General features: G+C 44.4%; 2 protein-coding genes across 2 annotated transcripts; one reads left to right on the top strand and one right to left on the bottom strand.

The window, feature by feature from the left end:
- Positions 1-20,193: 20,193 nt before the first annotated feature.
- RBM17 (RNA binding motif protein 17) lies at positions 20,194-32,450 on the bottom strand. The gene is made up of 12 exons (XM_084206136.1): positions 32,407-32,450; positions 31,082-31,222; positions 29,850-29,966; positions 28,833-28,999; positions 26,871-26,968; positions 26,311-26,367; positions 24,500-24,641; positions 23,416-23,567; positions 22,695-22,768; positions 22,253-22,351; positions 21,859-21,931; positions 20,194-21,713 (listed from the first exon to the last, which is right to left on the bottom strand). Exons 2-12 carry the CDS (start codon positions 31,202-31,204, stop codon positions 21,610-21,612), a joined length of 1,206 nt encoding a protein of 401 aa, XP_084062262.1. The 5' UTR covers positions 31,205-31,222; positions 32,407-32,450; the 3' UTR covers positions 20,194-21,609.
- A 17,787-nt stretch (positions 32,451-50,237) lies between these two features.
- On the top strand, positions 50,238-64,316 carry LOC311154080 (interleukin-2 receptor subunit alpha-like). The gene is made up of 7 exons (XM_084206265.1): positions 50,238-50,358; positions 59,277-59,462; positions 59,671-59,793; positions 60,088-60,315; positions 61,986-62,039; positions 62,917-62,980; positions 64,223-64,316. Exons 1-6 carry the CDS (start codon positions 50,283-50,285, stop codon positions 62,958-62,960), a joined length of 711 nt encoding a protein of 236 aa, XP_084062391.1. The 5' UTR covers positions 50,238-50,282; the 3' UTR covers positions 62,961-62,980; positions 64,223-64,316.
- The last annotated feature ends 6,967 nt before the right edge of the window (positions 64,317-71,283 follow it).

Below are 71,283 nucleotides of genomic sequence, written 5' to 3'. Positions count from 1 at the left end.
ATATATGAGTTTGGTCTGATTTATTTATCAGGGGTTAGTGATGTACCCCTGGTTTGCTTCCTCCCCCAATTCACTTTTGTTTGGACTTTTGGGGGGCTTGAGGCTGCAGGGTGTGCTTGGATCTCAGGCACAGAGTGATTGCTTTGTCTGACCAAAATGTAAAATCATTTTGTGAAGTTTGTGAAGCTAACTAACACTTTATATGGAGTTCAGAGTTATGCACGGAGGCAGTACAGGATCTGAAAACTATAAAAGCCGAGAGCCTGAGTCACCAACACCACGGGGAGATACTGACAGATTATCCCCGCTGTTTACCAGCCTCAGCTGCTCTCGGGGCTTCCTGGAAAGAGCTGCAGAGCGCACACACACAGCAGCAGGGCTCCTGCACGCTCCTTTCGCGTGGCTGCCCAGGAGCGGCGGCCGCCGAGCGGAGCCCGGAGCGCTCCCGGCGCCGGCCACGGGAACGGGGCGTGCGGGGCCCGTGGGGCTGGCCCTGCCAGCAGCCCAGGGAAATGACAGATACAGCTGGTAAACAAGTTCAGCCCGCTGCCCTGGGAAAGGTTCTCTCGCTGTCCGGTGGGGTAAACAAGGTCCGGCGGCGGCTGGAGGGGAGCGGAATAAATAAATAAATAGGGCTGGGTGAAGGGATGCAGCTGTTTCACACCAGCCCTGCCCGAAGAGAGTCCAAAGCGGGGCTGGGACTGCACAAGGACACGGCAGTGCCTCCTTTTCTCCGTGAATTACCACCTCCTTCCCCATCACCACCTTCCCCATCACCACCTTCCCCATCACCCCTTCCCCATCACCCCTTCCCCATCACCCCTTCCCCCTCGCCCCTTCCCCAACAGTACCATTTCTCCCCAAACCATTTCAAAAGGAGACATTAGTCCGTCTCAGCTTGCCCCCTCAATCCTCAGATAATCTTTTCCAGGGCTGAGCAAAGCTTTCCTTGATTTTCAACCCGAATCAACGTCTCTGCAGGTGGGGTTTTAACACCCTGCTCCTGCCCGCAGGGGCTGATTTGGAAGCTGTGCGCTGAGCTACAATGAAATTTGCACCAGTAATATCCCTAAAATGGACCTACACAGGGAACACACACCTCAGGATGCTCTGGCACTGCCAGGACTGGTGCAGAGAGAGTTGGATCCGTGGATATGAGCAGCTAAAGGCACCATCAGCACAGCCTCCAGCCCATCTCAGCCCTCCTGTGCCTCAGTTTCCCCCGCCTCAATTGATAAAGGTGGAACTCATCCAACAAGGAGGAAAGGACTGGGGAGAGGGGGAATAAAAAGGTCTCAGCAGTCAATTCTGAACAAACAGCATGACGTCCCAGAAGTAAATAATCTTGTTCTTATTCTTATTCTTATTCTTAAATTTATTTATAACACTAATAATAGTAATGGAGGGAAACCAAAAGGAAAGCCCAATTCCACGATGTTTTGGCAAGAGGGTGACATACAAAATGCAGGAGGTTGGGTTTTCTGGACTGGATGGTGCTGCTTCCTCAGCACCAAGGAAGGGCACTTCTCACTCCCTGTGGTTTTGGGAAGAGGTTTAATCTGGGATGGGACAGGGTGGGAAATAACAAGGAGGTGTTTTCAGAATTTGGTATATGGGAAAGGACAAATGAGAGTGATTTTGTTCTCCAGGAAGGAGAAAACTGGGGAATAGCTTTCAGCCTGGAAAAGGATACTATGGAGAAGATAACAGCTGTTCTTTATAGCAAGGAATATTATACAAAATATGCTGCCCCAGTGGAATCCTAATTGGAGGATTCCTAATACCCCTTGCCAGGACAATGAATTCTCCAGGGGAAAACACAAAGGAAACCTAAATCTGCTTGTGTGGGCTTCATTTTGACTCCCAACTGGGGACTGTGCCCCATCCTTTTTTTTCCCCAACCTTAAAATGTAGTTATGATGGGGAAAAGAATCAGGTGCCCTGCAGAGATGTGAGTGCCTGCACGCACACACCAGGAAAACAGGGATCACACCTTGCTGGCTGCTGGTTTTGAAATCCTCCCACGTCCCTCCATGAAAAAAAAACCCAACCTGTGGTCATCTGATCTAAAGCCTTTGTAGCTGTTTTGTGCTGAGATCAATTTCTCCATCGCAGAGGGTGTGTTAGGGAAAGGTTCAGCAGGGCAGCAGCTCTGCTGGCAAGGCTCCCAGTGACACAGGGATGGTGGGATGCCAGGTGGGATGTTGGTGGTGGGATCTGAGTGCTGGGGTGAAGCCCAAGCCCAATCTGGGCTGCTCTCCTGGGTGACAAAACACTGAGCTCGGTTTCAGCTGGTGGCTGGAGATACAGCAGAGGAGAATCCTCCCCCATCCCTGCCAGGAGGGAGGCAGGACAGCAAAAGGAGGGGTTTTCCAGCATCCTGAGTTGCTTGGTGGGGTGCTGGCCCAGGCAGGGAGGTTATAGGTGTGCCTGCCTGCTCCCAGGCTGGGCCATGAGGATGTACCTTCAATATTGTTACGTGGCTTAACTCCCAGACTCAAGGAGCCTGAGAGGTGCTAACAACCCGTGTCTGCCCCCACCAGCTGGTTTCTGAGGAGTCATCAGAATGCAGAGAAGGTCCCAAAAATCCCACTGCACCCTTTAACAGCCTCCTACAAGAGTTTCTAGTGGAGTGGTGGTTCCACCTGCAAGGCTGTCCCACCTGGCCACCACAGCCTGGGATGTGCTCCTCTGCACCAGCACCTGAGACATGGTGGCCTCTGCTGCTTGGTTGTGCATGACCCAGTGAGTGATGATGGGAACAAACCCAGGCACAGTGACCCTGAGATCCATGAAAAACTCCCCATGAGTGGCCCATGAATGCTACAGAAAGTGCAAAGGCCAAGAGGCAGTGGAAAGGTCATGCTCACCCAGGGCTTTCTTGGAAGTGCAGGGAGGGGTGAGATGGGGGACAGACAGCTGCTCCTTTGGGTGCTTGGCTCAAGAGGCTGGTGAGGTGAGAGGTGAAATGAAACCAAGAGCCAGAGTGAAAACACCACAGTGAGAAACACAGGCCAGGGGACAAAGCAGGACGGGAGGGCATTGCCAGCCTTCCAGGGAAGGTGTTCAGTGAAAACAAGGTGCTGGTTTGACTCAGGCACAAGCCAGTGAGTCAGGAGAGCCAGGGCCAGTTCTGCCACACGTTTCCTCCCTGCTCTTTGAGCAGACACCCACGGTGTCACAGTCACTGGGACAGTCTCCATGGGGAGCTGCAGCTGGCAGGACCCTCCTCAAGCAGCTCCTGACTCCTCACACAGCTTATCTGCATCCATCAGTGTTTAAAAATCCTGTCCAGTGCCTCTGACAGGAAATGCTGGACAAAACCTTTTCCAGGGCTGCCAGGAAGGCGTGACATCAAGGAGTGATGGGTGACACGGCCAGCAAAGGCAGCAGCACGTGGGACTGCAGGGCATTGCCAGCAATCCAGAAACCCTCCCAAAGTGATGAGATTATTCCTTCCAATACATAAAAAAAGCTGCAGAAAGGCAGTTCTCCACTGTAGCTGTAACCATTCTGCAAAAGCCAAGTTTCCCATCAGGGGGAGTTGTACTCTGAGTCACTGCAAGAGCTGGGACAGCAAGAAAGTGCTCGGTGGCCCAGGGGACAGGCAGCAGAAGCAATAATGCCATTCCTGCCCTTTCCCTTCTTGCTGCAGGCAAAAGGCACCTCTGCTCCTGCTAAGGAGAGCCTCCTTGATCTCAGCAAGCAGAAATGAGAGCAGGGGATGTTGTAACTTGTGCTGACAGAATGTACAAAGCAGTGGGAGCAGGAGAGCGAGGGATCTGCCTGTGAGACCCCACCCGCAGCACCGTGTCCAGCTCGGGGTCTCCAATATAAGAAGGATGTGGAGCTGTTGGAGCAAGTCCAGAAGGGGCCATGAAGATGCTCCAAGGGCTGGAGAACCTCTCATACAGAGACAGGCTGAGAGAGCTGAGGTGTTCAGCCTCGAGAAGGCTTTGGGCAGATCTTAGAGTCCCTTCCAGTGCCTAAAGGGAACACATAAGAAGGATGAGGACAGATTTTTAGTAGGATCTGTTGCAATAGGACAAGGGGTGATGGTTTCAAGGAGGGTTGATTTATATTAGATATAAAAAGATTTTTTTTATGATGAGGGTGGTGAGATTTTGGCACAGGTTTGCTCAGAGAGGTGGCAGATGCCTCATCCCTGGAAGTGTTCAAGGTGAGGCTGGAGTGGACTTTGGGTAACCTCATTGAGCACAAGATGTTCTTGCCCTGTCAGAGGGTTTGGAACTAGGTGATCTTTTACATCCTTTCCAACCCAGCCTGTTCCATGCTTCTATCATCCTGTGTTCATTCTCTGCTCACTGGCTTTCAGTCTTATCTCCAGCTCCTTCCCAGCCAGCAGCCTTGGGATTTCATTTGTCCTTTGACAGCTGACAAATGTCCTGCTGGCTGGCAGTGCCCTGCCAGCTTATCACCTGCACACTCCCAGGCTTCCTCGCGTCAGCTGCAGTAATTAAATCATATTTTTCAGGCAGGGCACTTTAGGTGAAAGCTCCCAGCACCTCCTGGTAGCAGAGCTGCAGCCACACACAGGCCTTTGCCTGGGTAGTGGCACTGCTTGGGGATCAGGGCTCTCTCCAGCGCTCCCAGCTGATGCAGCAATGCTGGAAGAAATGAATTTCTGTCCTAAGCTTGCTCCTCCTGGCTGTGCTCGAGCACCCCTGCTAGAAATACCTTTCTTTAATACCTGAAACTGCTGAATGCCTTGAGGTTGGCTAAATGGCAGCTGCTGCCCAGCCAGGGAGTGCAGGTCCTGTGGCCATACCACTGGCTAAGATGCCCAAGGAGAAAGGAGGCAGAACAGAGCCAAGGCAACCAGGATTTCACACAGACTTCTCAGGGAGACACAGGAAAGAGCAGCCAAAGCTGCAAGCACTGAGAAACCAGCCAGAACAGGGGTGGAGTTTGCATTTTCCACCACAGGATGCTCCATTTCCACACACAGGGGAGTGCAAAGACAGCTGAGAGCCTCCAAAATGCTCATCCTAAAGTGTCCTTGTGCCTCAAGGGGGTCTACAGAGCAGCAGCCCTCCTCTTTGCACCCTGCATCAGGGTGGCTGTGAGCAAGCCCTGAGGTGAGATGCTGTTCCAAAAGGCTCCCAGAGTAAAGGCTCAGCCACCTTGCCAAGCTGCCTGGAGTCCCCATGTTCCTCTGGGAGGGTCAGGAACGCAGCCAGATCCCAACCCAGCTGAAGCCACCACCTTGAGCGAGGATTTTACACACCAAGTTGAGCTAGAACTAAAATATCTTCACACCCACCTCTCCTGCAAGCTCAGCATGTGCCCAGCTTGCTGTGGGCAGCTTTTGGAGGGCAGCCACAAGGCCATGCTCCCCACACCCCTCCTGCCTGGTGGCTCATGGATGTGCCCCCGGGGAGCCCAGGCAGCCCAGCAGCAGCCACTGAGCAGTGCTCCAGGCAGGGCTGGTGATGTGGGGTCCCACCAGCCCAGCAGGATGCTCTGAACTGAGGTTAAAGGCTGTGGCCAGGTCACAGCACTGCTAAGCCACCACTAAACCATGTCCCCAAGTGCCACATCTGCAGGTCTTAAATCCCTGCAGGGATGGTGACTCCACCACTCCCCCAGGCACTGCTTTTCCAGTGATTGACTGTGGCATTCACATTCTCTGAAAAATCCCAGGATTTCTCTCCTGGAAAGGTGAGAAGCCTCAGAGAAAAAGGAAAATAAATTCTTATCTCATTTCTGGAAAAATCCCTTCACTAAGATTTCTTCTCCCAAGAAGCAGAGAAGCCTCAAAGAAAAAGGAAAGCCATAATTATCTCATTTGCTTTTCCTGTGTTTTGCTCATGTGGAATGTGTTTGGAAATTGTTTACCAACAGGTGATTGTTCCATTGGTTTCATGTGAATTGTTTTGAATCACTGGGTCAAGCTGTGTCAGGACTCGGGAGTCACAAGTTTTCATTATTATCTTTTAGCCTTCTGTCTGTATCCTTTCTGTATTCTTTAGTATAGTTTAGTATTCTTTAATATAATATAGTATAATAAAGTACTAAATTAGCCTTCTGACAGCATGGAGTCAGATTCATCATTCCTCCCTTCATCTGGGGACCCCGCAAATACAATACTTGGCAGCTCATAGGGTGACAAAATTCTTCCTAAAATACACCAGCAATGGACAAAACCCATCCCCGCCGGCCTCTCTGCCACCTTAGATCTGCAGGCTGATGCGCGGAGCTGCCGAGAGCTGCTCTGGCATTTCAAGGTTGACCTCTAGAGGAAGTTTGGAGACAGACGAGCTACGGCTGCGACGGTGACACAAGGGCTGCAGGACAGAAGTGCCGAGGATCTGCAGTTCAGCTGTGCCCCACGAGCCCGGCAGCGATGGCAAGCTCGGCACGGTGTCCCAACCAACCCGATTCAGGTGTGCCGGGCAGCACCGCATGGAAAAGCATCAATTGCTGCAAATCCGCCCTGTGTCCCCAAGTGCTGGAGCCCTGCCCGTCATTTCCACCCCTGCTGGGGCTGCAGCAGGGCCGCGGGAGCTGCCCGACACGGGAAGATCCCCCGCTCCCTCCCTGCTCCCCAGCTCAGCTCTTTTAAAGCCTCACACGCTCTTTCCTCCCCAGCATCTCTCCCTCTGCTCCCAATTAATCCGTTTATCACCTACAATTGAGCGGAGCCCTGCAGTCTGCTGCGCTGTCAGGATGCGAGGGTGTGAAGCGCATCACGCTGCGCTGAGCCTCCAAAGGCAGCAGAAACCTCGGCGCCTGAGATGCGGCTCTGCGAGCATCACTGCGGGCACGGCCTCACCCCCGGAACATCCTCCAAAAAACAAATCCTGCCCTCTCCCCGCCAGTTTCATTCCCTCCCTGCTGCTTTTCCATGTGCCAGCGCCAGTGTGTGACACCTCTGTCCCTGCCCCAGCGCAGGACTGCCCGCCGGCCAGAGCACCTGCGTGCGACGCTGGGCAGCGCCTTCCGCCCGTGTCCTTGCGCATCCCGAGCTAACCCTGCCTCCCCTGGCTTGTCTGTCTCCTGGAGAAGAGTTTTCCCCTTCCATTTCTCCAGAAGAAAACACCCCAAGCATCGCACTCTGTGTTCCACCGCTTCCCTCTGGAAAGCGGAGGAGGTGACATTTAAGCGTCTCTGCCTCGCAGCAGCCCGGAGCGGATGGAAAACTCATCCACAGCAGCACAGGAGCCCCCATCAGGGCTTTAGATCCCATACTGGGCGCTTCCTGCCCACACTGCTAAGCCAGTGGGGATTTCTGTGGAAAAGAGATGGTTTGGGATGCAGATCTGAGGCATGGAAGGGGCTCGCTCAGGTGAGGGCTGTTCACCTGCCCAGTCTCTCCTTCCAGCCCCTCCCAAGGACACAAATGCACGCAGGGTGCCAGTTCTCAGCTGCATCGCCCCAGGCAGCCCCCAGCAGCACCCCCGGCCAGAAACATCCCGCTGTCCTCAGCCCTTGAGGGAGGACAGCAGCTCGTTCCCCTCTCCCGGGCACAGACGGAAAACCCCACAGGGAAGGCGGAGAGGGGACAGTCGCCCTTTGGAGGCTGCACAGAACGCACCCACACAACCTCAGGGGTGTCCCCCATCCATCCTCCCCCAAAGCCGGCGGTGCGGCAGAGCCGGGCACAGCCCGGTGCTCCCATCTCCCACCCTGCAGGAGGCACCCCTGGCACCGAGCCACCCCTGGATGCCCAGGTAATCCCTGGATGCCCAGGTAATCCCTGGATGCCCGGGCGGTCCCTGGGCGAGCATCCCGGGATGCTGCCCACCCCTCCATCCCTACCTTTGCGGAACGGCATGGAGCGGAGGAGGCAGGGCTGGCTCGGGCTCCTGGGTTCCCCGGACGCGTAAGCCTTCTCTTAGATATAAGCACACACACAAAAAAGATATATTTCCTCTGTATCTCTATTTCTTTCCTTCCTCCTCCTCCGTCTTTCAGAAGGAAACGGACATATTTGGGCAAAGCCCGGCAGAAACCAGCGTCATTCCGAGGGTGGCACTGCAGAAGGGAGGAAGTTCTTGCAGTTTCAGAGCTTTTAACCCTTCGCTTCCCGGAGACAGCAGAGTTAGGAGGGAGGTGACAGGGAGCTGATTGCCTTAGAAAGGGGTGGAAGGTACTGGGAAAGGGGTTTTGAGTGGATTTGTGGTGGTTTTGGTTTTTTCTTGGTAGGAGCAGTACAGAACTGGGTGTAATGGATGTGGGTGTGATCATGGAATTTTGGCGTCCTGCATCACTTATGCAAATTTCTGAGCTCATCAGAGCAGCAATCCCATCTTCTCTGTGGTGGTCCAGCTGCTTCAGAAACAAGGGGGTCAGAAACTCAGATCCCCCTGTTCAGCATCTCCTGCCCTTGCACAGGCCTCTGGAAATTCAGTTCCTGCTGTGCTGGATCCTGAGGATGAGCAAACAAACACCCCTTGGTGGCATCCCTGGGCTGGGGTGAGCCACGAGCTTTGGAACAGCATCAGGGCAGTGTGCCCTCATCTCTGGAGCTCAGCTTGCAGCAGGAGGTGAAGGTGGAACATTTTACCCTGGGAGGGTTGTTTATTTGTACTGTGGTTCCTTTATACCCTCCCTGGAGGTAGAAAGAGGCATTGGCTTGGAGGAAGCTCAAGAGAAACTCTTTGAACTGTGCAGGATAGGACCCCATCTGTTGTATTTGGGTTGCCCCCAGACGAAGGGGGGAATGATGAATCTGACTCCATGTTCTCAGAAGGCTAATTTATTATTTTATGATACTATATTAAAGAATGCTATACTAAAGAATACAGAAAGGATACAGACAGAAGTTTAAAAAGATAATAATGAAAACTTGTGACTCTCTCCAGAGTCCCAAACAGCTTGGCCCTGATTGGCCAACCCAAAGCAAAAACCAATGAAACAATCACCTGTGGGTAAACAACCTCCAAACACATTCCACATGTGAACACAACACAGGAGAAGCAAATGAGATAAGAATTTGTTTTCCTTTTTCTCTGAGGCTTCACAGCTTCCCAGAAGAAAATCCTGGGCAAAGGGATTTTTCAGAAAATATGAATGCCACACTCATCCTTTCAGCTTGGTGCTTGACAGGGATACCATGAGCTCCATGCTGTCTTTGCTCCCTGCAAAACTGTTTCTCCCTCCTGGAGTCAACAAGATTTTCCTCAAATCATCCCTGGGGTGCTCTAAAGCCTCCCCATCCATCTCCTGCAGGCTCCAGCCCCATCCAGACTACCTTGATGATCCAGGTGAGTGTTCTTCATCCTCCCCAGGGCAAAGTCTGCCAGGTTTGGCTTATCCCCCACTGGAGAAACCTGTTTAGGCCAGTGGGTGAAGAGCACTCAAAAAACCACCCCCCAGGCTGTTTATGATAGCTGTGACACCAACAGGAGTGGCAGGGACACCAATGTCCTGCATGGCTTTGATGCCTCTGTCCTGCTCAGGGAGTGTTGGCTGCTGCAGGTGCAGCAAAAAGGTGAACAAAATTGTTCAAGATTTGAAGGCATGGGCTGCTGGGCTTCTTCCAGTGACTGGAACCAGTTACAGCAGCTGGTTTGTGCCCTGCCCCTGGAAAACACAGCAGGACAGGCTAGGGGTCTGCCCAAGCACATTGAGCAGGCAACCATTGCCTTGGGGAAAAATCATCCAAAAATGGAATTTCCCAGGATGTTTAGTAACCTTAAAGGGCTGGGATAATTTAAGGCAGGTAGGCTGGACATCCATGTGCTGTTTCCAGACAGCCCAGAAGGTAAAGGGCTCCTTCACTCCATGTGTACCAGCACCCAGGTGGAAGGGAAGGACAGCCCAGCCATGCCCAAGGCCAGGGCAGCAGGACCCGGGAGTTCTTCTGGTCCACCTCAACTCCAACCCAGTCCTCTGCTCTGGCAAACAAGTTGTCTTGGTTTGGAAAGACAGGTGCCTGCTAAGGAAGGCAGGAGCCTCCCCTGAAATGGAGAATGCAAACCCTCCCCACCCCTCCAAATTGCTATGAATTTTAAATTAAGGGGCTCTCAGGCAAAAAGTATGGAAGCAGGATATAACAGTTCTTTATTAGGGAAGGACAAAAATAAAAGGATAAAACAAAACAATGCAATACACTAGAATAACACTGACAGAGTCAGAACTCAACCTGACACCCTGTGGGTCAGGGTGTTGGTGGCAGTCCAGTTGGAAAAGGGGCTGCAGTCCTCCTGGAGTGTCAGGCGTGGTTCTGTTGGAGCAGGGCAGTGCTCTAGGAAAGGGGTGAATTCTTCCTCCACAGATCCACGGAAGTAGAAGCAGCTGCTGTTCCTCTGGGAGTCCAGTGGAGAAGAGCCGTGCTGGTGTGTCAGAATCTCCAGATTATATCTGGGTAGGAATGCTTGGCTCCTCCCTCTGGGTGGAGCACCTCCCAATGGGATGTTCTAGTTCTTATCAGTCATGTGGTGACATTCAATAGCCTCTTATCAGCAGATGTCCCCTGCTGAGGGACCCTGATTATGCTCACTCAGGAAGCGAGATAAGGAGAATTGCCCACTTGATACCAGACACCTGCCATACAGATGGCAATAGAATACATCTTGCCTTGCAATCTGGAACACAAGTGAAATTCCTTGGGGTGATGAGATTTCAAATCTCTACAGAACCAGATTTTTACAGTTTTATTTCCCAGGATAAGTGATAAGTGTGGGTTAGCAGTTCATCTCCAGAAGGACTTTTCCAGCATGTGATCCCGGGGCTTAGCAAAAGAAAAACTTAATGAAATATATTCAGGGTTAGACCCAAAATGAATGGTTTTTCCATGAAAATCCATGTTTGGATGCTCATGTCCAAGTTTGTTGTCCATCATCCTGCTCAGTACCTGCATATACCTGCATCTTGGAAGGGGCTTAACTCCTCAGATGCTTTTTTTTTTTCCAGCACTGATCTTTCCTGGACAATGCCACTTCAGCTCCAAAACCTTCCCAGCAGGAGCATCCCAGAGTTTTGTAGTTGTGACCAGGACCTGTAGTAGAGGATGAGGGTTCAGGTCCCCACTAAGGTGCTTCTGTCCCCTGGTCCTTGCCCTGGGATTTGCTCCAGTTATTCTCTACATTGACCTAGAAAGATCTCAGATGGGACCATCCTTGGTGTCCACACCAATGGATCTGCTCTCCATTTCCCAGAAAATTCCAGAAACCAGCTTCCAATCTCCAGCCAAGGCCATCACAGCAGTCAGAGCATCATTCCCTAGATCAGATAATATTGAAAAGCACCTCAGGCAGTCTCAGTGGTGCCAGGCAGTTTTAATGAGCAGAGAAGAGTTCAAACATAGTCTGGGGATTTCTGGTGTACGAGGATCTTCACCCCTTGCTCACAGCTCAGCAGCATTTCTGTCTGGCATCTAGAAAGAGCAACTTAAAAAATAGTAATAATTTTAAAAAAATACTGAGAATCAAGCTGGTCCCAAAACAAGATTTAGATGAAATTAAACTCTGGCCTAGGATGGTGAAATCAGAGCATCTCTCCTTCTGGCATAGCACAAATGCCAGAGAGGGTGGCAGTGGTTCAGCATCACTTGAGGTTTTCAGAACATGTTGAGCAAACATGGTGGGAAGGGTTTCAGCCTGCACTGATTGTGCCCCAGGGCTGAGGGATGGTCCAGAAAACTTCCTGAGATCTTCCCAAGCCCTGGTTTATGTGGGAGAGGCACTTGGAGCCTCAGTGCTTGCTATCAGTTTTCCCAGCTGTCTCCTGTAGGAAGGGGTCTCCAAAGGAAACAAAACCATAATTTAATGACTAATATGTTAGAGGGTTGTTTAGTTAGAGCTGACCCTGAAAAGGATCCTTTTACCTGTCTCACAGGTTTAAACCCCTTATTTCATAGAAACATGGAAAAGTTTGGGTTGGAAAGGATCTTCAAGACAATCTAGCTCCAAATCCCCTGCCATGGGCAGGGACACCTTCCACTATCCCAAGGTGCTCCAAGCCCCATCCAAAAAGTGGCCTTGGACACTTCCAGGGATCCAGGGGCAGCCACAACTTCTCTGGCTAACCTGTGCCAGGGCCTGCCCACCCTCAGAGGGAAGAATTTTACCCTCAACTTCATCCTGAAGCCCAGAGAAACCTCTTTATCCAGGACGGAGATTTAATTTGCCTTCCCTGATTTGCACTGCATCCATCTGTGGGCATAACCAGGCTTTGCATCAAGGGCCAGGGGGATGCAGTGAGCTGCCCTGCACATCCCCAGCCAGGAAATAAATGAGTGCTGAACTGCTCTCCCTTTGCAGGCAGTGAGCTCATGGGTGGGAGCAGTGGGAGACAGGAATGTCAGTGCTTCCAGCCTGAGAAGCAGTCATGGGCATCTCCTTCACTTCAAGGCTTGTACTCTACAAGCAAATAAGAATGCAATCAGCTCCTTTGAAATATTTATAACATTTGGGATGACTTGCATGGCACAAACCCAAGGAAGAGGAGGGTGCTGGGAATTGCTGGTGCTGGGCTCACCAGGGGACTTCCTTACATGATTGATCCAGCTTGCAAAGTTCTGTTTTATCCTTTTATGAGATGTCTGAGTGCTCAGGCAGGCTCTCCTCCTCCTGCCCCGGGTTACACATGTCCTGCTTTCCCTGTTAGCATCAGACCCCTTTTCCCACAGCTCTGCTGTTCCTGGCTGAGCTGCCGTGGTCACACCTAAGCCAATCTTCAAGGTCACACCTCAGTGACCAGGCACTGACCATTCCACCTCTGCTTTCAGCCCATGCCCAGGTTCTCCAGGCCCTTGCTGACCCTCCTACACTCCAGCATCCAGACTGGTACCCAGCTGTCACTGTCATGTTTTCTGGAAAAATCCCTTCACCAAGATTTCTTCTCCCAAGAAGCTGAGAAGCCTCAAAGAAAAAGGAAAACAATATTATCTCATTTGCTTCTCCTGTGTTTTGCTGCTTTGGAATGTGGTTTGGAGATTGTTTATCCAACAGGTGATTGTTTCAGTGGTTTCATGTGACTTGTTTTGACTTAATGACCAATCACAGTCAGCTGTGTGGGACTCTAGAGAGAGAGAGTCATGAGATTCATTATCTTTTAGCCTTCTGTCTCTATCCTTTCTCTATTCTTTAGTATAGTTTTAGTATAGTATTCTTCAATCTAATAATACCATAAAATAATAAATTAGCCTTCTAAGAACATGGAATTAGATTCATCATTTCCTTCCTGCCACGAGGCCACCAGCAGATACCACACCCAGCTCCTTCTCTCACAGCAGGCTCTCCTCATTCATGTGCTGATCACCAGCCTGATGCTTCAGCCTTGCAAATTTAGCAGGGGAAAAGTTGCAGAGGGGCTCATGGCCTTGTCCTGCTGGGAGAACAGACAGCACAAGCAGCTCATCAGGGCTTAAGATGCAGAAGGACTGGGAACAATCAGCTTTTGGAAAGTTTACAGCCAATCTCCCACTTGGGGCCTGACCTAGAGAGATTACTTTTGTTAACCTCTGGTATTAGTGCTGGCATCTTCATATCACAGAGATTAGGAGCTCTATAAAGGTGTGGAGATGAGATTGGATTAGACAGGTGCAGGTCAAAGACTTAGGACAAGGAGGAATGGCTTTAAACTGACAGAGGACAGGGTTAGATTAGAGATTAGGAGAAAATTCTTCTCTGGGAGGGTGGTGAGGCCCTGGCACAGGGTGCCCAGAGAATCTGTCTGCCCCTGGATCCCTGGAAGTGTCCAAGGCCAGGCTGGATGGGGCTTGGAGCAACCTGGGATAGTGGAAGGTGTTGGAATGAGATGATCTTTAGGGCCCCTTCTAACCCCAATAATTTTGTGACCAGGTACTGTTGGTCCCTTGAAGATCCCAGTCTCCTGTTTTGCACAATTTTCAGCTTTTGGGTTTTGTAGAGAAAGAACTGGACAGAGTTTCCCAGGAGTGATCTGCAGGCAGTAATTACTGCAGCTGTCAGGTAGAAACCTTCTCAGCTTCTCTGCTGCTGCCAGCTCCAGCAGGTTTTTAAATTTGATTTTGCTCTTTCCATGCAGGAAATTTACTTTCCCATCTCCTTTGATTTCTGTGGCTTTGAACTGCTACCACACACCCACCTGGCACTGAAGAGGAAATGTCACATTTGGAGAAACATCTGCATCCTTCTTCTGATGCATCAAGAGTGACAGATAATCAATTCTATTTCACACAGTCCAGGCTTGCTGAGGCAAATTCTTGAACTCCCTCTGTTTTTAAAACAGGGGGGGAAAAAAGGATGTATTGATTTTATTATGCCAGCCTTGTTATTTTTTAGCATAAATGCTGATAGCAGCCTCAAGTTTCCAGGCTTTTATGTTCCCCAACACTGCAGGAAAAATAAAAACCACCAGGCTTTGCCCATAAATAAATTAGCCTGGTGGACAGAAATAAAACAAAGCAAAACATTTTAAATGATGAGGTAGAAATCCAAGTGAAGAAAGGGGAAGAAACTATGACTAGTATGTGATAGCTGAAGATATTTTCAAAATTTAATTTCCTTATTATCCCTAAAGTCCTGACTTGCTCAGAAGAGCTGAATCCTTGCAGGTGAGTGTGATACTTCTGGGACAGCGTCTTTGGGTGCAATGGTGTTGTGTCATAAAGGATGATGGGCAGGGCTGTAACTGGTGCAGGGAGATGGATCTTCCTCTGAAATTTGTGCTTGAAGCAAATCTCTGAACCCCAGTTTGAGTACACTTCATTGCCACAGGATTATTTCCCTTGAAAGGTCTTTAAATTTTGATGTTCAAATGCAACATCCCTTCCTGCAAAGAGGGAAAAGACACTGGGAATTATTCCAGCTCACATCCTCTCCCAGGGGTAACTGCATCACTTCAGCTGCACAAACCTAAAAACACAAACCCCACCAGTTTTCACTTTCCATCCTTCCAAGAGGAGCTAAGTGTGTTTTGCCAGAATATCATTTGAGTTCTGGTTCACAGTTGCTATACAAGTTTTACAAGTTCAAAGCAGAGAAGTCCAAAAGTGCTCCCCAGCTTTGTGCCTGCGGCAGAAGGTGGAGAAACCCAAGAGGAGTGGAAGACCTTTGTCTTGGCAGGACCATGTGGATTCCTGAGCTGTTGACTTGCTGCAAGCTCTCAAATGGAGGCCAGAGATCAACACCTTGAGAGACTGGGAGAGGAAAAACAACTCAAGGGCTGTGAAGTGGCAAGATGCTTAAAAACTGCTTTGAAAAAAAAAAAAAAAACCCATGCTCCTCGCAGAAGAGTAAGAAGCAGGAGAGAAGAAAGAAAAGATCCTGGGAAAGATCTTGTTTTCCACAGAGCTGAGGGTGTCTTGGGCTTTAAGCATGTGCTGCAACTGCTGGGGCTGCCAAAGCCAGGGGGATGTCCTGCATGGGAGACAGGGCCTGGTGGGTGCAGGACATTTGTGCCCTATCCCTGATTCCCACAGCTACAGGGCTGAAAGCTTGGGGTGGGTAATGTTGTTTGGACACCCGACATTTGTTTGGACACGAGACACAAGGCTGTGTTTTTACATTTCTGTACTAACAACCCTGTGCTCTGGGATGTCCTAATTTCCTGATGCTAAAAAGAGAAAAAAACCATAAAGCCACAACCATGACCTCAGCAGGAATCAGGGTGTGAGAGGAAACCTCTGCAGGAGCACACATAAACTACCCCTTCTTCAACTTACAAAATGTTTCCTTTGGCTTTCATTCCAGTTCTTCCATTGCACCTTTTCCTCTTCGATATCCATTTCCCCCCATCCAAACAGGACTTTGCTAAAGCTGTGTCTGCACCTGGGTACAAAAAGCCACCAACAAGATTCAGCCCCACCTGACACAAACAAGCAGCAAGATCCCTAGAGGAGCACAGCTGACAACAGGATCACTTTTGTATTTGTGGTCAGCTACTGCACAGCTCTGGTTAAAGTACCAGACACAGGCACACAGACAGGGATTTTGTCTTTCATTCTCTCTGTTCAGAAACAGAAATGAAAGACTTTAGGCTTGCCCATGTGTTTGTGCAGCAGTTAAAAGTCCTGCAGACTTTACAGCATTTTTTTTTTCTCCTTGCCACTGCTGAGTTGCACCTTGAGCGGCACAAAATATTTTTTGCAGTAAATAGGAGGTAAAATCACAGTGGACATTCAAAGCAATCAGCACTGGTAACCCACTGACCTGCAGGAAGAGAAGGGCAATCTTACCAATCCAAGCACTCATTTAGAAAAAGTTTCAGAGTTAATAAATCCTTCAGTGAGGAGGAAAAAGGAGCAGCTACTCCTTTACTGCTCCTGACATAAGGCATGAGTATTTATGATTATTACATCCAGGGGTTAAGGCCTGTCAGCTCTGGCTGATGTTATGAGCAACTCATATAATTACCAGTTTTTTGCCTCCTTAAAAAATCCTGTTGTCCTCTGTGGAGCAGGAAATGTCACTAAAGTCTTTTGAGGAAAAGATTAATTTTTGAGCAACCTGGTCTAGTGGAAAGTGTCTCTGCCCATGGCAGGGGTTTGGAACTAGATGGTCTTTGAGATCCCTTACAATCCAAACTATACTATGATTTTGTGATTCAAAACAAGGCAAAGCAGATGAATTCATCCTCTAAATTACATCACAGGTAAGAAACAGCAGTGTTCACATATTAAACATAAAGTCAAGAGCCACATGTCCTGCCAGGAGCTGCCTGATCATCTCCAGCTGGAATTCAGAAGTACCTTTACAGCCACAACCAGAAGCCAGTGGTGATGTGTGAGGATAACCAAACTGATGGATGAGAAAGGCACTGGGATTGCTCTTTAACTGTTCTGCAGCTTGAATTCAATCACAGCATCACAGGGCAAGAGAGAAGTCTTTTATCCAAAGTCCTGTCTATAGAACACACCAAAAAAAATTCCCAAGCCCAGATGCTACTTTCAAACCCATCTATGAAGAGCCTACATCTGCCCAGAGCAGCACAGCAGGAATACAGATCTCCTGGCTGAGTCCTCTCCTTGCTCAGGAACAGCAAAGGAACAGAGCACACACTGGGAAATGGAATAGGGTTAGTCTTGCACCCAGCTCGGAGCACATTACCAGTGCCAGATGCATCCATACATGGACCTCAGCTGTGTGGATGTTCTTGCTCTCTTCCAATTTTTAGAGAATTTCAAATAATTTCTACAATTCTGGGAGTAGCTAATCTAACACTGTTTTTATGAAGGACAAGAAAATCATCACAGTCAGCTTGGATTCACTGAGGGGAAGTCATGCTTGCCCAACTTAACTTCCACAATGAAAGACTGGCCTGGCAGAGGAGAGCTGTGGGTATTGTCTACCTGACTTCTGTAAGACTTCCAAATTTTGTCATCTGTGAGATCCTCCTGACAAAGAAGCTCTTGAAGCTGCAGGAGCAGACACCAAAAGCTGTCTGAATGCCTGGTCCCATGATCAGTGGCTCAGGGTCTGGCTGGAGGCCAGGAGCTGTTGGTGAACTCCAGGGGTCAATGCTGGGTCCAGCCTCTTTAACACCTTCATTAAAGTAAATTTGCAGATCACATGGACTGGGAGGAGTGACAGCTACCTCCGAGGGTCATGCTGCCACCCAGAGGGAGCTGGGCAGGCTGGGAAGAGGCTGTAGGAACATCATGGAGCTCAGTGAGAAGTGCCCAGTCCTGTACCTGAGGAGGAGCAGTCCCAGGCAGGAACATGGAATTAATTCAATATAACATAAGGTGAATCTTAGTCTTGCTTGGGGCCTCTTGCACCAAGTGATGTGAGGTCTGAAAGTTCTCACTCCCCCATTAGACTTCTGCTTGTGGAGCAAGAAGAATCTGAGAGTTAAGATCTTCTTTGAAACCTTCCATATTTGTCTTTATATCTTTAAGAAAACTGTATGATGTTACAACACATATTTTCTCTTGCACAGAAGGGTAGAATACCCTGACACACTCAAATCTCCCACAGGAGCCTGGTTTCAGATAAGCCTCTCCTGGGGCATACCACTTACACAGACTGCAGCACGTGAATTACATCTCCTTCTGAATCCAAAGCTCAAGGCTAAGAGATTCTACTGTTTTCTGTTGCCACAATAAAAAGCAGCTCCACCAGGAATGTGGGTTTTGGTTGCAGGGTTGCAAATACAGGGGAATAGGGTGTAATCCCAACTCTCCAAACCACCTTCTGCATGTCCTTGGGCAAGATTTTTCTTGTTCCTGCCTCTGTCCCTCCATGGCTATTCAGACAAAGTTCTTTGGGGCAACAACTCTCACCTTTCATGTAATAGTGGTAAAGCAAACTTAAGATTTTGACAATAGTAATGTTAAAAATGTTTCCTGCAAACTCCATCTCACATCAGATTTTAGTGACTTTACTGAGCAGGCAAAGTAATAAACTGACAGGTGAAATTCCACACAGGTTAAGTGCAGAACAGTGCAGGTGAGAAAATAAATCATAACCCATGTGCTCAACAATGGGCTCTGAAATAGCTGCTACAGTCCAGCAACACCTAGGGGTTTTAACAATTAGAAAGGTAATCAAGTCACTAAATCCCCACTATTAAAATAGTAGCCAATGTTCTGAATTAAGAAGAGAACAAGGCAGTGATGCCACTGTGCAAATCCCTGTTCTTAAGACCTCAGGGTTGTTAATGAACCAGGCACCTCATTCAGCTCTGGGCTGACACGTCCTACACGTCCCTCTCAGCTTCCTGCTGGCTTGAGGACACTCAAATCTCTCTAAGGAGGCATCTAATCTGAATTCCCAGAAGCAATGAACAGTTCATACTCAGCCCAAGAGCAGATGCAGTTATTCAATGCATTAGAGAATCACAGCATTTACACAGGTGCTTAAGCCAAGGAATTAAAGCTGAAATTTAGGAAATCACACCTGAAAAACACCCATTGCTTCACCTGAAGCACTAAACCAATCCTGCACTGCCAGTAAGGTAAATGTTCCTAACAGCCCATCATCCTCTTTACTTTCTGTGAAATCAGAACCTTTTAGGGCACCACACAAAAAGAGAAACAAAAATATTATTATTGCTTCAGACCAGTCACCATGAAAGTACATGACAGAATGAGGTGGCTCATACACAATATCCAGGGTGTACAGACAAACCACCAATTAAAACCTGCTGGCTGCAAAGAGCTCCAAATTAACTGCTGCTGAGCCTTTAGGAAGGGTACTGATGAAACAGAGGAGAAAACTGGATGTGGAGGAAGAGCTGGAGGTGTTAGATAAAAAGTTACTTGAGAAACTACTAGAAATAGAAATCAGTGGCAAGATTCCAGAGGAGGCCAATTCTCCAGCAGAGAAGTCAATTCAGAACAGAATATTTCAAGGCATGCACGATACAAACGTGCCTGAGGAAGTCTGAGCCAACACACTGAGTGCTGAAAAACAGGGAGAAAGTGCATTTGCAAAAAAAAGCTTCCTGCTGAGGAGACAAAGTCTGACCACAGAGCTCAGTGAGTGTCTGAATCTTTGCAGGTTTCCACAGCTGTGCAGGTTTGCTTGCATCACCTGCTTACACACCTGGCTCCACTGTCACGTGTTTGTGCAGCCTCCACCACACAGATGGAATTCAGGGGATGTAAATCTGCTCCAGGTTTGTTTGCTCCATGGTACAGAAAAACACCTAATTTATGGCATGAATCTCCTACACAAAACACTGAATGAACAAACCCTCTCTCCTACATTTTTATGGATAAACTTTACTCCTGTCTTCAACCACAATAAGGATTCTCAGAATGAAATGGTTCAAAAGTTGCTAATAAAGCCATTCTCAGCAAATGGAAAACCTTCAAGTTATCAGACTGGAAGCTCAGAAGCTGGTGCTAAAAAGCAGAACAGCTGCTTAAAACAGCCTGTGTACCTCAGGAAATACAGCCTAGTCACTCAAGAGGTATTTGCTGAAATAAGAGCCATAAATATATCACATTTCCTAAAGCAAAGTCATATTTCAAGCTAAGTTCAGATCACACTCAATGTGTTACCAGTGTTTAAACTTTCTACAGCAGCCACTCAAATTACTTGGTATTACAAGCAAACCTATGCTAATTCATACCAGGCTGATCTGTTTTACTACACAGCAGCAAAGGCCTTAAAGTGTTGCTCAAAGTCAAGGAGAAAACAAAGAGCAGAGGCAGGAACAGAATCTAGATTCTGTTTTTGCCCCAAGTCCTGTGGTTTTGGTGTTTTGTTCTTCACCTCTGCCGCAGTGAGGTTGGATCAGAAAAAGTGCCCAACACAAGAGCACAGTAAGGAAGTCAACACATAGCATTTAAAATACCAGGTTTTTTTAAAAAAAAAAAACTCTTTTACAAGCAAATGTTTGTACAGAGGTTGGTGGAACACAAGCAAACAAAATAAGCAAAACACAAGACCCAAGGGTTTGTCATAGAAATCTGCAGCCAAAACTCAACAAAAGGGCAAGAACTGGAGATATTCACAGCATTGAACTACAGGTCTGTCCCCCCTCCCCCCAGTCCATGTGTGTAACAGGAAAAAGACATCCAGCATCAGCTTTCCAACAGCTAAAATGCCCTCAGGGCTCACAGCCACTTCAGTATCTCACAATTCTGGGTGCAATGGGGCACAGAGACAAGTGCCACCATTGCAGAGTCCCCCCTTGGCAACTCTTTGTCACACACTGTTCCCAAACAAAAAGCAAACATAAAACCAGGAGCAGAGAGCTGTGTACTTATTTTACATCAAGTTAAAACTAAGAGTAGTAATGTTTAGTAGTTTAGTTTGTCAACTCTTCAGATTTTCATGAGAACTTCCCTCCATGGCCTCCTACTTTGAAAACTTCCACAAGCACTCCTTCCCAAAACAAAGCCTAACCCTGATGGTATTTGACCTCAAAAATAGAAATATAAACAGAAAGAGCAAATGTCAAGTTGAAATGGTTAAACAAAGTTAGTTGCCTATGTGTGAGTTAGAGAAATGAGATTCTGACAGCTAGCCAGATACAGGAAAGAGTTTCCCTTCTCCCTACTAATGACCTGCAATCAGTTATCCCTGGATATTCCCAGCACAGACTGCCTGAGCACAGAGCTCCTGCTAAGAATCCATTAAATTCCCTCCTCTTTCCATCTCCCTGGATTAGAGATAGATTTTCTTCTGCTCTGTGCAGACAGACTCAATCCTTGTTATTTCAGTCTCCATTCTGGCACAGAACTTTGTTCTGGAGTCAGGAGAACAAACCAGCTGCAACTGTCCAATGACTCAAATCACTGGTGTGCAGAGATGAGGACTCAGGAGAGCAAGGCTCTAACTCTAGGAGAGACCATCAGGGAAGAGAAGACCATAGCACACAGTCCTTGTCCAAAGCTTCACACTTATTGTGGATCCAGCACAGGGACTCCATGATGAAGCACCAGAACAAAGAAAGCAGGAATACAGACAAAGCATCTCCTCAGCAGTGGGTTTTCAACAGAACAAAGTCATCTGAAAGCTCAAAAAAACCAGGATCCCCAGAGCAGAAAGCAGAAATGTGCAATTCAAAACCACACAGACGTGAATCTTGCTTTCAAAGGGCTTTATATTACAAAAAACCATAAGTCACAACGAATGTGTAAAATCCATTCAATGAGGCTTGTTTCCAGTCTGCTAGGAGAGCTACTTTTCTCTTCTTTATTCCCAGCCTACTGCTGAAAACGTGATTGCCAAAACAATGACACCTTGAGCTAGATTTTCAAAATCAAACTTGTTCCGCCAGATCCAGCACTCTGAACTTGTCCAGGTTGTAGAAACAAGCCTTCACCACTCTGCCTCCAAAATATCTTCCATTTAGATCCACAACGGCTGGAATTGAAACAAAGAGCAGATCAGCAAGCAGCAATTCAATTAAATAAACATCTCTTTAACTAAACAGCCTGACCAGTGAGACTGTTTAATCTCTCTACAGAAGTTAGCTCTGAGCTTCACAGCACACAATTTAGGATCCTACCTTTGATGGCAGATTCAACCCGCTCAAACTCTAAAAATATTCTTACAGCTTCATCATCAGGGGCACCAGGGATCTGGAACAGAACAAAAACCCCAAGCCACAAGTAATTAAAACAGTAGTGAGAACATTGTTTTCAAATGCTGTTCTTCACAAAGGCAGTGAAAGAACGAAATAAAAAGGTTCCAAAAACACAATACTCAACTGGTTTATACACAGTTGCTACTGTTAGAAGCCTGTATCTTACAGATACAGAAAATCCAGAATTGCAGCACAGAAAAGGACCCTGAGAGATCTTCTATGTATGCCCCTCTTAGGCAGTAACACTCCAGTTGTGAGAGATGAGTGCCCAGTTTACTTTCAGAGCAGCCAAAAAGAGAGACAGATTATCTCTTACCTCAAAGATGACACATTTCCCAACCTTGCCATATTTCTCACATTCCTCCTTAGTCTCAACTTCAAGGTCTTCATCCACCTCCCCAGCACCGACCATGTTCTAAAAGTCAAAGAACAAACCCAACTCACTGAATGGAGTCTGTGCAGATAATTGTGTAGACAAATCACAGATGCTCTGTGAACTGTGACCAGAAACACTTTAAAAGCTTAAGAGCTACAGGAGGAGACAGTTCCCTGTCCCTAAGGGGCAAGGGAACTGCACAATTTAAAGCAGTATTGATTTAAAGTCACAGCTTGTATCCCAGGAAGTCACATAATTTCTCCAGAACACAGAACACCACGTGGGTGCAGGCCAGAGCCATTTGAACTGTGCAGAGTTTTGTATCAGGAGCAGAGGTTTAAACATTTCAGCACCATGACACATTCCCTTACTCCCAACTCACCCTCAGTAGGACCACTTTAGTTGGGCATTTCAGGATCTCAGTTAAGGGGTTGGAATCTGCCTTCTTGCCCGTTTCTGTTTGAAGACAAAACAGTGAATCATGGTATAATTTAAGATTAAAGCTCAATTAGGGACTTTTATCAGATTCTTACTGAGAAAACAGTGGAATAAAAGCCACAAAATATAGTTTTATATTGGTGAAGAACAGTTATTCACAACTTGTAGCTACCTGGAAGTAAGCAGAAAAATTAGTTCCAGTGGTGTGAATTAAGCAGTAACACTGACAAAGTACTACTTCTTTGAGGGAAATAATTCCTAAGTTCAGAATTGTTTCATAAAAACTACAAGACTAAAAGTATTCTGACTTCCACCACTTGTGCTCAGAAGCCTGGATGCTGTCTCAAGATCAGACAAGAGCAGGGAAATGAGAGCAGTATCAACAGGATGTGACAGGGAAAAAGCTGTAAGGGCAGAGCAGGATCAGTCCTGGAAGTGAAGATGCTTCTGCACCCAACACTACAGGAGGACAACTGATGAAGGAAGGGGAGGGTGAGCTAAAAAACCTGCATACAGCATCATTTTACAAAAAGATAAAAAAATGTAAATTTCCACAAGAACAAATATGAGTCATTTTTCCAACTCCAATGTTTTCAACAAGGACAGATAGTAAACAGAAACCCAGGAGCTTCATTTCTCACACACTTGGTACAGGACACAATTACCTTTCTCTGTAGATTCACCAACAATGATCTTGCCACCCCTCTTGCTTGTTTTCTCTACTGACAGGGCTGTGCTGAGCCCCTGTTCATGTTTGCCCAGCCCCTGGCCCTCTCTGAAACCATACTTCTGCATGATTTTGTGAGCTACTGTCCCCCTGCAATGAGGAAAAAAAAAATCAGTTCATAAAGGTTTCTTCCACAAAACATTAACACTGCATTTCTCCTGAGTGGTCAAATATCCTGCCTCCTAAAACTTCCTTACACAAGGGCACAAAGCACAGGAGCTTGTACAAGTTACATGATTTTTTTCCAAGCAAAAGGCTAAAAAGTCTGGCCATGTAATGCTGAAAGATTAAAACACTAAGTCACAGAAGAAATAGCCAATTGTGTGGTCACAGTAAGGCAGGTCAGGTGAGATTTTTAGCCCTTCCTTCAATGAAGTCAGGATTCCATGGTAATACTAATTGAAGGTGGTTAACAATGCACAAGCTGGTCCAACAGTACCAAGTTTGGTTATCTTTTTCTGGACAGTTAAAAAAAAAAAACACCAAACCCAAAACCGAGGTCTCTAAGGTGTTTTTAGCTATAGATACACCTTCATTTGTTACCACAGTAGTTAACACAACATCACATACAAGGCAGGAAAGTAAATGGGCAGATTTGCAGCCACAGTTGCTACATTCATGCAAAATACACTCTGAATTTTTCAAAAAATCAGAGCTGGAATGGTTTGAAATATCAATTTGCTGGTATGTAGCAAATTTAAGACCAAGCTGGAAAAGTAACCTAGAAGAACTAAGATGCCACCTGTGTTTTCAAGTACACTTCACTGCCATAAACACTTTATGCTGGAGCGTGGCTTTAAAGCACAGCCTTGAATGCAACCACCTCAGATGTGTTTTCCCCAATCCTGTCAATCCACATCTTCTCCTGTATCCTGCCAGTTTGGACTCTCTGAAATCAGACTAACCACATATATACAATGGGTTGTGCTCTTCTCTCTTGACAAACTATTTCAAGCTCTTGGTTTCCCCCACCTTCCAATGCCTTTTCCCACAAAATGTGCTGGAGTCACTCATTTATTTACCCCATGTTGGCGAGGAAGGAGTTGCTGGGTCCTGTGGGGGAACGAGGTCTTTCTGGCTCATCATACACTGGGGGAGGAATTGCTGCTTTGGAAGAAGGTGCCCGAGGTCTTGACTCCTCCTCATACGGGAATGATGCTACAGCTGGAAAAAACAGACATATTTGGGTTTTTTTCAGTAAAATCCTAACAAACTATGAAAAGGTTTTACACATAAATCCAAATCAGAAGAATGTTTCTTTTGCACAAGCTGTTTGAACATCCTCTCACCTGTCTCTCTCTCTCACAAACAACATCTGAGTTGTTCTGAGTTTTCCTCATTAGATGTAGATTTGCACAGCTCTTTAATGCATTTATTAACCTCTTATTAAATGGAGAAAAAGAACTTTATGAGACCACCTGCACTACAAAGAGTTTATCCAGAGGACAAGCTCCCATTCATCAGAAACAGAATTATGACAAAAATGGAGCAATGCACACAACTCAAGGCCCAAGCACTGTAATAAAAACACACTGCACGTTTGCAGAGAAGAGAAACCAGTCTATTAAAAACAATGAATGCAACTCTTCTCACTGGGAATTTCTGAACTGCAGCTGTTCCTGGGGATGGAGATGGATCTGGATATCTCAATCATACTGGTTAGATTATTAAATCACCTTCCACTGACAAGTCAATTAGCAAAATGAAAATTAAAAAAAAGCCTACTAGAACACTAGAAAAAAAAACTTTTGAATGGACTTATGGACTTTTATCAGACTGACCTAATTTTAGAATATTTTCTTGTTCACAAGCTCTTGTATCTTTTCAAATAAAAGCTCAGACATGAAGCTTGAGGCTATAATATGAGGAAATATAATTCCTATTTAAACAGCAGATGGACTGGACTATGGGACTTTTGCAACACCAAGATTTTCTTGTTTTCTTCCAGACTGGATATGAGCATCAAGTAAGAAACAATACAAAGGTTTCCTTGTCACATTTTAAAAGATCTCCCCTTAAGCACATTTCTACTATTTCCAGTCTATATTTACATTTCCTTAACACTGATCAATTGCTCAGAAACAATGTCTTTCTGTTTTGAATGTTTATACATATCAAATGCTTTCACTGTATCACTTAAGCTTTGAGGTATATTTTTACATTTTAATCTTCTTATAAATACAATGAGGACTCCCAAAGAAAAGTTTGTGTGCGTAAGACTTTTTTTCTTATTATCTTTTAAAGTAGAAACATACTGGTAATTATTTTAAATTTTAAAATTTACAACAGTTAGACATGGGAAAAAAAAAGGAATGGTTTTGTTCCTACAGCAGGATGATGCCATCTTGTGGACAACTGAGATCCTCACAGCACCACTGCACAAAAATCTCTTCAGCTAAACTGCATCCTGGAAAAATTTATAAAATTCTGTCTCTACTGCATAACTCCTGTAGAAAAGATATTCACTAAATACCTCCTCAAGGAAAGAGCAATGGAAAAACACCTCTCCAGACTGTGGAGGTTTCTAGTCTACCCAGAGAAACCTGCCTGTGACATTTCTTCTTTCATATCAGAAGTGAGTAGCTGCACATGGCTCTAAGAGCCCAGTTTGCCAAGCCACTTGTCCAGCAATACAGAAAGATTTCTTCAGAACAGAGATGTGAAGGAGGGCAGCATCACAGGACCCCTACAGCCTCCCCCCATGAACAAAAGAACTTGTTCATGTCCTGCTGCTACTAAGAATCCAATGGGAAAAGCAGGACTTAACTAAATAGAAAGCTGAGTAGGAAATTAGCACTGCTGGGTTTAGAGAAGAGGATTTTGGAGTACTCACGTTCTTTGTCCTTTTCCACAAGAGAAGTGGGTGGTGCAATGGCAGCTCCTCCCATACCTATGAGCAAAATGGAACACAACATATGAAGGATATCCCAACAGACTTGAATTATTTACTGTAACTTTGTTGTTGAAAGAGAATAAAGACTAATTTTGTTTATGCAAAGATATATTTCTGATCCACATCACCTGACAAGCTCTAAGAGCACTGATGTAACAAATGCAGGAATGAAAAGCTGCAATAGTGAAAACTCAGTGATTCTCACAGCCTGATTTTAGGTCATACCTCACCCCTTTCCTGGAACCTACACCATGCAGAAACTTACAACAGGTACCTACAAACTAAGGTTAAACAGAGGTATTTCCACAAGTAATTTGGCTGCCACCTGCCTCCATGGAAAAATATCAGTCCTCTGCATTATATTGCTGATTTATTCTAAAGGCTCAGAACAGTGTACTTATGAGAGGACAGAGAAATACAGAATCCATGAAATAGGACTGTGAATTCCCCTCCCTCTTTTTCTCCTCTTTCCACACCAGAACCATAAGCAGTTCCCTTACTTCTTTTCCGTCTCTCCCTTTCATAATCTTCATCTTCATCAGAATCTGGATCTGGTCGTCTTGAAAACCCACTGGCTTCATGTCTGTCTTTACGCCTTCTAGGAGACACAGCAAGTTAGGATGAGAAACCATGGAAGTTAACTCTTGGTTTTAATCTGTGATCCCACCTCTGCAGGGTGAATTATTCTGCTCCATCTAACTGGCATTTAACATGTTTCCCATGAAAGTGCAAGTTAACACCTTCACCATTTGTTTCTTTGCTTTTACCATCACGGGGCATTTTTGGTTAAACAGAAGATGGATCTAAGCCAAGATCATTTTCTACTTGCAAGTGAGCCAAGAAGAATGCACTGAAAGGAGGAAGCACCTGAATAAATCCTGTCCAAATAGACCAGAGTGACTGAATGGAACAGGTGTTGCATGAAACAGAGAGCAAGGCAACAGACGTTAATTAATCAACCACCCTGCTTTGGACAGAATCCCTTTTACATTTCCCATCACAGGCTACACAGAGTAGGATCATTTACTGAATAAAAAAATATCCTCATGCTTAAACATGAGATTGTTGAGATGCTTGCTTGGCAATTAAAATAAGATTCAGGAATAATTTCTAATAAGAAGTAAGGAATGCTTCAAGATTTGTTTGTACTTCAGCTGTTCTCTGATGTGATCAGGAAATCACTCATTTTAATACAACAAAAAGGAAAAGCACTTTTCCTCAAAAGTTAAGTGCACCACCTGGTACACAAATCAAGTATTTCCTAGCACAGCCAACTGTGCTAAAGGATGACAAAACCAGATATACTGTGGAATCACACAGAATTTCTGAATCTCTATCCTATGAAATCAAAACAAATGTCCAGCCTGAACTTCAAAGTGCACATCTGATGAAGGTTTGGCTGAGATTGTTTCCCCAGCTTGAAATCAGAATTTAATATGCATTTTTATGCACCTCTTTTCTCTAATGTTTATATGTATAAAGACTCTTGGCCTACACACAAGTACAATAAACCAAAGAGCAGTCAATGCTGAAGCTGTGGGAATGACATGCCAGATTCCTGAGGTCTCACATGCCAGTAGGGCAGAGCTTCAGCCATTCCTTCTCCATCTAAACAACAAAGATAAAACCAAGAGAAGACAGAGAAGACCCAATGACTAGAGATATTAATTTCCACAATCTAAACAGGGCAGCAGAACTGTAATTCCAGACTTCAGATGATTCATACTGTGATGAGGATGGTTTATTCACTTCACTTGAAATGAGTAAATGTAATCTTCTGCTTGGCTGGCAGGCATTTTACCACTTATAACAATCAGATACTGAATCTGCATCCAACTTCCTTAACATGATTACAGAGATTTCTTATTTTGGGGAAAGGGCATTAAAAATAAAGTAGTATTTTCTTTGTCCAGAGACAATAGATTAATAAACACATAATTAACTTACTTAATAATTAAATTACTGATTGCAGAGTATTAAAAAAGAAAATGTAATTATGCTTCTCAAAGGCTGCACTATCTAATTTAAAACTGAATGCATCCATGGATCAGTTTGTAGTTTTTAGAAGCAGACAGGATGGTTCATCACCGAGGGCTGAAAATGTTTTTCTGCGGTCAGGTGACAATGACATCAAATACTCAAAAACACCTGCAAGGTCAAAGTCTGCTAACGATTCATGAAGCACCCAAATATTGCTGCTATTATTGAAACAAAGTAAATTTAAAATAATTTTGACAAGGGTCTTTCACCCGAAGAGGCTGGAAAGCTGATAATTCTTATTGTTTTTGCACTGTTTGAGAGCATTAAAACATATTAATTAAAACACCGCTCTTATTTCTACAAGTACGCAGTGCTCACAAACCCTCTAAGAACTTCCAAGAACACAGAGAGATAAATTAAACAAATTGACATTTCTATTTAGATAAGAGTCAATATGTCAAGCCTTTAAACAAAAGCCTTACTTTTCTCTCTCTTCAATCTCCTTCTGCCTCTCCAGTTCCCGCTGCCGCTGCCGTTCCTCCCTCTGACGTTTCACCACTTTTTCGTAGTCATTTGGGAACATGGGGTCATACTCATCTGCCAGGGGAATCAACACATCTCCAGCAGAAAAACCACTAGGAACAGGATCCTGGAAAAAAGAGAAATTCTTTTTTAGCTGAGATCTGAAAACAACACCCAGCTGGAAAGCAAAAATTTAACATTTCCGATTCCTGACTTCTGTAATGTCAGGTAATATCCTAATCCCACTGGTGCTAGAAGAAATCTTGGTTTTATTTAAACCTAACATTTCATCCAGTCTCTCATTACATCAACTTTTTCCCATGAAGAAAGAACCACCCCCTCCCCTTTCAAAATGCAAAGCAGCAGCAAATCAGCATGGACAGGAATTTTTCAAACCCCACTAATGCATTATTAGAAGAAGCTTTATTACATCTTGTTGCTGCAACCATCAGCCAGGGTCATCCCACACAATCTCATCAGGCTTTTTATCAGCTGCTATTAACGTAATAGCAACAGAGGCACACAGACTGTTCTCCTCTAATCTGAAAGAACCATTTCTGAAGTTTTCCTTTGAAAAAGCTGCAGGGAGAGAGTTTCCCTTGACTCCTTACCATGAGAAATTAATTTAAAAGGTTAGGTGGCTTTAGTTCTTTTATTTTACCGTTGATTGTTATACAGTTCCAGTTCCAACACTGGTGCAAACACAATTATAGTCATTATCTAGCTGCCCAAATTGTTGTCTTGCCAAGTAATTGGAAGGATTCTAGGATTCTAAGATGTCCAGGATTCTAAGAACACTGTTTTATAACTGCACATTAACTGTAGTAATTCCATGCTGTACCAGTCTGAATAAAGTTAAAATTAAATTAAAGAACTCTCAGCAGAGGAAGATATTCTCAGAAAATAACCAGTTTTTTGACCACTAGGAAACATTCAACTTCCAAAACATTTGGAACTTTCAGCTGCCCTGGTCTTACCTTTAGCCCAGCTGCTACATGAGGGGGTGTGTCCACGATCTGTCTCTCATCAGAGGAGCTGCCTCGTTTCAGGTCAATCACTGGAGCAAGGACTGTGGTTTGTTTAGTTCTCTGACTCTGCAAAAACCACCAAAACACACAATGTCTAAAAAAACATAAAGCAGTTTTCTAAAAATCAGCTTACTTGATATACTTTTCTGTGGTAGGTGAATGGTCCTACATTTTGAATGGGACCAGAAACACACATTAAAAATTCATCCAATCACTTCAGGTGAGTTTGAACTCAGCTGGTTTCTAAGAAACTCAGATTTATTATGAAGATCTACTATTCTTCCCATTTATCATTAGATAAAATATTCTAAACATTTCTGAATTCCTGAGTTTTCTAATCCTATCCTATTCTTCTGCTGGGCTATGGATACAATGCACATCAGCTACATAGACAAAGAATATAACTAATACAGCAGTCAGTAAATTTCATTCATGCAGTTTGTTCCTATTATCAACTAAATCCTGCCCCAAATTTCAGCATAAATCAGGAGTAATTCCAGTGAAAAAATGCTGTTGCTATTTAAATATCTGGCACCAGTGTTACTGCTTCTTCTTTCAATTAAGTAGTTTCACTACAGAACCTACACAGCCCAAAGAGCACCTGTGTCCTGCCTGAACCAAAATATCAACACTGCTCAAAGAAAAAGAGTGAAATTAAAAGAAGCAGCAATAAAAAGAGAAAATGGCTCTGTCACAGTCTAATAAGAATCAGCTTGCACTCCTCCTTTTTATCTACTCTGGAAATACTTGCTGTAAAATTTCTAATACACAATGATTTGCAAGTTAGCACCAACAGCTTTTAAATAACAACCATAAAATGATGTAAACATGTAAATAATCAATCATAGAATGATGCCTACTCACATTAAAAAATAATTTTATAAAGCTGAATCTCATTATCTTTAAAGCTAAACTTGAAGATCAGCTTTTGGCTCTGTAGTTAAGAAGTTCAGAAGTTTGCAGCACGTACATCAGTGCTTCCTTCAGTTTTAATTTTGCAATACTCCCTCTAAGAGACATCAAGTAAAATGCATTTTCCCTTTTTCCCCTTCAGCTTTGCCAGGCTCTGCTACAAACTCACAGACAAATGCCAGCAAAATTGCCTCAAATCAGTATTCTGAGGTCACAAACACAATGCACTGAACATAAAACAAAATCTGACAAACAGAAAGGGACTGTACCTTTGCTTGTGTGAGAGCTGCTTTCTTCACCTGCAACTGAGACTGCAGCAGTTTGAAATTCTTGGACCAGCCTTCTGTTTTGGAATCGCTGGTCTCAACCCCCAAGTCATCGTAAAGTGACATTTTCTCTTCAATTTAAAACTGAAAGACAAAAGAAAAAACAAAACTCCAAATGACACCACAAACCTATTTCCAGGTTATTTGCTAATAGTTTGCTTATATGGGTACACCACCTTTGATTTCACTTTTCCTAAAGCCAGAGAAAATTGACCTTTCTCTGGCTAGTGATAAATACATACAACTAGAGCAAAGCTGCTTAAAAGTAACAGTTTGAAGGGTGATGAGAACTGCTCAAGAACTTAATCCTGCAGTGGAACATGAACAATTAGGGCTCAGTAGCAAGAAGTTTACTGCAAAAAGAAAAGATTTTGAAGATTATTAAACATCTGTCCTTGGGATGAAACACAGAGGGGGTTATAAAGGCACAGATGCACAGGATGAGGACAGGGTGCTGTAGGAATTCCCACCTGCCACAGAGCAGTGGAATTTTGGCAGCAGGACTGATGCTATCCAGGGGGAGACAGCATGCACTGGGGATTAATTCTGGGAATCACAGAGTCAATCAAGTTGGGAAAGATCTCTGAGATCATCGAGTCCAAATCTTGTCTGAAGAGCAGCGTGTCACCCAGACCAGACCACTCAGTGCCACATCCATTTTTTCCTTGGACACCTCCCGGGATGGGGACTTCACCACCTCCCTAAGCAGTCTGTTCCAAACCTTAACCACCCTTTCTGATAAGAAATTCTTCCTAATGTCCAACCTGAAGCCCCAGGGGTGCAGTTTGATGCCATTTCCTATTATCCTGTCGCTTGTTACCCGTGACCAGAGTCTGACCCCCTCCTGCCAGGGAATTGTGGAGAGCGAAAAATTCCCCTCGAGCCTCCTTTTCTCCAGGCTGAGCCAACCCCCCTCAGCCACTCCTCCTCAGACCGGTGCCCCAGACCCTTGCCTGGACAACGGATGGATGGATGGATGGATGGATGGATGGATGGAGGGATGGCGCTGTCACCGCGGAGAAGGGACAAGGCAGCGAGGCACAGGAGCTGTCCCCACGGTAAAAGCAAGGGCGGGCTGCGACCTCCGTCGCTCTGGGAACAGAGGGGGCGAAGCAGGCCCTGACGCCCCCCCCACCTTCCACACAGGCCCGGACCCCTCCGAGGAGCCGCTGAGCGTGGCACACCCGCCCTGCCCTTCCTCCCCACACCCCGCAGGGCCCGGAGCCGCCTCCCCGCAGGGCCGGACCGGGCCCGGAGCCGCCGCTCACCCGTCCCGGCGCCGCCGCCGCCATGAGCCGGCGCTGAGCACGCCGGGAAGGGCCGCGCCTGCGCACAGCGCCCCGCGCCGCCGCCGCGCCAGCGCCCCCCGGCGGCGGGAGGAGGGAGGGGCAGCGCCGCCATTGCCGCCCCTCAGGGCCGTCCCTGTACGGAGCAGTGGGGACTGAGAGGGCGGCACGGCAAATCCCCGGGCTGGGAGGGCGGCAAGGAGTGCAGGAGGCGGGTGGAATACTGTCCCCGCCCCAGCTGCTCACGCGGAGGAAAAGCCCGCGTTCCTTCGGGTTCTCAGGGCCCGCGTCGGGTGCGGTCTGCGCTCGGAGGTTTTATTTAATCATAGAATTCCTGAACCACCGAGAGCGTCCGAAGGAGGCCACGGGGATGGGGAAGGGTTTGGAGGGGAAGCCCTGAGGGCTCTTGGGTTGTTTAGGAGCACTGGACAGCCTCAGTGGAGCGTTCTCCCGAGAGCAGGAGGGCACGGCTGGATTTGTGCCCAGCACTGTTTGCTCTGAATGTTGTGTTATAATTTTCCATGTTTCTAACTCCTGAAGTAATCTGTGTGGGTAGGTATCAGTTGTTGGTTTTTCTGGGTCTGGATTGAAGGCATTTGAGATGGCAGTTCATGTTCACACTCAGGTGTTTATTATTTCTTATCAGTAAAACAGTCTCACTGCCGTGAGTTCTGCAGCTTTTCATTAGAGGGCACAAAATGGCCAACAGTCTCTTGGTACAAGGACTTTTAGGACTAAACTATCCAATTAAGAGCTGACACCTGGATTATTTTCCCTTTTAATCCAATAACTGATCCCACAGAGCTGCAATGGGGACTTTTCTGCCCAATTACAAAATGCCACCCAAACCCATGGAGAAGGAGGAAGAAGCAGCATGAAGAAGAAACCCAGGACCACACCCTGTGCTCTCCATCTTGCTGCCATCCACAACACACTAAAACCCCCAAACCCTCAATTTCTCACCAAGTGACACACCTACACTGCTCTCTATAATCTATTGCACACTTTTGTGGATTCCAGTCTATCCTGAAGTCTGGGAAACTTTCTCCATGGATGAGGGTCAAAGTCAGTGCTGCCCTGGGGGTCAGGGCACCCCAGAGCAGACACAGAAATATTCCCAGTGCCCTGGATTTCCACATCTGTGGTAGTTTATTCAGTAAATAACCTGTCTCCAGGGCCATTCAGTATTTCCAGTTACTTATCACCGGTACCTGAGATTTTGGGGGGGAAAATGGGGCAATGATGTGAGACTCTTTTGAGTCTGGTAACACAGTCACACTGAGAAAGTTACGAAAGCAGAAAACTTATTCCTCATCAAGTGTATTTCAAACAATTCTGTCTGTTATTCCAGCGTGTTTGCTGCCATTTTATTGTGCCATCACTGCCACTGAGGTCGCTGGGTAATTGTCATTGCAAAATATTTGGCTATTAGCAGGTCTTGCTGCACTATGCCATTTGGGCCTGAAGTGGACTTGTTCGGTCTGCAGAAACAATTTTTGTTTTCTAAAGCAAACCTTAAAATTCTCTATCTGTCTGAGCCTAGAATTTACCCAACCATACCAATTTCCCAGCCCAATATCTTGCACTAATTATTTAATATCTTCTTTTTGACAGAGGTAAAAATGGATTTTCTTTTTTACTGACACTGGACTGGTGTATCTCCAGCTCATACCAAACACGTGAAATAGTTGAGCTGGGTTTTCTAAGAATTATGGCCACTTGCACCACATGATGATGCAGATGAACGTGCAAGACTGTCTGCAAAGCCAAACACAACCTTCAGCCCTGAAGCAGATAGATCTGGCACCTCAACCTCAAAATTTTACAAGCACTATCTCTGTATTAATCAGAAAGTCTTTATCTCCAGCATTGCTTCTGACTGTGCTACTGTGCAGTTTATTTCCCTGTGGTTAGCTGAAAAAATAAATAAAATAGAGCTACTACTTCCTCTCCTACTTATGCTGCTTTCTATTAACCCAATCTCTCTAAACACATTTACAGATGTGTATATTTTCATAATGACAGTGAAAGTGCCTTAAATATAAAGAAATTGTATTCACTTTATTTTTAGAGGACCTCCCAAGCATCTTCCTATGGTTTTTTGCTTTAGCAATGCCTGCATTTTTTAAAGGAAGGATTGATATAATTCACACATCTGTAACCTCGTGGAAGGAAAAAAAAGTCAGCAAGACAAGACACCACTTTTACAGCATAAGAATCCCACTGAGAAAAGAACTATGTATCCTATGTTAAAGGAAGGAATCAAATAATTAATTTCATCAGAAGGTACCGAGAGAAATCCCTGTGGGTTGAAATGTCACAGAGCAATATCACAGCACGACAGACACTGGGATAAACTCAGAGGAGATTGGAGTCTGCAAAGGTGGAAAACATGAGAGCAACAAGAGATTTCAGTTCCTCCTCAGAACAAGTCATAACAGGGAGGGTAAAGGTTGAATTATCAGACCTGTAAATAACTACCTATTAAAGCCAGGAATCAGATAACTCACAAGCAGAGGAGCAGCTCGTGTTTATACCTGGAAAGTGCAGTGGGCATGGATCAAAATTGATCCATCACTGTAATAACAGCCACAGTGTATTTGTACACACCCACTTAGGAGCAAAGGAGCCAAGCAAATCCTTCTCATTAAATTCAGGGAGGCTGCAGGCAGATAAAGAAACCTCACCCTGCTGCCAAGGTCCCAGACAGACTGGAAATGGAGGAGAAATATGTGAGCTCATCCCTAGCACTGCACACCTTGAAGGCGGGTTAATTGTGGCTGCAATCTCCTTTTCCTCTGCAAAGGTGGGGGAGCACTGGCCAGCTCTGTGCCTCCTACAGACCCTCACAGATGTGGAAGTCTGATCTTCCAGCTATTTTTATTTCTTTCTATTTGTATTTCAAACCTTTCCATGGTGGTGCATTTCCTCTTGAATCCCACTCATGATTTCTGTGTCACCAGTTTTACCGCCTTTCTAATATCACGTGGTTCTGTCTTTATGTTTTCTTGCAGCTCTTTTCTCCCAGCTTCACAATTTTCTCATCATTTTGAGATGAGTTTGATACAGCTGGGTCTCCTGAACTCTGAGGAGGAGAGGGAGAGGGAGAGGGAGAGGGAGAGGGAGAGGGAGAGGGAGAGGGAGAGGGAGAGGGAGAGGGAGAGGGAGAGGGAGAGGGAGAGGAGAGGGAGAGGGAGAGGAGAGGGAGAGGAGAGGAGAGGGAGAGGAGAGGAGAGGAGAGGAGAGGAGAGGAGAGGAGAGGAGAGGAGAGGAGAGGAGAGGAGAGGAGAGGAGAGGAGAGGAGAGGAGAGGAGAGGAGAGGAGAGGAGAGGAGAGGAGAGGAGAGGAGAGGAGAGGAGAGGAGAGGAGAGGAGAGGAGAGGAGAGGAGAGGAGAGGAGAGGAGAGGAGAGGAGAGGAGAGGAGAGGAGAGGAGAGGAGAGGAGAGGAGAGGAGAGGAGAGGAGAGGAGAGGAGAGGAGAGGAGAGGAGAGGAGAGGAGAGGAGAGGAGAGGAGGATTATGGAAATGGGATTAATTACAGGGAGGTCCAAAAAGCTGTGAATAAACCAATTTTCCCACTGTGAGAAGAGCCACCAGTCTTGATTGGAACCCTTCATTGTATCAACAGGCCACCTGGAAAAGGTGAACAGCCAAGGTGGTGAAATCTGCTGCAAATCCCAATTTTTTCAGAGTAATCAGCCAAAAGCTGGAAGCAAGAAGTTGCAGAAGGATGGCGTGGCACTGGCTGGGTGATGAGATGGCAGATGGGACCCAGTGTTAATGAATGCAAAGCAATGCACACGAGACAAAATAGCACTAACAAAACACACACAGCAGCAGCTCTAAATCAGCTGCTTCCATTAAGGAAAGAGATGCTGCATTCATTGGGGATAATTTTCCTGAAATGCCTACTTAGTGAAGGAAGGAAGCAGGAAAGCAAACAGGCTGCTGGGAAGCATTAAAGTCTTAAAAAAGGAGAAAGTATCCTCATAAATCCAACGTGCACATGTACGTTTGAGTGGCCACCTGCACTCCTGGGTATCTCATCCTCTCCAAGAAGCAGCAGTGCAATAAAAAAACCTAAAGAAATCAGATGTGTTGGGTGAAAAGAGGCAGCTGAAGGGGATCCTGGAAGCATCAAGCACCCAAAATGGTCCAGAAAAGGTAAATAGGGAGTTCTCATTTTTCTCCCTGATGGTGATCTTTAAGAATGTGTGAAATGAAGCTGTGCTGGGGGGGAAAAAGCAGCCATTAACTGTCTCATTTATGTCTCATTTCCGTAAAGCATTGACAGCAGTTTTTGGTGGATGTGGATGATTTGTTTAATGTTACATATCTCCTCTGAGGGTGAGGGCTGCTAATATGCCAAAATGGCATTAGAGGGCAGTACATGGCAACCTAACTGGAGTTTTTTGGGGTGGCTCTGAGAAACCACCCTTTAGAACATCTGAGGAGCTGGACAACAGAGCAGCTCCCACTCACACAGGTGGGAAATGGTGGGGATCAGCATGTGGCACAAAAGCAAAATATGGGGGCTGATCAGAGCAGTGCCAGCCTGCTAAAAAAGTAATTAAATCTCATTAAATGGTGGTTTCCAGCCAGTGGTGGAGATCCCAAGCAGAGAACCAACCCTGCTACACACCACGCTTTTTGTGGTAACCTTGCCAGAACCTCCAAACCTTTCTGGATTTGATTTTCCTTTTTTCTTTTTCCCAGAAAATGCTTGCTGTTGTCCTCCCAATGATCTTCAGCTTTGCCCACAGGTCAAAATGAAATAAATATGAAGAGGAAAGTCCCAGAGGAAAACTTGTCCTGGCTTGGGAAGATCGGCTTAGGTTTGCTGCCTTAAAAAAAACAGAACCCAAACTGCAAGGAGTAGCAACCTGAAGGAACTGAAAATGCTTAGAAAAGCATTTGAAATATTCTTTCTTCTGCTAAGGGAATGGCTGAAAATATGACTGTGAAAGCAGTGAAGAAAACAGTGCCTTTTGCCATATATAGAATAACCCAAACCCCCAGAAAATTATGGGGGTTTTTCCCCTATTTTTTACTTGCTTCACAGTTTCACCTAGTTTCATACTTTGGCTGAGTTCCATAACTAAAATGAGTAAGAAATGTCTCAGAACAGAAACATTTCATCACAGATGAAGTTTCCAATACACATACTTCAATATTTTTGATGACAACTGAAAAAAACTCCATTGCTTTTGACACTGCACAGGGAATGTTTTTGTTTGGCCAGCCGTGGGAAAAAAGAACATGCTTTAAATGAGGAAATGACCATTTTGTCCTACCACCACGGTCTCAAGCTTGTTTGAAGAAGTGAGAAAATGTCAAAAACACAGCAGTGAAAATATTACATATGACTAGACTCAGTACAGATGGGATATCTGCCATCACTGAGGAAAAAAAGGGTTGTGCTGCTCTGCTAGAGGAAGGATTTGGATAAGAAATTATTCAGAACTCCCCCGTGTTAGCCACAGTGGGTTTCTGTGCCAAAAATGCAGGTTTCTTACATGCTGAAAATCCCACTGCCTGAGAAACTGGAGGGATTTCAGGAGGTTTGTCTTTTTGGAATTCTAGAAGATCCTGAGTTGAAATGGACCTACAAAGATCTGGATTAAGAACCTTTGCTGGGAGTTGGACTCAGTCATCCCTGTGTGTCACTTCCAGCTTAAAATGTTCTATGATTTTGTGATTTTATGAAAATGAGGGGGATGGGGGCAGTTAAACCTCTGTTGCATTGGTCACCACTTTTAAAACTAATAACTGAGAAAGACACTGTAAGCCAAGGCAAACAGTGAAGGAGGTGGAGAAGAAAATCAGCTTTACAAACATCTGAACGAAAGCTCTATCCAAATTTACAGGTAATCTTTTTTGGACTGAAATAAAATTCTGGATATGAGATTAAATTCTAAGAACTGTGGGTTGCTATCGAGCAGAGCGACATCGCTCTGGAAATCCCTCTGCTCTGATGATTCACAGATAGATGAGGTTACCCTTCCTCTTGCTCAAGATTTATATAAAGTTCTCATGAACCACTTTTTTCAACCCAAAACAGCTGAGTCCAAGAACTTGAAGTTCAGAGAGAATTCTCTGATGTCCTGCCATGGTGGCTGTCATGACATTCTTGGTATAAACAGAATTATTTGGTGTTAGAAGCACATTAATGAGCACTGAGATGCTCATGGACAGTAACTGATTGCCCAGAGAGGTTGTGCAGTCTCCATCCTTGGAGGTTTGCAAGGCCAGGTTAATAAATCCAGTTGGGATCTCATTACCAGCCTTGTTTCCAATCTGAACTGTTTGATGAATCTGTGATTATCTCTACGGCTTTGTTACTTGCTGTACTTCTCCAGAGAGATGAATGAGAAGAGTTAGAATCCAGACTTGCTCTGGATTTACTTTCTAAGTGCTCTGACCACTGGGAAAATGTCAAAAGGAGTTCTCCCCCATTAGGGATCCCCAGCTTTTAAGCAGAAATTCAGCTTCTTTTCCATGCAGAATTTTGTGCTGGGACATGGTCTTGTCTTTTTGTGTGGATTTCTTCCCATGTGGGTCAAGTGCAGCATCCTGGGCCCTGAAGCCTGTCCAGTGGCATTGATATTCCAGGTGAATTTTTGAAGCTAAGGCAGGTGTTCAGAATCTGTTGAATGAAGAAATGCTCGTTTAGGGTAGTTCAAAATCTTGAAGGAAGAAATGCAGGTTTAGGGTAGTTCTAGAGGATTTACATTCCAGCCCTTCCAAATGTTGTTTCCACAGAGGTGTGTGACACCAACAGAGACAGGAACACTGGAACATCCTCATCCCTGACCAGTCTGGTCGAAGGGATATGACTCTAGTTTAGGATTTGGAACTACTTCAAACCCCAAGCAGCATTTTCCAGCTGTTTAGAAGTTACACTTTCCATCTCACAAGAGGACCATATATATGGATATATGGACAGGGATGTTGTCTTATACAATCAGAATATAATTAATCTCATCCAGGTTTAGCTTTGTAAAACTGAGATGCCCAATACATTTTCAAGCACAGGCTGTAGCCAGGTGGTCAGTCATCTCTAGAACACAATCCTTGGAACTGCACTTTCCTAATTTACTGGGACAATTTCCATATTCCACTTTATATTCTAGGACTTACTTTTGGTCACAGTTTTAATTTTATGAAAATACATAATTGTTTGCCATGCAGTTTTTGATAACTCTACAATTCACAAGACACTGCTTGAGTAAGAAACAAAAAGCTGTGTGTTTATTCTGAGTGTGTATCTCATTCAACACAGAAAACCTTTTTTATGTTTTAAAACAACCTAATGACCAAGTTAAAACAAGATTAAAAGCAAAAGCTAATTATTCTGCATTTTTCTGGGCAGGATTTCTTTCCTCTTTCTTCAAAAATATTATTCTGGTTCCTGAAAAAGACCTGATACTTAACTACCCTGATGAGTAATATAGCCCAGCCTGTCAACTCTTATATTTCTTAAAAAAACAAAAGCAGTGTAGCCAGAGATAGAGGACTCTAAAGTCCTTGATGATTCTGATCCCACCATGGATCAGATCATTGAATCATGGAAGGCAAGTGATGGAAATTGAACACTGAGCTTTCATCTTTTTCAACCTGACAATGTTCACCATGTGCCTTGTTTTTCCTCCTACACTCATTCCAGTGCCTTAACCATAAATGAGCCATGGCCAGATGTGAGCATTGTCCTCCCTTCTGTTCCTGAAAAACAAAGAAGACATAAAAAAAAACCACCCCAAGCCTGCTCTTCAGGTAAACAGCATTATCTCCACCATCAGACCAGACCACATGCACGTAAAAGGATGTCTTATCAAAAATATCTGTATTGGTGACCTTAAAAAAGTACATGCAGTGCTAATGAATTTCTTGTTATTTTAGAAAGGGACTTTCTTCTCCGTTGGTGCAGAGAGTTTCCTGAAGCAAAAACAAATGAAGCTTTTCTCTCTTTCTGTTTAAATGTAAGGTAGAAACATTTTGACTAAATTTCTGCTCTGTTGTTTTCTAGTTATTCAGAATTAGGAGGAGATGTTTTCAGTGATCCTTCAGCCCAGAAAAGAGAGGGGTCTGGGGAGAACTTCAGGCACCTTCCAGTACCTAAGTGGTCTCCAAGAGAGCTGGAAAGGGACTTTGTATGAGGGCATGGAGGGACAGGACAAGGAGGGATGGCTTTAACCTGACAGAGGACAGCATTAGATTGGATATCAGGAAGAAATTCTTTACTGTGTGCGTAGAGAGCTCTGACACAGGTAGCCCAGAGAAGCTGTGACTGTCCCATCCCTGGAAATGTTCAAGGCCAGGTTGGACAGGGCTTGGAGCAACCTGGGATCGTGGAAGGTGTCCCTGCCCATGGCAGAGGGGTGGAACAAATTGATCTTTAAGGTCTCTTCCAACCCAAATGATTCTGTGATTCTAAGACAGAGTCCTGTCTTTGCTCAAAGACTGCACATGGCATCAAGCAGGAGAACACAGAGACATCTCTACAGGTAACATGAAGGTTTTTATCAAGAATTTTTTGTAATCATGAGTTTACAGGCGTTGGGCAAGGGGAAAAGCAAGGAAGTGACTTGCCCAATCCACATTTGGAGTTAATGGAGGAGCCAAAATTGGGACGAGGTGCTCTTCGCTCTCCTCAGATGGTAAGAGTTATCAATTAGTGCAAGATTTAGGAGCAATTAACAAAATTACAAAGGACATTCACCCAGTGGTAGGCAATCCCTGTACCCTTTTGACTATACTGATGGATGAATTAGGGTGGTTTACTGTTGTAGACCTGAAGGATGCCTTTTTCTACCTTCCTGTGCACAAAAACAGCCAAGATATAAACCAACATATAAAGTTTTAGCAAATTCTCTTCCCAGTTTAGTTAGACAAAACTATCCTTTTCCAGCCTGAGAACCAAGGACACTGTTGTAGCTTCAGGCCCAAAAAGTGCAAACAACAGTGAATTGAGGAGAGCAATCTGGGAGGATGGGACTGCAGAACCTGGAGCTGGAATTGGACAATTAACCCCAATATGGAAATGGACCAAAACTTATAAAAGCATGAAAACTTGTGTCCAGTTGTCCATTTTGGGTGTAGCCACTGCCAGGCTCTTCTACTGCTCAAGGTGTATCATTTGTAGGCCTTTTTAATAAATACCTACTTTATTCTTTTAACTGTCTCTAGCCTCTGTTCCAGGCAGCCTCTCAAGGCATCATGGGCTCCTTCTGACGCTTGTTGCATTTGGCAGCCAGTCCTCCTCATGAAGCTGTCCCTCTCTTAGCTCCTCTGGTTTCCCATGTATTGGAAATTCCCATTTGTTGGGTATGATTTCTCATTTCAAAGCTCCACACTGGAGCTGGATGTGTTCAGAATGGAGCATTCCAAGGGCAGAGCCAGGCTGTGCCACCATGGGGAGCTCACAGCAATGCCTGTGACAATCAGTGAGTGCCAGTAGCTCTTCTCAGACAGTGTCACTTTTTGGGGGGTGTGAGAAGCTGAGGTTTGGCTGTGCATGGACATTTGAGATGCCACAGCAACCAGGATGCAAAGCCAGTTGCATTAAAATGGGTGCAGTTACTGTCTTTGTGCAAATATTTAATTTTTGAATTTTCTTGATCTCATTAAAGAAGGATGATAGAGATGTAATCATCTTGGTGAATACTGAACAGCCTAGCAGGTAGATACTATCATTCTATTATAACTTATTTTTTCATATTATCTTTCATCTATTCTTTTAGAGTCTAAGCTGCACATATCTGGCAGAGCATCTGGAGTACTTTCCACTTCTAACTTTAAATGACCTGACAAAAACACTCCAAATTGAGGAAGCTCAGTGTCTGGCTTTTATTAGTCACATCACATATTCAGGTTTTCCACTTGCTCACCATGAAAACGGCTAATGAGGTGTTTTTTGTGTGCTACTCTTTGTATCATGCAGGTGACAGATATAATGAAGATGGTCAGGAGGGCATCTGAGCGAGGGGCAGTCTGGCTGATAGGAAGTAAATCAGCCCTGGAGATTGTCCTCTCTTTGTTCCTTCTATACAAGTAACATCAGCCTCTGTGTGACATGGGGACATGTGAAACTCTACCCAAAATATTCTCATTTTCAAAGACTTATTTAATAATTCTCTGTATTAAAAGTAAGCTGCAGGTGAAACTCAAGATGAGGGAATGTTGATCTCTGGGAACTAGAAATAAAGAAAATTAGGAGTTGGAACCATCCACCTTAGGACAGAGCCTAAAATTACAAGATTCTTTAATGCTTTCTTCAGAGGACTGCATAGGGTTATGGTTATCACCATGCAGGGATCAAAATAGACAGGACTTCAGATGGTCTGAACTGTGATAATCAGAGGTATCAATAGAGAAGAGGGTAAATGTACATCCAGAAGAGACACAAAAGATCCCACATGTTATATTTTTATCTGATTTCCTGCCTGCAGTGTCGCTGTACCCTTTCAAAGAACAAGACCATCCCACACATGATGGAATTCTGCTGAATGAAGGTGACCTCCAGCAAAGTTTGCACATTTTGTGCAGTTGGTAAATACAATCAGATTCTAAGCCAATTCCACTCACTGTCTGAGCTCAGCATGTTGGGGTGAGGACCCCTTTTCAGCACTGAATGTCCTTAAGTTACAATGAGCTTTGTCCTTATCTCTGGGAGAAAGTTTGAGGCCGTTTGCCCCACATGAATGATTCCTCTGCGACCTGCAAAGCCAACCACCAGGCAGTTCCCTCAGTTGGCTGGATACAGGTGATGAAATAAGGTCTGGCTGTAAAATGTGCACAGTTTCATTCCTTAGGGTCAGAGGAGAACTTCCTCAGGGTAAGGGTACTTGTGAACAACCTGATAAATAGCTGCTGTTTTCTTGGAAGAACAGCTCCAGGGCATGAAATATTAACTGCTTTATGGAAATAACTCCTCTATTTCATTAGCATGCTTTACTGTCTAGGTCACCTTCCTCTTTCCTTTTCCTCCCAACAGTAGAGAGGCATTGACCATCAGAGGCCCTGAACAGAACAGGGACTCATGTGGACATCTTGGACCTTTCCATACTACAGATTTGCCAGCTGGAGTCCATTGCTTTCACCTTTAATTTCATTACCCTTCAAGAGGGAAACTGTCTAAAATCCAGCCCCAAACCTGCTGTGCTCCAGCATTTATAACCTGTGCACAAGTCAGAAAGATGGTGAGGGTCTGGATCCAGGACAATTGACAAATTTCTATCTCATCTGATTGAAGAGATTAAACCTGGTGGTAGGGAGGTTGTTTTTGGCCAGGTCTCTAAGCACTGGGAGACTGTTATCAACACCAAGGCAACACAGGGCAATGTTTGGAGCTAATTAGAGCAGGCAGAGTTTGTTCGTGCTAGTTGAATGCCAACTGGGAGGTTTGGTGGGTATCCTCAAACCAAATGTGACATCTGCAGCATTTGGGTGTTCACAGCCAGCACAGTGAAGCAGCCACTTCACAGTGGAGCTCACTTCACCCCAATGCAGGCATCAGAAATAGGTCATCTGAGCTGCTGCTGCTCCTCTCCTTTCACCGTGACAGCAGACGGGTGACTAACTCAAAAGTCTGTGTCTGCACCAGCATCTCATTAACTGACAAAATGTGAAAATCACCTTGTTGATCCAAAATTCTTTTCTCATCTTGTCTCAGGAGTTGAGCTCCCTCAGGAGAAAGACACAAAGTGCCCTGGAATCCTCCACAGGCCTGCCAAGTTACTCAGAGCTTCGCACCTTGAACATCCATGGTCAGGCAGACCTTAGAGCAGCATTCCAGTGTCTAAAGGAGGCTCACAAGAGGGCTGGAGAGGCACTTCTCACAAGGGCACGGAGTGATAGGACAAGGGGAAATGGCCTTAAGGCAAAGGACAGTAGAGTTGGGTTAGATATTAGGAAGAATTTCTTTACTGTGAAGGTGGTGAGGCACTGGCACAGGTTGCCCAGAGAGACTGTTCCCATCCCTGGAAGTGTTCAAGGCCCAGTTGGACAGGGCTTGGAGCAACCTGGAATAGTGGAAGGTGGCACTACCCACAAAAGAGAGGTAGAAACTAGATGATCTTTAAGGCCCCTTCCCACCCAAACCATTCTGTGACTCTATAATTGTATGATTTGATATTCCAGAGATCCCATCCCAACCCCACCCTTCTCAGTTAATGTGCTCAGTCAATGAAAATGGTTTAAGGTTAACTGCACCAAAACAGGCCATGGAGATCTGACCCAATGGAAAGGGTACCCACCAGTGAGCTATTTATTTAATATCTCACCCATAATTTTCTGTCTTCAAGTGTCCAGCTCTGCTGAACATCTGTGCTCCCTCATTAATTCATAATTGTCCCATTTTAGTTTGCCTCATCTACAACTGCTTGGATACTGGTGTCACTGGAGTATTTGAGAACCACTGAATGTGCATTAGAAAAATGCCATGCAAAAAATCTGACAGCAATCACAGGAAATCGTGGTCTCAAAATTCTGTCCCAAATCATCAGGTCTGACTCCTGTAACAAATCTCAGCCTGTTACTCTGGCAATAATTGGAAGGATTGCACTTAATTCTTTAAGAGGAGGATTTGGGATTCATCACAAAGATGTTGGACAAAGTCCTGAGCCTCATTAGAAGCAAAGAAACGAGGCATGAACCCTTATTCTGCACTGAATGAAAGGGTCAGGTTTAATAATTTCTGCTCAAGAAGGAAAAACTCCTATTATTTTCTGTTTCTTTAGCCTGGCTGAAGCAAAATGCATTCTGTCCTTACTACACAGCTTTCATTTTCTCACTCTGAACTTGTTTCCTGAGTACCACACCGATTTTTACACTTGAACACCAACTTTTCTTGGTTAGTGGTTAGATCTAGGAATTTTCCAAGTTACTTGAGCTGAAAAACTTCTCTAAGTAGTTCCCACTACTATTTGCATTTAGAACTTCTAATTTTTTGCATTTCTATAAGTAATCCTCAAAATCCACCCATCTCAGGAGGTTTTTTTTCACTCTCAGGGTGAGGCACTACATTAGGGTCTAGGACCTGAAATGAAAGTGTTTGCTTTTAATTTCTTTGGCAGAGAATTTAGCCCCAGTTCTTGGAACATCTACATCAGCTTCCTATGAAGTGGTAAATTCAGAGCTGACTCAACAAAATTCATACAGACAAGATTAACTGTGCTTTTACTGAGCTAAAGGAGGACACTGAGCTCTGCCTTTCTGAACAGAAGCATCTGCCCAGCCCATGAAGGTAAAGAAGATGCAGAAAGGTCCCTTCTGACATGCAGCAGAAAGATTTCTAATGGTCATCTTCAACCATGGGAAGTTCACTTGGCAATTTAAGGGCCAAAGGTGGGATGGGAATAGTGGGATGTGCCAAACTGAGCATTGAAACTTGCTCACATTTGTCTCTTTTGATTTTAGATGCCTCTAATAAACGGGGATGTGCCCTATTTAAATAGTCCATGCCTAGATGAGCTCCATCACTGCCCCTGCTAAGGCTCACCTTGCCCCCTTCTCCATCATCATTCCTCAGACAGCTTCAAATTATTTGGTCCTTTCTTTTGGAAAAGGTTTTCTAGACCCCTTTTCCATTCCCATTGCTGCTCCATGCTTTTCTCAGTGTGCAGTGCCCACAAGTAAGGACAGCATCCTGTCCATGGCTTCATTGTCACAGCACAAAATGAGATTTCTTTGCATGTGCTGTACAGTTCAGGGTTAGATTTCAGTTTTTCATGTGTGACATTGCCAGCTGGTCTTCATCATCCAGGGAACCACTGGAAATACTGAATAACCAAAGACTCACCTGGGCACCACCACTGAGTGCATCCTTCTCTTCTGGCAGTTAATCAGTGCCTCTCAATATCACCTTCCATTTGATGCAGTTTTGAACCATTTTAAGGGCACTTTTCAGGGATTTTCCAATAAATTTCATATTCATCTCATCATTCATCTCGGTCATATTTCCATAACTTTATAGATAATATAAAAATTATTACTGAAATCAAGCAAGGAAATGGTATCTTGGGTAAGAAGCTCACTGCAGGGTGCACTTGTGCACTTTACAGGATTAAATAGACTTGATTCACTCCAACTACCTGGTAAGAAAAAGAAGGGAAGGAGCAAATATGGCCATGCAATAATACACTTCATTTACCAGTTCCTCAATTTTTTTTTTCCCCCCTCAGGCCAAGGGAATGATGATTGCTAATAAGAACAGGAAGGAAGTTATCTGTACTATTCAGCTGTTTTTGCATGGGGAAGTATTAAGAAACCCAGTCTAGGCATTGGTGTGTTAAGATCATTGTGGCAGTAGTCACTACATGGAAACTAAATATATCCAAGAGTTTTTCATGTTCCTCACATATTTATCTCAGCATCAAAGAAAGGAATAGTTAATATGAGCCATGATGACCCATATCCAGGATGTTTGGCAGAAAAGACTGTTCTCAGTCACTAAACAATCAATTTAAATTCTATTTTCAAACCCAGTATGGATTTTCAGGATGGATTTGTCTCATCCAGCTGGAGCTACCTAAAAGACCCGTTGTGCTGGTTTAACAGTTGTGTGCAGATGGAAGGGAGAGAGGGAGAGAAGATAAGAGTGACTCATCTGGTGGATGTAGATATACAGAAGAGGAGGTGAATCACTCTAGATGCTCTTATTGACTCTGCACTGACTCAAGGGGGAACTTTAACAACTGTACTGACCGTGCAGCTCTCTCTTGAGCTGAACTCTGTATGGACATGGTAAAGATGCTCCACTTAAGGTGTGACATTTGTGTGCCTTGTGTCAGTTCCATCTCACTTTTACAGGAAATAAAAACTGATTAAAACCTGTTTGACCTTTATAGATAATTAGGCTGAATGAAAATTTTCTGATGCTGATTTTGAGGGGGGGTATAACTCGGGCTTCCCCAAACCTCTGCCCTGCAGCAGAGCTGGATGCTGCTGTGGAGGTTGGGAAGGGCCCTTGTGGGGGCACAATGTGAGTTCACAACCTCTATTACCGTAATTTTAAGGATGCACTAGCAATATTCTGATTAACAGAATTTAGGTAGCTGCTAGAGCCACCTCCACACCCTTCCTGGGAAGGTCCATATTAAAAATTATTCCCTTGAATACAGGACTCGTGTAAGAGTGAGTAACAGCAGAAAAGTTGAATAAAACACAAAGCTTGCTTATTTCTGTGAGTTACATAGATGTTTACAACTGCTTTGAACTGGGAAGGGCTGCAGTAAGATCACAGTGTTGCCCATTCTTCAAGCTGGCTGAGAGACCAGTTTAAGGAAAGGACACTCCTCCAGACCAAATGAGTTTGTGCAGAGTTTTAAAAGCACTTACAGGATTTCAAAAAGCTCTTGTTAAACCTAGACCTAAGAAGGCTGTAGCTGTGTTTGTGGTTTACTCCATGGCAACTCCATTTCTGTACTTGTGATCTTGTGATATTGAATAAAAATAATCTTTATAATCTTGTCTGTGGTGGCCTGAGCTACGTGACAGGCTCTTTTCCTCCCAGCTCTCTGCTGAAACAGAGAACTTACCTGAGCAGCAACGCTCTGCTGATCAATGGAGGAAAGTTAAGGAGCAGCAGGTATCCCAGCACCTTCTTTTCCTTCTACATTTCCTTTAATTCTCAAGATGCCCTTTTTCTTTTTTTTTTTTCCTCTACCACTGCTCAGATACCCACTGAGTTTTCACTGCACCTCCATCCTTTATTGTCACACCTAATTCCGTTGCTAACATCTCATGTTGATCATCTAAATTATAATGCTAGTTATGTTTTTTCCCTCATAAACCCCAGTTTTTCTGTGTGCCTGGGTGCCTTTCCCCCTTGCTGGGTCTCTCTACTCTCACTGTCCCCTTCTCTATCTCACTCTACTTTGGGTCTGTTCCTTGCAGAATCTGCTCTGGGTTTTTTTTGCAGAATCATTCAGCAAACTGACTTATTTCCCAAAGCTGATCTGGCTAATTCCTCTCACAAACCATAACCGTTTTTTCTGACCTTTAAGAGGTGTAAATGCTGATTTACAGGTCTTTCTCATGCAATCTGTGTTTGCAGCATTGAGCCACCTGAAGTCACCATTCATTCCAGCACAACTGACTGTGCTTTCTATTTATTCCTGGGTAAAAACTCACCTTTTCTGATAAAACCTTAGTGGCTGTTACTCACCTGTGCTGAGGTTTACTGCCTGAAAACAAATGGCTGCATGAAAGATTGAGCTGGATGGAGAACTGCAGAAAACATCCCTCATCTCTGTGTCCATCATTAAAATAACGGTGGAATTTAATAGTTAAAGCAAGCAAGAAATTGTAGATGTTGGCAAGTAAATGCCTCCACCTCAAAAGAACAGACCCTGTATTTAATAAGGAAAGGATAAAAAGTTTGGGATTTCTTTCCAGGCAACATAATAAATATTTTTCACCAGTCCAAATGACTGCAGGGTTCAGGCAGTTGCATATCTCCAGGCATCTTGGAAAAAGGTGAAGGATTGGGGTCTAAGACTTTCAGACAGATTTTTCAGGAGTGAAACTCTCTTAAGTCCTTCAGAGGGCTTTGGCATGAGTTTTTCCTATTACACTGTTAAATATGGAAGATGATTTGATACTGAAGCACAGGCAGTAAATACTGTGGAGCATGAAGCAGCCCCGGGGTGAGCAGAGCATTTTACCCACAGCAGTTGCTTCAGAAATCTTACTTGTTCTCCATGCCCTGTTGCATTTGGATTTGAGAAGTAATCTCCTGGCAAAACCTCACAGCTGGCAAACCCTGCAGGAGGATTTGTCACCTGCATCACAAAGCTGCACAAAATCTCTCATGAAATGAGCAAAGGGAGATTTATCAGGAGAAAGGTGGCAGACTGATGGATACTGCCACAGCAGCAGTTAAAAATGTATTGCATCTATTCCTTAGCTTGCCTGTTAAGAAGATTTAATTCATTGAGGATTTATAAAGGAGAAATAAATGCCCAGCATGTCATAATCATGATAGAATATCACAGATAGTTTAAACTGTTTTTTTCTATAGTCTATCCCAATTAATTCTCTAGTTACTAACAGAAAATAATTTCTGTGTTAATGGCTGAATAAAAACTACATAAAGCGTGATACTTCCTTGGTAATTTCCATTTTTCCACTGGCATTTGCAAAAAATTCACTGAAGCATGTCACACCCAGACAATTTAGGAGCAAGGGAAACCTTTTCCAAACCTGGCAGCCTCACCCTCATGTTTTTGTTTGTTGTTTTAATCAAGCTGTCCATCCTTCAGAAGCTCAGCTGTGATTCAGGGAAACTGCACACATGCTTCCATCAAAACCAAATGCAGTATGGCTTTATCATCAGTAACAGAAGACCCCTGAAACTCAAAAGGATAAGCCATGGAACCTTTTTTTTTGCAGGTAGAGCCCACAGATGTTGCCTGAGATCCATTGCCACACACCAGACATCTATCCCACAGCCCTGGTCCATCTCTAATCCCTGTCCAGCCACAGATTTGGGGCTGAATGCCTGAACAAACCTTTGAAAGTCTTCCTGCTTCTCCTGACCTCAGCTGTAGTGAAATGTCAAAGAGCTGTGGAGCCAGGAGCTCTGATGTGTCAAACCACTTCCTATACACCATGGCATGCTCCACCACACCGAGCATCGACTTTGGTTTCCTGGATAACAAACTAATGCCTGAACAGAAAGCAGCTTTTGTTCTTTCCTGTGGAGCCAGCAAAACGATGATTTGCTGACCAAACCCCTTGCTGCACACGTGGGTGATGCTCTCAGACAGCCTCATCAGGCAGTGATCAGCTCCGTGGCTTGGCTGGCAACAGCTCATCACTTCTGAGAAACTTCACCGTCCTCAGAGGTGTGGAGAAAAGATGGGGACAAGTCCCATGGAGCTCAAGTGGCTTTTGATGTGGCTCTTGTTTGGATTCATCAAGGGGAACAGGCCAGGTAAAAGACTCTTTTTGCCTTTTGGGGAGGGAAAAAATGATTTGGGTTTTTTGGTGGTTGTTAGAGGGTGTTCACATCATCCTGACTCCTTTCAGCAAAGGAAAGATGCTAAGGAGCTTAAGGAATTTATTATTCTAAGGAAATGAGAGAAATGGGTTCTGTGCCCACAAGCTGTCAGCTGCAGAAAATCCAGAGCTTTAGAGGATATTTTTTGTCTGACTAATGTATGTATCCTCCAACCCATCACTGGAACAGTGGGCAGATCAAAGCAGCCTGAGGCAGCCCTTTGAATTTCCTTTTTCCATTTTGCTTGTAACTTTAGGAAACAAAAATAGACACTGAAATGCCAGCACCCCTGTAGGTAAAATTGATGGCAATGCTATTAGTTAAAAGGTACCATCCAAATTTGCTATGGGTACTATAGATATGAAATATTTTTTCAGCCATGCCTTTCCATCAGCAGTGCCTATAAGCTGTGAATGGAGACAGCTAATCCAATTCAGCATAATTTTACACATTTATAAATGGTGACACTGCTTAGATTTGGCTTATTTATCGTGACAAGTGGGTGCATTGAGGAATGGTCTGGTGATGCATTAGTGTATTTAAATTTAAACTGCTTTGTTCAAAGACAGGAGGAAAAAAAACCCTTCCATTCTCAGCACTCCATAAATGTGATATTTCTTTCTGTGTCTGATGATGATGTCCACGCTGAGAGGTATGAACAGACACAGCCTGAGGCAGGCTCTCAGATATGCTGGTGCTGTAACTGCTGATGGATCATCCTTAGCAGGGCTGGCAATTTTCCCCAGGGCTGGCCCTCTCAAGGGAAGAGTGTGTTGCTACTGATTAATGCAGGAAGGACCTTCACAAATGTTGAAGCCCCAGGTGATTTTATTCTCATTATTTTGCCAGTAAATGCTGCACCTTCTCCTTCCACTGCCAGATGAGGAGCCAGAGCCCAGGGAAGTGTTTGGTGCTGCGTGCAGGAGCAGCACCACGAGCTGCTCAGCCAGAGATGTGTCAGTGGGATCAGTTCTGGGATGAGTCAGGTTCCCCAGATCACACTTTCTGAATCACTCTGCCTGGAACATGTTGTGAAATTTCTTTCTGGCAGTCCTCGTTTATCAGAAACCGTTCTGGTTTTTTGGAAGAAAATCGAGGGGTGTCAGAGCAGTTGCATTTTATGCCATTTCATGTAATTTTATTCACCACTGAGTGAATTAATGCACAGGATTGCATTCCTTACTGTATCTCTAAGCTCTTCTTTCCTCAGCTTCCCATACTTATTTTCAATGTCTCTCCCAATGTTTAAATATAATATTAATATATATTTTTGTAATTTCTCCCTGCAAATAATGTGCTAAGATAGAAACACCACCTTTCACCAATTTAGGGGTTTTTAATCATGGAGACACTTAAGGCATTGTGGCTGTAAGACCTGTTGATTTAATTCCTTAGGGGGATCAACAGAGAGACCTGGGAATAGACATAAGCAAAGCAAAGGGAAAGGGGCTGGGTCAAACTGGTCAAAAATCAACCAGGCCTCAGCACATACAGTGCTTTTTTTTTTATTATTTTACTTCAGTATTTTCAGCTTGTCCCAGCACTGCAAGTTCAGTTTTGTAAATACATCCAGCCCTAGATGGTGTTTGTAAAAATGCACTATTAGGAATAAATACAAATAGAGGGAAAAGGAAATAAAAACCATTTGTTTTACAGAACAGCTTCACTAATAGTTCTCAAAGTGTTTTGAGAGGGAAAAGTCCTGGGGGACTGGGGAAGTTAAGGCATGGAATGATCATTCATTTAATAAAATTTAAACTACACCTTAGTGCTGAAAAGAAGAGAAATGCTGGTTTTCCTGTGAACAGCATCACATTTATCTCCTTTATTCTGCACAGCAGCAGTGCCTAGAAGCTGCAGGCATGGGTGAAAGCAGAAGTGAGGGTCAAACACAAGGTAAAAGCTGGTCTGTGCTCCTACAACCTTTCCATCTTGCTGTTCATCATACAGGGATACACTGAACAGATTTTCAACTTAAACCTGGAAAGGATTAAAACTCACAAAAGAAAGAAATTCATTCAAGTGAATTTCATTCACACAAGATGGGTACCAGATCTCAGTGATGTAAATGAGAGGAATTTCTTTCCCATTATACTTGCATATTAGTGCTGGCTCCCATGGAATTGAAATGCAATGCAGAATACATTAAAGTTGTCAAACACAGACAAGTGATTATTGTGAGGTCAACTAGAGAGCAAATACCTTTATAAACCTTTCAGCTACAGTGGCCTTCAGCTCAATATGCAGCTACAAGTAAAAAAATGTAAAAAAAATGTTTTAAAAGTGTGATCCTACTGAGGGAAAGCAGATATTACAGACAGATGGAGATCCTGCAGTACCTGCTTCTTCAGCTGGAGGAATTGTTAAATCCTTTTTCCTTTTATTGCAGAAAAAAATCCACTCCTTATCTACTTCTAGAAAGCCACTGCTCCTGAATTTGCTCACTGTTGCCTTCAGATTGTTTTTATTTTGGTCTCCCTACCTCCTCAATGTTCAACTTTGTCTGCCCTCTTCTCCCTGTTGCTTAAATGCTATGTTCAAAGCCCAGCTTCTGGATATTTTCTACCCACGGATTCCATTCCCTGACCTTGGTCCTGAATTTTGGAACAACGTGGCTCACTTGGTCTTTGCTCCATCTCCTCCAATGCTTCCCCCAAAACTCACATTTCCAAGTCCTTTCATGACTCTCCTCACTTCACTCCCTGTTCCTCAGCCCTGCCAAGGGAGCAGCAGCTCTCTGTCATCTGTTGCTTTTTCTTGATGTTCTTGATTTGTTAAAGCGTGAGCCTTCCCACAAAGAATATATAACCCTCTCTATGTGGAAAAATACTTCATTCATGACGTCAGAAAAATCATTGCCATGTGCAGAAAATTTCCCTCTTACTCTTGAGATCTCCAGGGCAAAGTTCCATGACCATGCTAAGTCCCTAAGTCAGGTGAGATGAGTCCTTAGGGCATATTTGAAATCAAAATTTCCCCACTAGACCTTTTTTCCCACTTTTCCAAGACTGGGGCCCACACTTGTCAGACCATTCAGTTATTTTCAGAGAGGATATTCTCTACTGCTCTTTCAGCCCTACAAAAGGCAAGGCTGAAAAAATTCCAGACAAAGGAAAGAATCTGTATCTCGGCTGTTGTTTAAAAAGACAATTTTTGTTTCTTTTTAGATGAAAATATCAAAGACATGTGTGTTACTGAGATTGTCTGTTTAAGCAGAAGTGTCACACACCAAAACAAGGCTTTCATGTATGATATTCTCAAAACTTGGCTCTGTGTTCTGCTATAAAACCATGTGCCATGGTTACATTCAGAGTCTGAGCTCTGTGGCTTTACCACAGAACCAAGGATGTTATAAACACCCAGAAACAAAAACAAATGTTCCCTAATCTTTACTTATGCACTTTCTATGCAGCACACTGTGCCCAGGCTAGTTTTCCTTCCTCTTCCTTTGCTAATGTTCCCTCTTCCAATTCCACATTTGGAGTTCAAGTCCCCAGCCCAGCCTCTCTGCTAGGGCAGGTGTGAGATCCATCAGTGCATCAGGTAAACCCCTCTGATTATCAATGTGAGCATGGAAGAATGTTCTTCCACCACTGCAGCTGATAAAAAGAAAGAAGCACCTTAAAGCTTTGCTTTGGAGAAGGTAAATTAGGTGTCTGCTGTGCTCTTGAGAGGTTTGCCCAGCTCCACTTCTCACAGAAGGAGCTAAGAAGGCACATTCCTGAGCATAAATTATGCTGAGCATGAGAAAGCTTAATCCACTGTGCAACATGCTCTAGCCTTGCTGTACATGGAATTTTTTTGCATTGGATTCCACTGCCTAGGTCAATGCAAACAGCTGGTCAGCAGGATTAAGTCAAGAGGTAAGAGAAGTGCATTTCTCCCAAACCCAGTTTTCTGTGGTCCTAGAGCTCCTGACAGTTCATATTTCACTTTATTTTACACTGTTTTTTGAACAGAGAAAGTTTGCTGGCACAGCAAACTCAGCAGGGAATGAACTGCCAGATCCTTAGAACAGGACATTCTTGTTCTCCACTGCTGGAAATATTCAAACCCACTACATCCCCCCAAGGCTGGTCTCTCCTCCACTGCTGTTTCTATTAAAACTTGTGCCTGGTCATTTCATCTGCATTGTATTTCTGCCACTTACTGCAGATTCACTCTTACTCAATTTTTTAAAAAAATAATCTCTCTATAATCTCAGGAACAGTTAATTATAATCTCATGGGAAAACTACAATAAAGTTGGGGTCTGTACCCCAAGCCCACCTTTGGGATCTATTCCCATCTTACAAATTCACATAAGCCATAAATTACATTAATGGGGGAAAGAATCATGCAGAGCTGAGGGTTGCTTGTTAAAGGAACCTTTGGGGATAAGTTTTGAAGTAAGAAAAAGTTCATTACCATTTTAGTCCTGTTGTTGGTATCAATTCCTTCGCTTTGCCTGTATCAGTTTCATCTTCATGAGACTGCACCATTTAGAGAGCCCAGTTTCTCACAGCACATAAATCCCCAGGGCTGATTTAACTTTTCAGGCACAGCTGGGGAAATATCTTCATTTTCACCTGGTTTGGTTTGTTGTTGTCTCTGGGGAGAGGTGCTCCTCATCTCTGAGCTGGGCAGGTGTGTGCAGTGCCTGGTTTCTTCTACTGCTTCTGCCCAAAACTTCAGAGCATTCAGTTTCCTACCAATCCCATCCTACTGCCTTTGTAGTAAGGGGAAAATTGTCCTATTTTTGCACCTTGCTGCTTTAACTTGAGATCAGAATAATGTCAGTGCTGGTGACACACAGCCACGTGACAGAGGAAGTTCTGAGTTTAGGTTAGTGTGGCGTGACTCACTGTCTGTGTTTTACCTAGCACTAAAAATACCTGTTACAAATTTTCCCCACTCACTTCTTGTGGACTAAAGGTGTTGTTTTAAAGCCTCATCTCTCACTGCTCTGCCAGCTCAGACATGGAAGAGAAACAGGAGGGAGGGTTTCACGAAGCCTGGTACTGCCAGCACACCCACCAAGAGCAGTTTTGTGGTTGGGTGAGTAACATAGGTGAATGGGAAACGTGAGGGAAGAAATCTGAAGGAGCTGATGCTGATTTAGATGCTGGGTTTCTTTCCCTCCAGTATCTCCTGTGTGATATCTGACAGCTCGTGTGGAAATCCCAGTGGTGCCCTAAGACATCTCAAATGGCATCAGACACCCCAGCTCACACTTATCTGTTGGCTCAGATGACAAGGCTTGCAGGTCTCAAAAAGCTTTTCAAACTTAATTTAGGGAACACTCCAGCAGAACCAACAACTACTTTTTAATTTTCTATGTTTCATGGCTGTCTATTGTCTCAATACACAAGTCTCTTAATTCCAAAGTTTGTCTCCATCCATTCCATCATAATAATTGAAATCACCTCTAGAACTTCCACAAATGCTGCAGGCACCAAAAATCCATGAATATGGGAAGAAACAGAAATTCCTATCTGCCTTAGGAGAGCTAAATGTTCTCATAATTCTGCAAGTGACAGAAAGGCTAAATTCCCTGTGAACACAATTACACCAGCCTATCTGTTTGGCCCATTTACTTCCTTTAAGTGCAGAGAAATGGAGTCCCAGGACACTTCTGGGGTGTGGGAAGTGAGAATAGTTGGTAGGGGCTGATGAATTTTGTGAATGAGGGAATGAGAGAACAGTGAGCATCAGGATAGCAAGAGAAGGAAAGAGTGGCTCATGAGAATGAGAAATTGGAATAAGTGCAGAGGGAAAATGAGGAGGCAAACAAAACATCAAGACATCTCAAGGTAATGTGAGGGCAGTATTTCAAACCAGTAATAGCTGGAGTGCAATCCTGGAGAAGCTGAGAAAGGATGCAGAACCCAGGGAAAGCTGGGCTGTGCAAAACACCACAGCCTGTGAGGTAGGTTATGCCCAGATGTGCTGGCCTTTTAAAAGATTGACATTTTCATATCATGCCAGCTCAAACAAGTTGATTGGCTAATTATCAGCAAGGTGCAAAACAACAAAAACCCCCCAAAACAAAGCTAACCTTCCCTAAAGACGTAAAAAGTCAGAAATCTGGTGAAGAAAAAGAATCTACCCTGCCATTTCCTACTCCCTGGATTCTTCCAATCCCTTTGGCTGGATTCTTCCAATCCCATTCACACAGCAAGGATGTTGATTTTTTTAGGGGCAAACCATGTAGTTTCCTTGGGCACAAAGATGGAATGAAGTTTTAGGCACAATTCACTCCAGAGGTCAGAATGGTCCTGACCTCACCAGGTCTGCATCCTCTCTGCAGTTTTCCCAAACTATTTGAAGAGGTGCCATGACATGAAACTGAAGAAAGACATGGAGATGCTGGACCAGGTCCAGAGAGGGGAGTGGAGCTGGGGAAGGGTCTGGAGCACAGGTCTGATGAGGAGAGGCTGAGGGATCTGGGGGAGCTCAGGCTGGAGAAAAGGAGGCTCAGGGAGGATCTTTTCACTCCCTAAAACTGCCTGGCAGGAGGGTGTATGGGTTACTTGCTGAGTGCCTACTTTTTCTAGAAAGAGGAGTTAAAACCACATAAAGAGAAGCACTTCTGAAGATATATAAGGTATTTTGAGACAATTAAGAGCAATTATGGGAAAGGATATTTTGCAATGTCTGTATACATTCACAGCTCCTCCCAGTGTGAGGACTGGTACAACAATAAACCCAAAAGTTGACAGCTTTGATCAAACACATTGGTGAGAAGTGCTGGAGGAGAAGCTAGTGTTTTAAAGGGTTGCAAAGGAGAAGGTTCTTGAAAAAGGGAGCAAAATATTTTATGTGACAATGAAGCAGTTAAAAGTCAAAGGGAGGCAGGCACAAGGTCACACCAAGACCTGGGAAATTCCTCTTCCAAAATTCTTTTTGGATTGGAGAAAGGAATATGGTTGTAAAGGTCAAAGAAGATACTGCAGTTATTTAGATGTGAGAAGACAATAACTTGAGCAATGTGGATGAAATGAAAAGGCTGAATCCAAGAAAGCTTGTGTGTGATCCAGCTGCAATGTGGATGCTCACCTTCTCCCAAGTGCACCCTTTCTGCACAATCCCTGTCTGATGTGTGCAAGTTCAGAAGAACCCAACATCTGATCATCAATTAAAAGAATGTTTGCCCTTTATGATGAGTCGGTTAAATGTTGTGGGTTTTCTTAAGAAGAGACTAATGAGTTATAGGTTGGAGTGCCTTATGCTGAGATTCAGATCTGCAGTCTGCTTCAAAGAGGCTTTTGAAGTCTTGAGGGAAACAAGCTTTTAGCTTTCAGGGAAAGTGAGAGTACATGATCTCAACTTGCTGCTGATCTGATAACTCTTTAATTTTAATCACCCTGACAGTCTGTGGTAAATCATGTGGTTAACTATTTCGGGTGCAGTCGCTTCTCTCAAAGCCACAGTCTGATGTCGTTTACAAGGCAAATCCTTTGATTACACAAAGGTACAAGGGGATTAAAACAACCCTTATGCAGATTAGCTGTTGGACTGCTCACATACCTTTCATTGTTGCCTTCTTCAAACTTTGTGACTTACTAAACAGCAAGACAATGTAAAGTAAAAAGGGCAGAAAATATCAAAGTGAGGAAATGAAAGAAAAGGGCATTGCATGGCTGGAGCAGGGTTGAGTCACTGTTGGTCTTTCAAGGACAAACCACTTTGGGAGTCAAGGGCAGACACCAAATGATGAACAGCTATCAGGGACTCGAGGGCCTTTTGCAGTCATTCCTGCTGGTTGCTAAGGCTGCATTAATTATGGCTGCAGGAAGTGTGAGGATATGGTGAGTAGGGAATTTCAGTCCTGATAGCTGTTGCTGTTGTGCATAAGCATAAAGGACCACGGATCGTGCATCCAAAGATCCAGTGTGCCAGACCTGGTGCAACCAGACTATTTGATCCTTTAATTTCTCAGCCTTTAGCCTTAAATAGTGATTAAGTAGTGCCTTTATCAACCTCTGGGTCCCCAGCTCAGCTTCAGCAGGCTTTTTGAGTGCACTGAAATGATCTAACTTAATTAGTTCAAACTGATTGAGAAGTATATTTATATATGATTTGCTGATGACACAACACTTCACGTCTTTGTTTTGGGACAAGTTATATTTAGGTTTGCAAACTTATTTCACAGTAAGCTGCTCTTTGCTGTCCTCAGACAGATCTGAGAGTCTATGCCCATTCCCAATGTTTGCTTATAGATGATTGCAACTTTTAATTGTTACTTTTGCCTATTGTGCCTCACCCCATAGACTGAGGGCTGCACACTCTGGTGGTGGTAGTTGCTGTCCAAAACAATTATGTACAGCTTCATTAAGAAAATTTTTATATTAATGTATAGCCGTGATATTTTCTGAAAAATCTTTTCCTTAGGATTTTTTCTCCTGGGAAGCTGAGAGGCCTCAGGAGCAAAATGTAAACAATGATTGTCTGCTGCTGTGGGATGCAACAGGTGGAGCTGGGATTGGTCTCATGTGGTTGTCTCTAATTAATGGCCAATCACAGTCCAGCTGTCCAGACTGTCTGGGTCAGAGACAAACCTTTGTTATTCATTCCTTTTCTATTCTTAGCCAGCCTTCTGATGAAATCCTTCCTTCTATTCTTTTAGTATAGTTTTTAATATAATATATATAATAAAATAATAAATCAAGCCTTCTGAAACATGGAGTCAACTTTCTCATCTCTTCCCTCATCCTGGGACCGCTGCAAACACCGTCACAATAATGATTCTTCATGAAGAAAATGTTTCATGTTGTCCATCTGCTGGACATGTCTGGTATTGAGAACAGGGCAGTCCTTGATCCATAAAGTAAAATGCCAGGCTGTCCTGATTCTCAGGCTTTCTATTTGCAGGTGAATGCCCACACCTTCCACCGACTGAATTTGCTGATGTCACTGCTGACATGTATCCACCACTGACCAAACTGTACTATGAGTGTGACCCTGGCTATGACAGAAGACCTGGTGTATACCTAGGAATTCAGTGTAAGATTGAACAGCAGGGTGCTGTTTGGAAACACCAACCATTTCAATGCTTTGGTGAGTGAGTGTTGGTTTTTTCCTATACATAGAGGTGTTTCTCCTCCATGTGTAACCTCGTATAAAACATTAACAAAAGATCTTTTGTGTTTATTTTTCTCAGTTGGAACTTGAAACAGTTTTATCCAACCTCTAGAAGCTTGGGTGCTCTGGCCATTTCTTCTGGTATTTGTCCTGCTGTAACTCAACAAATATCACTTCTCCACAGATATGAAAAATTTGTCGTCAATGGGTCCCATGATGGAGTTAGAACTTACACAGAAGCCAGAATTAGAACCAATGCACACTGCACCCCAGAAGCAAGAAGACCTTTCAGAGTCCAAACAAAAGGGTAAATAAGAGCTCATTCTATACTTCTCCTGCTGATTTCCATGGAAGTAGTGTAAAAAAGATGAATGATATTTAATTATTTTGCAGGCAGAGGGAAAGAAACTGTTTCTGTAATATCTTGACTGAATAAGGTGACACAGTATAAGCAAATGAGTATTTGGCATCCTAACCAAGAATTAGAAAGGCTTGCTATGTCCTGCCTGTCTATATTTTCTAAGAACACAAGATTTTCAAGAACAGAAGCAGCACACAAAATCTGTCTGCTTTAACCATGTGCTGCCTTGTGCTCCCACAGATTTCTGTGGTCCTCCCAAGACTATTCCACATGCCTCCATAAGGCTGCCCCAACGGCATTACGTGGGACAAGTCTTACATTTCAAATGCCAGACAGGTTATGATAAGAGACCCCCCACCTTTGGCAGCAGGACGTGCAAGGAAGTGAATGGCAAAATCTTCTGGACCCCCCTTGATATGAGATGCACCAATGACAGCAACCAGTGGCCACCACAGACCATTGGGCCAGGTAAGATGGTTGTGATTCCACCACAGCAATGTCCTGACCTGCTCAGGGGGGGTTCAGACCCCCCAGCTGTCCTGGGGAGAGTGGGGGCTTCAAAAAGGTTTCCTAAAGAAGCTCTGCTACTGAGGGGAAGAAAGAACTCCCTTGTGTGTTTAAACACCTTCACAGAAAGGGGTTGAAATGAAGGCAAATCCTTCCTTAGCATCAGATTTTGTCAACAGTTTAAATTTAAGGAATCACTTCATCCTGCAAGTTCTGTTGATGGCAAATCAGATGTATTTGTATAAAAAGGAGTTGTTTATTAAGACAAATGAACAGGAGGTAACACACAAAAGACTTTCATCAGAATTACTTACTACACAGTATAAAATTAAAATAACTACTAGCAGATTATAGCATAATATAAAACTGTATCAAGATGCCTATATTAAAACCAACAAAAAGAAGTATTATTGATTAGGAGTCAAATATAACTTACCACTGAAATGATCATAATGTACACAGCCAGATTCCTTCACTCAGTTCCTTGGGAAGTAACTATGAAATAAGTGTCCCTACTCATGGGAGAAACCCCACACATTTCCAGGAAAATGCACAGATTTCTGCTTTGTGAAAGCTTGCTGTGGCTTTTATATCTGTAAAATGAATGACTGTCAGTGAGAAATTCAGTCTGTTTTGTCATTCCAGCCCTTGTGATCATACCAGACCACTGCACACACTGTTTCAGCATCAGCCCAGCACCTTCTCCCCTATTTCACAGATCTATTCCCCTGTGGTGCCTGGTTCAGAGCGTTCCTGGTGCAGAAGTCACAATTTTGTGCCTGGTCTTTTTCATCATGACACCATTGAAAATTTCAGATAAAAGAATTTCTTGCTATGATAGATATAGCCCATCAACAAACCAGTCCTAGAAAATAATACAGCCTATTGGAATTACATCTATTTAAAAATTACAAATATTTTAGAGTTCTTAAATTGGGATTGTGAAAAACATGGGACTGGATAACAAATGAAGCCCCCTTGGCCTTTAATTTAATGAAACAGTAATTCCAGCTTCCTGCAAAATGCTCCCAAACCTCAGGAAGGTCAGGTCCTTGCAAATAGAACACCAAATGTTTATTCCCTAAAGCGTTGCCTTTGTATTTGTTATGATCTGATGTCTGTAATGAGGCTGGAACTTTCTCAGTTCTCCTTCAGCATTCAGCATAACAAATTTATCAAGAAACCACAATTATAGGATGTCTTGTTAAAAATCTTGTCTTGTTAGGACAAGTTCAGACCTTCCTTTTCATGATAAGAGAGAAATTGAATTCATTTCTTGCACCAGGGAAGGTTTAGCTTACATTTCTGGACAAAACCAGGTGCTGGTTGAAACCATGTTTTCAGGTACTAGCTTGAAAGTCATCCTTCCACTCTTATATGAAGTAAAGATCTTAGATGGATCCCATTCTAGTTCACTTTATGCCCACCATTAACAGGCATCAGGTCAGCAGATATGTTGATATCCAGGCTGGAAAGATCTGTTGATGGCCAAGAAACAAACATGGCAATTTTCAGACTCCACCCTTGGAATGAGCTGGCTCTTTGCCTGATTCTGTCCTCATCACTGCTCTGGTGCTCTTCATCAGAAGTGCAAATCGATACAAAAATCAAGAATTTCTCTCTCTCCATAGGTTTGAATGTTCTGTCCTCTTTCCCTTCCTCATCAGGGACACTGCCAGTGACAGGTATGCCATTTTATTAAAGACTTCACCACCCAGAGCACTTAGCTGGTTTTTCAGTTTGTTGTTCTATTCCAAAGAGATCCATTTCTGTTAGAAGAGCTACTAAATATGCTGCAAGACAAATCTATATCCATGTATTGTGTGAGAAGTTAGTAAAGAGAGTATAAACAGATTGTCTAAGCATTTAAGCTTCTATAAAGAAGTTTTCAAATATTTGTAAGGAACATAAAAGAAAATAGATCAACCAAAGGTCTGTTTTTTTCAATGGAGCCATTTTCAGATTCTTCTCTGAGACTTTCTGTGAATTCAGTGAATCCCTTCAACTGGAAAAAAAAAAGCAGAAAAAAAAAGTAAATATTTAAATGCTGAGGTTTTTTCGTATTTTCAAAAGAATAAAAAAATATGGGCAAATAGAACATTTCTTCACATCTACACCAGTGCATTTAGATCAGTCTGAAGAGATTTTCTTCTCCCCCTTCCCCATCTTCCACTCAGCCATTAGCTGATGAAATAGAAATTATGTCTGACTGTGCTCATGCTCAACACTTTGCACAAGGGCTCTTGATTCCAGCTGGAGTCTGTTGAAAACTGTAGTGCACATTATGGTGAGAAGGAATAATGGAGTGAGATAAAGGGAAGGAGGAGTTTTGCAAACTCCTCCAGAGACCACAACATCAGCAGTCCTTGGTTATTTGACTGTGGTCAATCTCTAGTTGGTTGGGTCCTGGGAGCAATGGGGAAATATGGAAAAATTCCTGCCTCTGGGCAGAGGGGCAAGATGAGACCCTATCCCTAATCTTGCCTGTTTCTCCTAGTTGGAGTAAATGTAGTAATTAAGAAAACTCCAGGTGCTAACCATGTTGATTTTCGGGTTTTACAGCTATCTGGTTTGTTCTGCTTATCATTCCCACTGCCTTTGTGTGACTCACCAAGCAGCCAATAAGGTGAGTGGGGCAGAATGAGGAAAATGTGAAATCTAACCAAAAAATCTCTAGGGGTGGAAGAGTTATCAACTGGATCAGCCTCTCTGTATGGTACTGCTTAGATTTCTGGACATCTTTTGTGTTAAATATGACCCTGGATTTTGGGATTGTCTGATTCAGCTGGTAAATACTGGCACAAGAAAACGAGGAATCAGAGCTTTTGAAATCAAAAAATTTCAGAACAAGTTGCTCAGAGAGGTTGTGGACTCCTCATCCCTGGAAGTGTCCAAAACCAGGTTGCATGGAGTTTGGAGCAACCTGGGATAGTGGAAGGTGTCCCTGCCCATGTCAGGGGGATGGAATGAGATGGGTTTTAAGATCCCCTCCAACCCAAATCATTCTGTGATTGTGTCATTCTAAAAAGCAGTCTTGGTCCCAGCCATTGTGGAACTGAGAATGGTAGTTCAATTAATGGGTGGGATATTAGCTCTGTGGGAAAATTAAGGTTAACTATGCAAATATGTTGTTTCAGATAGATTATGCAATCAGTTTTTTCTCTCTGGCCAAACTGTGGGAAGTCTGGGGGAGCATCTGCCACCACAGCCACATAATTCTGTTTCTTACATCCCCCTAATTTCAGAGTTGTGTCATGACAACTTTGCACTTCAGATTTATTTCAGTCTGGCCTCCTCCCTGTTTCTGTTACTACACTGAGATGCACCAAGGCTGTTCCTGTTCACAGGCTCCCCTGCCTAGTTAAGCCAAGATGTTCCTATTTAACATTTGGGAATTCTCCTCCTCTCTCTTTGCCAATCCTTATCCCTGTTTCTCTTCATGTTCCTTACTAATCACTGCTGCTTCTTAGCTGAATGGGGATTTTTCTTGAAAAGTGGGAAGGGAGCACCTTGTGAAACCACATTAGAAGTGGATTTTTGTCAATTCATGGCTGGATAAAGCCATATAAAGTGTAAACAATGCTTTGAAACGTGCTTTAGTGAAGATAGTCAACCGTGGTGCAGATTGCCTGGGCCATTGTAGGATTTCTGAAAACGTGCTATGTGACAAAGTGTCGAGAATGATCTACATGGTACTGGCTCTGTGGTGGAACAAAAGTGGAATAGCCAATGCCAGATGAAAGAGTAACTGAGATCCTTAATGGTGTCATCTGCAAAAAATACTCTGCTGTTTCTCATAGTAAATATAAAAGAAGCCATAGAAAACCTGCTTCATCCCACCTGTAATAAAGTGTTTTTCCTGTTGTAGGGAAGACTTCTGAGGGAATTGTGGCATTCAGATGCAAACTCATGAAATTAATGACTTGCCACAGAAGAAACCAGATTGCACCAGTGACCCCAAGACCAGCAGTGGCAAACGAAGAGGAAGCCTGGACACTCAAATCCATTGTGTGAAGGTGGCAGATGATGTTACAGCTCAACTCTTATGGGGACAGCATGACTTTCCACCTACAGTGTGGGATTCACATTCTCTGAACCTGAGAAAAGCAGTGAGAGAAGCAGAGAAAGGAATTATCAAAGCAATTCTCGTTTCATTTGCTGCTCCTGTGCTGTGCCAAAGTAGAATGCAATATGGAGATTGCTTACCCACAGTGATGGTGTTTTGTTTCCTTGGCCTGTCAGGGCCAGGTGTGTGTGCAGACTGTGGGTCAGCAGACAGTCACGAGATGCTGGGCAGTTGAGTTGAGTGCTTAGTGCAGATTCAGTTTAGATGTAGTGAAATATAGACTAATATAGTATAATAAAGTAATTAATTAGCCTTCTGATAAGATGGAGTCCTCCTCGTCATTCCTTGCAGACGTTGGGCAAAAATATCACTGACACTGCAGAGTGCTGGTAGGAGGACTGCACCCCATCACTGACTGCTGGGGAAAGAGCCCTGCCTGAAACTGCTTCCCAAACCCACTTCTCCTCCTCCTACCACGCAGCAGATGTGTTTCTAATATAACTGCAGCCCCTCCCAAGCCACCAGGAGTACATATGGACCATTCTCCCAAGCACACTAAATGGTGCCACTGTCATTTCAGCCCACACACCATCCTCCTCACAAACAGAGCAGCTTTGCTGGACACCTGATGTCCCCCTGCCTCTTCCCCACCCCGGTGGGTCAGCTGCACTTTTCTCTTTGTTCCCCTTGGAAATTAAAAAACCCCTTCACCCCAGCTGAAAATCTGACTGGACTCCCTCATGGTTTACTATATACATGCATTCCTCATCACTCCCCTCTTCCCAATTATTTTGGACTTGTGCCTTCCATGACAGTTCCTACATCATTCCTCCAGCTCAGACAAGGATGATGCAGATCGTGGCAGCCAATTAATTTGACAGCTCCTTTCGTAGATGCAGAGAGTCAGAGAGCCCAGCACAAAGGCATCTGAGGACAGGCTCAAGCACACATAATACTTGACATGTTCTTGTATTATTGGGAATTTGCAATGTCTGGATATTCTTCTGCCCCTTTTTAGCCACGCTCAGCTGGGTAAGATGGGTTTCACCTGGATGAATGCACGTATCTGTGTCTCAGGCAGGCAGTGGGGAGGAACAAGTCCCTTTGGAGAGCAGTTCTTATCACCTTATTGCCTATATAATAATAATAATAATAATAATAATAATAATAATAATAATAATAATAAGAAGAAGAAGAAGAAGAAGAAGAAGAAGAAGAATATATAATACATATATTATTATTCTGTAATATATGTATGTAAATATGTATTTATTTATACACACACAGAGACATATAGTTATACTCAGGGTCTTGACCAGTTTCTCTGCATTGACTTTTACAGTGCCCAGATTGACCAGATTAACTATAGATGCTTACATGGCATATGACAAAAGCCAAATGGGATGGATCCCTTCCTTATAATTCAGAAGACAAGTCTATGAGGAGTGGCTGAGGGAGCTGAGATTGTTTATCCCAGAAAAAAGCAGGCTCAGGAGAGACTTTATCGCTCTCTGCAACTCTGGTGGGGGCCTGCCCCTTCTCCCAGGGAACCAACGACAGGATGAGAGGACACAGCCTCAAGCTGCACCAGGGGAGGTTCAAACTGGACCTCAGGAAGAATTTCTTCACTGCAAGGGTGGTTAAGCATTGGAATGGGCTGCCCAGGGAGGGTGTGGAATCACCATCCCTGAAAGTGTTCAAGAAATGACTGAATATGGCACATGGTGCCACAAGGGGTCAAAGATTGGACTCAATCATTCTGGAGGTCTTTTCCAACCTAATTGATTCTGTGATTCTGTGCATGGCCCTCCACTCTGAATGAGAAGGAGGGTTTGAAAAGTACAGGCAGCAAGAGTAAATAGGAAGCCATTTCCTCTTCCTCCTTCCTCCTTTTCTTCTGAGAAGGTCCACAGGCTTGGATGGCAGTAAAGAAGACAAACCCTGAAGAGGTCCATGTTGGAAGGGAGGGAGTAGCCATTCACACAGGCAGTGGGTATTCAAAGAGAAACTCTCCATTTGACAGTGCTGTCTTCTAGATGACTTAGAAACATAAAAACACAATTTGGTTTTAAAAGAGGGCTTTGAATTTATGACAGATATGAAAGTACCTGTAAGTTTAATGTGTGCTCTGCAAACAGAGATGTGTTCTAAGACTGGTTCTCAGATTTCAATTTTATGAGTTTACCTGGCATATAATGCTTTCATATAGAATATTCTGGCACCACCATTGTCACTGAGAAATTTTTATGTACATATATAGGAGTGCTCCTCTTGTGCCACATGAGCAGGAGAGTGTGTGTTACACACACTGGAGTGATGTGTGTTACTGCACTTCATGGGGTAAAGATGGGCAGGTTTGGATTCTCTGCAGCCATATTCCAGGGTACACACTGAGACAGCTGGGGGTGTTCAACCTGGAGAAGAAATGACTCCAGGGAGACCTTGGTGCCACATCCAGTGGTACTAAAGATCCTCCAGGAGAACTGGAGAGGGAATTTGGACATAGGCATGAAGTGACAGGACAAGGAGGAATGGTTTCCCACTGCTAGAGGGTTAGATGGGATATTAGGGATACATTCTTAACTGTGGGGGTGGTGAGGCCCTGGCAGAGGCTGCCCAGAGAAGCTGTGGCTGCCCCATCCTTGGAAGTGTCCAAGGCCAGTTTGGACAGGGCTTGGAGCAACCTGCGATAGTGGGAGGTTCATGGCAGGGAGTTGGAACTGGATGATGTTTCATGTCCCTTGTAATCCAAACTATTCCATAATTGAATGAAGCCCCAGGAAGTGTTTTTACCCTTTTCCCATAATAGTACAGCTGCTTTAAACAAGTTTTCTGCAGCTGTTAGAAGAAAATGATGTCTTATGTTAACCTGGAGTATGTGCATGTGTATTTACAAGGGCTGGCTTATGCATTCCCAAACTATGTGGTCAATGGCTCATGTTCTGCCTTCCTCACCTGTGCTCACTGATAATCACAATCTGTCTGATCCTCTGAAACTGCTGTTTTCTGAAGACTTCTTATGCTTGAAACTGGAAGACACTCAGCAGCCAAACATTCTCCTCATTTTTTTCTTATCTTTTTTTTCTCTCAAAAATCAAGGTAAAACCACCTGCTTTTAAATCTTTTTACATATCTAAGATCCAGAGTTTACCTAGACACAAAGTGGTTGTGGGTAGCCATAGACAATAAACTCCCCCATCCATATAAACCATCAAGGGAAGGACAGAGATAAATCACTGCTCCTAGCAGTTACTCCCTGAAGGATGGAGGCAGTGCAACCTGTTTACTTCCAGCTCAGAACCACTGGTTCAGCCTTCTTGAGCTTGCAGGTTTTTCTATCATATTTATATCACACAATTTCATTTGGTTTGGGCTTTGAATATTTTGTGAAGATAGTGGGAAAAAATGTAACTTCATGTGAAAAGAAAAACCAAAGGATGCCAACTTGCACTCACAAGGTACAGTACTGCCATTGAATGGTGTTGGCATTTTCTGGACTTCTTCAGCAGCTGATGTAAAACCCCTCAAACCCACTGGCACAGCAGAACCATCAGTCCAGTACTTGAGACAGATCAGGATGTTCTTGAGCGTATTTCCTCTCTTAGTTTTCTTCTATATATGAATCTGCCTTCTTGGAAGGTTCTCTAGAGTATGAAGCATTTTGAGGCTCTGAGTTTACAATGAATCACAAATTAGCAGTTCCTTAAAAATAATGTCAAGTAAAATCAGATTTCTTTTGCTGAAGCAGTTGTTATTTTCAGAGGAAATGTGAATGTGACCTGGACTCTCAGAAGCAGCTCCTGTTGTGACCTTTGAGTATTCCTTAGAATGGATCTGATGTTTACACAGACATAAATAATCGTCTGGATAATCTTGCTGAGCCACACTTAAATGGAGTGCCATCCACTGGGGAAGAATATATTTGAAAGAATAAAATACTTTATATGTTTGGAGTTTGTTGTTGGCTGTTGGAGCTCCAATATTTGCACAGTTGCTGTGTGAAAGCTGAGTTTGTAAATCACATTGAAGGAAAACCCAGACAATAATCAAGAGCAACAGTAAAAACAAAACAAAACAAAATGATAGACAAACTCTCCTACTGTGTAATTCGTTTGAATTGGTTTGGTGGTTCTTGTGCACATGGAGTGGAACTTCACACGATCCCATCCAGGTACACAAGAGATAAGGAGTTCCTCAGAAATCAAAGGAGGTTTATTGCAACTTTCATAACAGGAAAGTGTGGCCTTTGTAACCAGAGACTAAGAAGGTTAAGCAAACATCTAATATTTACTTTATGTCTTAATCTGACTTTGGATGTAGAAATAACACATGAGAATAAATATTTGAGTTTTGATAAAGTTAACTGTCCTCTCTTCTAAAAGCTCCCAGAAAGATAAAGCACTTAGATTACTGGAAGTAATCCTTTCTTTCCTTTTTCTAGATTAGCATTTAATTTAAGACAGGAAACTCCCAGCAGGACCTCCTGTGAGACTCAGAAATTACCCTCAAGCCTTTGGTCATCAGTTCCCAGGAAAAGCCTCTCCCTGCAGGTGAGATGAAGAGCTGTGCCTTTTCCCTGGAGGAGCAGCTGGAGGTTGGCCTGGCAGTGCCACAAACACAATGTGTTTCATGCAGAACCACACACAGTGCATTTGCTGCCAACGTGAGAGAGATCTGGTAGCTCCCATGTGTCCCACCCAGCAGATAGGCATGGCATCTCCTTTGCCCAGGGGATGCAGCGCACCAGGAAGCAGCTCCCAGGCTGCCTTCCCAATGAGCAGCCAAAGATACTCCTGGGTGGACCAAAGCAGTTTTGCCCAGCAGAGGCCAGGTTATGCAAATGTCTTCATATTCTTGTTTCCTTCTCTTCCAGAAGAGCACTTGACAAGTGCTGCATTTAATGTAATCTCAACCCTTGGTGTCACTGGAACAGGGCTAAGCCAGCTCCATGATCCAACACTTTACAGGGAAGTGGCTTGAGGTGCCACTGTCTCCTCACAGCTCCCAGCAAAAACCATTTTTCCATGGTGGCTAAAATTCCTGTGACACACTGGAGCCCAGAGCTCTCCCCAAAGAGTAATTTTGCAAACTGCAAACCTACCCTGCCATGGCAGGGCAGCTGCATCTTCCCAGGGAACACAGGGGCTTCCCACCACAGCGTGGGCATGGAGCAGCTCTGGGCTCAGCAAAGGGCTCCATCCCATTGCCCACTCACAGCAGGCTGAGCAGAAAACAGAGGCAATCCCAGCTGAAAGGTGCCTGGCAGCATGCTTGTGGGGCTGGGGCTGCCCTCTGCTCAGCTCCAAGCTGGCTTCCTGGGAGAAGCACCTCTAATGCCTGTGGGAAGGCAGCAGCCAGGCTGATCCTTTCTTTTGTGTTTTCCAAGTATTTCACCTCCTGCTGAGGAAGGCAGGGCATTTCTGCCAAAGAGGCAGAGGACTCTCTAAAGACTCTGCTACAGTCTGGGAATGGCTATTTTTATAGGATTTCCAGGAAGGAAGATGTCTGGGATTTCCCAAACAGGGTTCAGAGGGAATTTGTCCAGGAGTTCTGCTAGCACTTGTGTTTGCCTAGAGGAATTTTGCACTGTCAGGGGAAGGGTTTTGGTATTCACAATGCTCCCACTTGCTTCTAAATAAAAATTTAATGTTCGTTCTCAAGGTGACTAGGCTGGAATTTTTTCCTTAGGAATAAATTAGCAAATGCAAATTTATTGTAATGGAAATGTAAACTCTGTTGTGACTGCAGTGCTGGAGAAAGGGTATTTTGAAGTGACTCAGAAGATTTCATTCTCTCTTAGGCTTTCTAATTGTTTCACAAGCTTCCTGTGCAGGGCAGGGCATTTCTGGGTACTGCTATGAGGAAATATCCTGAAAAGAGCATGGGAAGTTCATACAGGAGGGACTGAAAGAGATGATCAAGCAGCCAGTGGCTCCAGAGCCTGGAAATCAAGGGCAGTGAGGCATGGCATGAGTAATGGTGAGGATGAGTGTGGTCCCAAGCCCCAGGCAGTGTGCAGAGGTGGGTGAGCAAGTCAGAGGGAGCTCATCCCCTGAGGTACAGCACAGGTGTCTGCAGAGGGGCCTCAGCCTGAAATCACTCTGATACTTTCATCCCATCAGGGGCTGTGTCAGCGTTTGATCCCAGCAGAAAAAAAATCCATGCAGGCAGAGGACCTGGCAGGGCAGGAGCTGTCCAGCAAAGGCAGTGAGAGTCTTGTGCTCACTTTGTTCTGCTAAAAGCAAAATCTTCTCCAGGGGTCTGTGCAGCCCAGCTGGCACAAGGCAGGGCTCTTGCTGCTGTGCCCATGGCAGCTGGAGGCCCCAGGAGCAGAACTCCATGGTGCTCCCAGGCCGTGCCCCGTGTCTGCCCTGGGATCTGGAGCCCTGGGCTCAGGTGTGCAGAGCCCCCAGAGCTGGCCCTGGGCAATGGGCCTGGCCTCTGCCTGCTGGCCCAGCTGGGGCTGCCTGTTGCCCAGGACCCTGCAGCACATCAGCCAGCCCCAGAGGGGCTCTCCAAAGCTCAGGGCAGCTGCAGGGGCCCAGGCTGCAGCTCTTGATGCAGCTGAGACCGGCCTGGAGCTCTGCTGGCTGCAGTCACAGCTGCTGGGACACCAGCACACCTGGAGACACCTGCATGGGGCTGCCTCACTCTGCACCTCCACCACAACCTGTGTTTGACAGCAGCCCCCAAACAGCTTGGTCCTGGCTGAGCAGTGAGACCCAGTAGGACAATGAACAACAGCTCCTGAGCTGAGATGTCCAGGCCCAAGCTGGCACCTCTGAAAGTGACACAGCCTGCATGAGCTGTTGGCAGCCTGGCCCACTTTGTTCATGCCATTCACAGGAGAATAACTGGTGTCT

The sequence above is a fragment of the Fringilla coelebs genome (assembly GCF_963513975.1).
Source record: "Fringilla coelebs genome assembly, chromosome: 5".
NCBI lineage: Eukaryota > Metazoa > Chordata > Aves > Passeriformes > Fringillidae > Fringilla > Fringilla coelebs.
Note: the sequence above shows the minus strand (reverse complement) of the source record. Positions and strands in the feature narration are given on the sequence as shown.

Bases quoted from the DNA above. Each gene is read 5' to 3' on its own strand.
- RBM17 (XM_084206136.1), bottom strand. From the start codon at position 31,204: ATGTCACTTTACGATGACTTGGGGGTTGAGACCAGCGATTCCAAAACA. The intron at 29,000-29,849 runs GTAAGACCAGGG...TCTTTTTTCCAG, and splicing joins ATGTAGCAGCTGGGCTAAAG to GATCCTGTTCCTAGTGGTTT. The intron at 24,642-26,310 runs GTGAGTACTCCA...TGTTTTTTCCAG, and splicing joins TGTGGAAAAGGACAAAGAAC to CTGTAGCATCATTCCCGTAT.
- LOC311154080 (XM_084206265.1), top strand. From the start codon at position 50,283: ATGGGGACAAGTCCCATGGAGCTCAAGTGGCTTTTGATGTGGCTCTTG. The intron at 59,463-59,670 runs GTGAGTGAGTGT...ACTTCTCCACAG, and splicing joins CCAACCATTTCAATGCTTTG to ATATGAAAAATTTGTCGTCA. The intron at 59,794-60,087 runs GTAAATAAGAGC...GTGCTCCCACAG, and splicing joins TTCAGAGTCCAAACAAAAGG to ATTTCTGTGGTCCTCCCAAG.